We start from the raw sequence: 72,089 nt of genomic DNA on the forward strand, positions 1-72,089 counted from the left end.
AAAAGTTTCCATATGTAGACCAGTGTAATCAAAGGATAATATGTATATTTTTTGGTGATTTTTTTTATTCGTTGTTGAAAACATAAATTTTACTTTTCAAAACCATTTTTCCAACAATTGGAGACAATGATGCTTAGTGGTAGAGCATTTATCTCTTGTACGTGGGATCTTTGGTTCGATCTTTAGCCAAGTAAGTTTGCGGTGGACAACACCATGTCCGTGGGTTTTCTCGCGGTTCTCCCGTTTCCTCCCACTTTCTAATTCCACTAATTTCTTTATCGTCATTTACTCGCCTTGATCATTGGTCTACCTTGGCCTAAAGGACATAATTATGGAAAGTTAGAAACTGAAATATTTTCGTTACATTTCTTTATTTCCAATAATAAAACTTTCTCAACAATAAAAGAAACTTGATATCATCAAGAGCACAGATTATTCTCAAATTATTAATTCAATTTATCTTTGGACAAAGACTGAATATTTTATATCTTAAAGTTGATTAAATTAGTGAGAATATTGTTTGCTTGCTACAAAATACGTTGGAAAAATAAGAAAAAAAAAAAACGTGCTGACATCCAATGATGAGTACACTTCTTAAAACACATTGTTTTACACGGAAGAGAATTCTACTTGTTTATTTCTATGATTATTTAAAACTATTTAAATTGTTCAATGTTAGTGAATACTAAATTTTGTCAGATATTATTATCATTATACTACTACTACTACTACTACTACTACTACTACTACTACTACTACTACTAATAATAATAATAATAATAATAATTTAATTTAATATAAGTAATCTAATATAAATAAAATAAAGAGTTTGTGTGTTTGTCTGTCTGTCTGTGTGCGCCCTGGGGACCAGACGAGTGGACCGAGATTTACCAAATTTGGGTCAGTGGTACCTTGGTCCAGTTCCCAGATCAAGACAAAGCGTTTCTTTCAAAATTTCGAACCAGGGGGACTCAGGGGGGGGCGTTTACCGGAACCGGCTTGGGAACCAGACAAATTGACCGAGAGTTACCAAATTTTAGTCACGAACACCTTGATCCAGGCTTCAGACCAGAGTTAAACATTTTTGTCAAAAATCGAACCGGGGGGGGTCTTACGGGGCGTTTACCGGGACATGTAAAAGTAGTAGAAAATGACTGATATTAGTGTCGAATTCATAGTTTTCGCAGTCGCTGAAATCAATGGTGAAACTCCGATCGCATTAACTTACAAATTCACGCTATTCGGCTCACCGGCCGGGGGTCACCGGGGGGACGGGGGTGGTATACCGAGACATATAAAAGTAATCCAAAATGACCGATATTAGTGTGAAATCCATAGTTTTAGCGGTCGCTGAAATCAATGGTGACACTTCCATTAGCGATAACTTGCCAAATTTAGTTACAATTCTATGCAGGCCGGCAATCAGCGGGGGGGGGGGGGGAGGATACCGAGACATGTAAAAAATAGACCAAAATGACCGATATTAGTATAAAATCCATAGTTTTCGGGGTCGCTGAGATCAATTGTGATACTCCCACAGGCGCTGACTTCCAAATACAGCCCCCGTGCGAAGCATGGGTATATTCAACTAGTATTAAATATACACACAATACAAATTCAGTTTGGCAAAGCAAGAAATATTTAACTAATTTAAAAGAATAAATCAGTAAATCCAAGCAATTAAAATTCTGATTTATTTCAAAGAAAGTACAATGGTCTTCCACAGCCCTTAAAATAACCCTCTATTCCAGCTCTCTTGAAGGCGAGCTAGTGTGGTGAGTCACAGCCTATTCTCTGAGTGTCGATCTTTCCTGTTGAGTCTATGTAAACAAAAGCTGCATCTGGGTTCAAACCACGGTTGTAGTTCCGAGCAAACTTTAAAATTAGGTTCTTTCCTTCATATGCTCGGTGTTACAGAAGGAAACAAAAAAAGTAACAGTAAAATGAGATAAAAAAAAAAAAAAACAAAGATGGAGCAGAAATTCGACATCTTTAAGATCAAAATGAATTCAACAAATTAACTTGGCCGATTTCAGTCCCATTAGGAATTTCAAGAAAATCTCACCAAAAGTTTAATGATGAACTGGCAATTTTAAAAGGAATTAAAAGTTAGTCTTATAAATTTAGCTTTTTAACGTTGATTAATTTTGAACATAATCAATATGGATTAATCAAAGAAATATCATACAAAATTCACACTACATTCTACGAAAATGGATAATTTTTCCGAAATTTATCATGGAGAAAATATTTTTTTTTTTTTCAAAGTGGAGGATAACTATTTCAACTATAAGTGACTGAAAATCCTCAAACAAAATACCAGTCTTGTTTCATAAAAGTCACATACATTTTTATATTTAAAAAATGGAATGAATTGTTTAAAGTTTTATGTCCCACGGTTATGCCGGCTAGGCTAAAATAGACAGTGATGATGATAAAGAAATTAAATGGTGGAATGAAGAAAGTGGGAAGAAACGGGAGAACCCCGAGAAAACCCATACACACAGAATTTGCCCACCACAAAGTTCACTTGGCGAGAGCTAGGATTGAACCATGTACCTTTATATTTAAAGTAATCCTGGAAGATTATTATCAATGTTTTCCACGTGATGACATTTGGGCTGTCTCATCTGGAAAAGTATATCGTTCATTACGCATTGGACACTTTCGTTAAAAATGAATTATGTACTAGAACATGAGCAGAAAGTCATGTTTCGTCTTCGTCTATAGTCCTATTTCTATATCATCAGCTACATCATAGATATTCTGCCATTATTAGCATGTCACTTGGCGTAACTGAGACCTTCCATGCTCTACGGCCTTCCGCTAACAACTTTGTCTCCACATACGATTTTTCTGTTTAGATACTATCCATCAATTGTAGTCTCCTTCGCCCCCTCCCTCTCTTTCCTGCCACCATACCCTCTAGCACGTTCCTCTTGATACAGCTCCTTCTTAGCCAATCTCCCAGCCAGTTTCTATTTCTCTACCCAACAATATCTAAAATTGTTCTTTTCTCCAGAACCATTTCTAACACCCTCTCATTCATCTTCCGCTCGACCCACTTAATTCTCTCTATTCTTCTCCACACTCATATCTCGAACGCTTCAAGTCGTTTTTCATCACTTTAGCGTAATGTTCATATTTCTATTCCATACAATACATTACTCCACACGAAGAATTTTATGAGTCTTTTTCTCAACTCTTTATTCAAGGTCCCACAAATAGACTTTCTTCCTCCTAAAGGTTTCTTTCGCCATTCCTATCCTTTCTTTTATTTCAAGTTCGTACTTCATATAATCACTACTACTACTACTACTCAGGCATCGAAAACTAGTTACCTGTTCTATTTTCTTCCCTTCTATTTCTGTTTGATAACCGACCGCTTCGTTTCAATCACTATGGCTTTTGTCTTTCTAACATTTATTTTCATCTCATATTCTTTAAAGTCCTTCGTCAAGTTTTCTAACATCTTATTGATTTCCTCTTCAGATTCCGCAACAAGCACCGTCTCAACTGCACCTAATCATTCTACCTCCTACCGAAATGCTGTCCTCAGGCTGTTTTTCACTATCTATTCTAGATACAGTAGATATTAAATAATGTTTGTGAGAGACAGTATCCTTGTCGAACCCCCTTCCAATTGCATTTTCTTCTGTAGTTTCCTTCCCTTTTCTAACACGTACTTGTTGGTTCATATATGTTTCTTACAAATCTTATTATTCCAACCCAACTTTCTTTAGAGCTCCCAACAACAATTCCCAATTCACACGGTCAAAAGCCTTTTATAGACCAAGAAATTCAACATACACCTCTTTCTCTTTTTCAATAAATGTTTCGCTAATCAATCTTCATAATCCAATTGCATCTGTCGCGTTTCCCAGCCCCAGCCAAGTGAACCTTGTGGTGGACAAACACCGCGTGCGTGGGTTTCCTCGGGATTCTCCCGTTTCCTCCCACTTTCTTCATTCCACCATTTGATTCATTACTCATCAGCACCGTCTCCTTTAGCCTAACCGGCATAATCGTGGGACGTGCCCTCATCTCTCCTGAACCCGAACTGTTCCTCCACAGCTTTTTCATTTGTTGTACAACCTTCTTTTCAGTATTCGAAGCACATTTTTTTCTCTGCATACAATATGATTAACACTTCTGTAATCCTCACATCTCTTTGGGTTCAATCTCTTAGAGATCTGTACCATGAACACTTACCTCTGATGTGAGGGAGTATATGGTCCCATTCCAAAACATGTGAATCTTTGATGGACAAATCATGGCCCGTGAGTTCTCAAGTTATCTTCACCATACTGCCTCTCGACTGATTGTTCCATAATTATTACCTTGCATTTGCTATGCACTGTCTTTAGGCTTAAATGACATAACTTTCGAATGTTAAAATAAATATTTAATCTCATTTGTCATCCATCTATGCAAGTGTGAAATAAAAATCAAGTGTAGGAGCGACAACAGAAGCATTTCGGAAGAAGGAAAGTATATTTTGTGTATCTTTGAATAAAGAGTTAAAAAAAGTCACAAAATTTTGTCGCTTGGAATATTGTGTACGACGACACGAGACCTATAGGCCAACAATATAACTACTAGGCAAAATCAAGGAAAGAGAAAGTCTAGACGCTTCCGAAATGTAGGTTTGGAGAAGAATGGACAACATTGGCTGGGTCGAACGGAAAGCAAATAACAAAGTGTTAGGAGTAGTAGAGAACAAAAGAACAATATTTGATGCAATTAAAACGAGGAAGACAAACTGTTTGGGATATTGGATGAGAAGAAAGTGTATCTTATAAGTTGAGACGAGAAATTTCTCGAGACAAAGAAGACAACAGTCGATGCGAAAAATGCATTTTCAAATTCGAGACAAGTCCGGAAATTTCAAATTCGTGTCAGAGACGTAAGCAGGAATTTATTTCCGGGTAATCCAAATTCAATATGTGTAAAAATTATGTTAAAATTTGTAGAATCACCCCTAAAACTAGACTAAATTTACAGAGAAGTCATAGTTTCACGGGGCCCAGAACCAACCCTCTGCATAAATCCCTGATTCTTCTTTTGTTTTCCAAATGAGGTTTACGCTCTTTGTATGGGAGGAGAAGGAAGAGGATTATGGATAGAAGGTATATACTGGTAGTTTATGAGTGCATTCTTTATATATTAGTTTCAATAACAAACAAACAAACAAAAATAATATATACATTACGAAGGTAAATATAGAAACAGATGTGAATATATAACACCAGACAGTATAGCATTATGCTATAATCATAAGGATGGGGAGTAGTATTATTTCAAGAGATGGCATTGTCTTGAATTTTGGTTGTGAGATCATATGAAGGACATTATAACTTTAATGCTATAATCATAAATGAGGGGTATGTATGAGATGGAAATAAAGCATCGGACATCACAACACATGGGATATGTTAGTGGACGAATGAGCTTATCTTCCGGTCCTGGGGTGGCTCAGGACCATGATGAAGACAGTGTGAACCCAGTTAGAACATATGGACTACTGTGCAACATAGGATGGAAATATGAGAGGTGAATAATAGTCGGTTTTATAAGCAGTAACGGTTAGTCGACTGGCTAACATACGTGATACATTGCGAATGAGTATTCGATTTTGTGTAACACACATTATCATTCTAATCTAACGTTAATACGTAGATTCAACTAGCCTTGGTGATGCAGAGACACTAAACAGAGTATATACAACAGCTAAGGGAATTAGCTTATTAGGATCACGCAATGAGACGCATGAGATTATACTAGTAGTTCGTCTGTACATCTGTATGTCTCTCCGTTACTTCACACGATAGCTTATAGGAAAAGGCAAATATTTGAGTTGTGTGATTTTTGTGTGTGTGTTTCTGTGTGCGTGTGTAATAGACAGCTAGAGTAATTACCTTTCGTTAGTAGAGCCAATCCGTTAAGATCTCCATGTGTAACAATGACATTAACATGGCCATCCATGTTCCGTTTAAACTCTAAAAAAATCCCCTTAGCTTCTACGCAACCTGCACAGTACCAAAGAGATGTTGGTTGCCTATGATGAAAGGATATGTAATGGCTTATCTTTCATTTTTACGTCCCAATGTCGCATAACAAAAGCAGATGGTCATGATGAGAATTACAGAAATCGTGGAATGAAGAAAGTTGAAGGAAACAGAAGAACCTCGTGAAAAGAACAAACATGGTGTTTATCGACCACAAAGCATACACCAGAGACGTATGGTCTACTACTAGTGACTTACCACGGCCCCGATGAATTGTATAATCTTTACTGTCAATACAAGTATTTTTATTTGTGATTTGTTGGCGACTTCTTTTATGTCGAGACTTAAAGCTCTGTAACTTTCTCCAAGCATTTAACTATAATGCTATAACCATACATAGTGTACATCAATCTCTATTGTTTATAAACATATGGAATGTATTAAAAAATACAAACGATTATAACAGAAACATTATGTTAACCTAAATATACTTTGTATATAAAAGAATATTAATTAGAAAACAATAGGTGGCTACTATGAAAGAAAATATAATTTAAATGGAGAGAGAGTCTTAACTAAGAAAGAAAAGAACATATCGTAAAAAGGAAATCGCTAAGAGTCGTTCTTTAGTTGATCTTTTCCTAAATTTTTATTATAAGTACACACTGCGCTTAAAACATAGCCAATCAACTTTGTCATTACAAGCACTATGCGCGTCAGCATTAGGGGAAATCAAGTCAAAATAAATATAATTAACTATATACTTAAAGATTCATATTTTTCTTATACATTACATAAATTAATAATAATAATAATAAATGTTTTGAGCAGAATGAATACTATTAACTGAATCAGACTGCTAAGGAAAGATGTAACTTACTTTTTAACACCATAAAAATTTGTTTGTCTCGATTTAGTCGAAAGCTACGCATGATATAGGCTATATCTCATTTATCATACTTTAAGAATTCATCATAATTTTGGGCTACATTTCATTAACCATACTTTAAGACTTCATCATAATTTTGGGCTACATTTTATTAACCATACTTGAAGAGTTCATCATAATTTTGGGCTACATTTCATTAACCATACTTTAAGACTTCATCATAATTTTGGGCTACATCTCATTAACCATACTTTAAGAGTTCATCATAATTTTGGGCTACATTTTATTAACCATACTTTAAGAGTTCAGCATAATTTTGGGCTACATCTCATTAACCATGCTGCCTACTGTCATCTTGCTATTGTCATGATGAAACACCTGATTAGTATACATTTCAGAACCAGTTTCATTGTAATAGGCCTCGTGATTATCATAAAAAGTATATTTCTAGATTTACAAAAATAAACTTGTTATTGATTTTCTCGAAAATAGCCTACACATGAGAATTTACACTCACGCATATAATTTTGTTCAGTTCAATGAAGTTTTCCATATGTATTTCATTTTTGGTCATATATAATTCATTTTTGGGCATTTTGGGCTTGTATTTCATTTTTGGTCATACATAATTCATTTTTGGGCATTTTGGGCGTGTATTTCATTTTTGGTCATATATAATTCATTTTTGGGCATTTTGGGCGTGTATTTCATTTTTGGTCAAATATAATTCATTTTTCTGCATTTTGGGCGTGTATTTCATTTTTGGTCATATATAATTCATTTTCTGCATTTTGGGCGTGTGTTTCATTTTTGGTCACATATAATTCATTTTTGGGCATTTTGGGCGTGTATTTCATTTTTGGAGATGGGTATGTTTCGAATATCCAGTACTTACTATGAGATGGTTTCATGAATAAGGGGATAGGGGATTTTATTTTGATTTTAAACGTAATAAATTGTTAGGAGTCTTAAACTCCATTAAGCCATTCCCCCTCCCCCCAAAATACACCTGCTTCTTGTAGGCTCACTTCATTATTAACTTATCTCGTGAATCGAAATCTAAATATAAAATCATATTTGTGCAATAAAACACCAGAAATTATAATAATTGATGAAAAATATACTCTTAATCACCTAATTTCTCACTTTTACTTAAAACGGCAGTAATTTTGTAATTGGTTAGTAGATGAAATAGATTCTCAATATTCCAAGTGTAACAGACTGTTTCGTTACAGAAGCTTTCTCCGTGAGATGCTACCTCCCAGGTGATAAGTTATTCTTTCCCGTAAATGTCATTTAAAGCTTATGCATTAAATATTATATATTTATTTCCGTTCAAGTGTGTTTATTGTGCTGATGGTTTCTATAATTTATTGCTTTGAGTATCCTATTGTTTATGTATTTATTTTTAGCATACGTATATTACACGTAGAACTAGTCCTTTTAAAATAATCAAAATAATAAATATGACGAAATTCTAACTACTTACTTTACAAAATTCTGACTATTTTGTAAATTCTTATCCATGGTTTCTAGTTTTGAATAAGATACAGGAACATAGTGAAAATCAAATTAATTACATTACTAAATGTAGCAAGATATTAATGTAGAATGTTTGCAACAACTAGAAGTTTGTATGTCACTGCTAGCAGTGTCTCTGTCACTACGATCTGATATTTAAAACGTACTTTTTGTATATACAGCTATAAGCAATCTGTTCCAGCAGAACTATCGAATACTATTGACAATCAATGATATAAATTTTAGCACCGTAGATGTTAGATAAGTCCCATAGATAGCACCGTAGATGTTAGATAAGCTCCATAGATAGCACCGTAGATGTTAGATAAGCTCCATAGATAGCACCGTAGATGTTAGATAAGCTCCATAGATAGCACCGTAGATAAGTTCGATGTGATATATAAACTGATATATGTCTTATCTTCAGACAATATAGTATTAAGAAAATACAAATTAAAATTTAAGAGTTAATCATAAGTTTAAACTATATATCTGATTAACTATATCTCTGTCAGCTTGCTATTATCATAATGAAAAACATCGTGAGGGTATGCTTCAGTTCCATTCTTGTCTTGTCTTGCGCGATTTATGATCGGTATAAATTTTCTTAGGGTTACATTTTTTTTCAATTTTGTTTTCGAAAACTACTCATGACTTTTTACAGCGATGTGTATTATAATTTTGTTCTACTCAAGACATATATTGATTGGTGTATACCCGATCTTCGAACATTTATATTTCGTTAAACGTTAATTATATTCATTAATTATATTTCGATAAACGTTAATTAAGAATTCATTATAAGTTTGGGCTACATCTCATTAACATACTTTAAGGTTTCCTCATAATTTTGGGATAGAATGTAGTACTTTCTTATACCTCAAATTAATAGGTTCTTCCATAAGTTGTTCGAGTTTAATAGATTTCTGATATATATCTACACTAAAGGACAGCATTTATGGCGTTGCTCGAAGTTTCCTTTAAATGCTATTAGGAAATGAGGGTGCTACGTTGTTGCCACATCTTTGTCTACCTTGATAAAGCAAAGAACGAAATGTATCTATTATCTGTTCGCTTGTTTCCACTATTGTTTCGTTCTGCTTAGCCACATTCCTTTACCGTAATGCAACGTCGCAATACAGCCATCGTTTCATTCGTTTTTCCCACAGGCCATCAACTGTGTCCCATACTCTAAGTAGCATTTTTTTTTTTTTTTGCAAAACTTTGACTTAGTCCAAACTGAAAATTTGGTTCCCCTAATTTAAAAATCAAAGATCTACACACTATAGTATTTCATATGTCTTTTAAGCTTGTCAAAATGTACCTGCATGCCAAGTTTAGCCTACATTAGATTAATTTCAGTGATTGTGTAGATGGTTTTCTCTTGTTTCCTTTCCTTTATTTTTCTTCTTCAAAAATTTGCCTCCGTCCAAACCAGCTTTGATGGTTCACAATCCAGGAACCAGAGGTTCATAATTTGGAAATCATAAAATTTCATAAGCTTATTAAGATTATTAAGATCTTAAGCTTATTAAGATTTCTTTCTAATCTAGAAGCAACAAAAATCAATAACAAACATGAAATTTAGTACTGAATATCGATAAATAAAGAAAGTATTTATGGAAAATAAGAAAGCAAGCAATAAAGTCAAACAGAAAGTCACATATATGTTATTGTCAAGATGTGTGTCCGTTTGTCAGTATTTAATATGAGGATATATAAAAAGTACTATATCATGTGCCTCTTATTTTTCCTGCAATTCCAAAGAAGATCATTAAGAGGCTTCTAATTTTGGCATCTTGATGTGTATTGCCGAGACAAATTGTTTGAGAGGCGTTTTTTTTTTTAGTTTAACACCCAATGATTCTGCACCAAGACTATGAGAGACGGTGCTGATGAAATGAAAGATAATACTAGCATGAAGAAACTGGAGATCTCCTAGAAAACGCACGTACACAATGTTTATTTAGACCAAAGCCCACTTTACGCGGATTGACATTGAACTAAAGGTAAGCGCTTTACCACTGCGCTATTCTGGGCCTATATTTCAGGAGTATGTAGTACTTCCTTCGAAAAATTGAATTATAGTTTGAGTTCAGTTGATTTTGAGTTTAACGTCCCGTTCAGCAGCGAGGCTATATGAGACGTGGACCTACTGATTAACGTGGAATCCGAACCACGTGACCTTCCGCCGGGAATCGAACCGGGTCTCCCACGCCAAAGGCGCGTACACTAACTGCTTAGCCACGAAGGAGCTCAAAATTGAATTATAGACACAAGTCATAACGGCTTATACAAAGCACAAGCTTTTTCATGATATTGCATGTCTTTGATGAAGATTCGATGATGTATATGTTTCTAATAGAGACACAAGTGCTAGAAGTTTTTAAGAAAATAAAAGCTTGTACAAAATCCATCTTTCTACAAACGTGTCATTGGAGTACATTATAAAATGGGGTTTAGTATTCGGTGTACTTTAAATTAAAGACAAATCAAACGCAAACATTTTACACTTTTATAAGTGATTTGGTTGGTAACCAGGGAAACGACTGAGCCGAGTAGCAATAAGCAAACTATGAAGTCACTAATGCTATGGAAAGTTTAACTTTCAGAGAAAAGCGAGGATATAATTCTTTAGTATATGAAAATAAGGTGAGTATATAATAATAATAGCAAGTAAGCATTGGCATCCAGACAGTTCATTTCAACGGAGGAAGGAGCAATTCTGATACCCTATATTATAGAACATATACAGTACAACTACTCGTATTAATTCGTATTTAAGAAAGTTCTATGTTATAACGTACCGGCAAAATTCCCCCTTCCCTTGCAATCAAATATAATACCATACTAACTAACTAATTCTATAGCCTATGGAATCCGGAGATTCAATGCCGTGTTCACAAAAGCTCTTCACTGACTTCTATCCTTAGCCAACTTGATCCAGCTTTTGCTTTGTATTCCTATTTCTACCAGATCCATCTTAATATTGTCCTCCCATCTGCGCGTAGGTTTTCCTAATGGTCGTCTTCCAGTTAAGATTTTGAAAGCGTTCCTATTTTCTATCATTCTGGCTACATGACCTGCCCACCTGAGCCTCCTAGACTTGATGACCCTAACAATGTTTGGTAAATCGTATAAATTATGTAGCTCCTCGTTATGAAGTTTCCGCCATTCTCCATACCATAATTCGGCTTAAAAGTAGTAATTATATAGACTTCACCGAAAATGAATTTTTGAATTCTGCTTTTTTTTGGTAACACATAAGTAGAGCTGTAATCTCGACCGAATTCCTTAATGGAGTCAATCAGTTAACTTCTTCATAGGTAAACGAGACTTTAACGGTGATTATCCACATCGCGTCCATTCATAAATGTACACTTACTTGGAAAGACTGGCCATTTATTTCTCTTTGGCAGATTCTGCACTTAACCTATAACTGGAATTAAATCAAGCAATTGCAAGCAGGTAGGGACCAGGCAAACGGAAACAAACTTCACGCAGTTAAGCCAATCCTAGAGAGTGACACACATCCTTTCGCTCTAGTCGTCGAGATGAAGTGCTCCTGACACGTTTACGTATCGGGCACTCTCATCTGACGCATACTTATCTGTTGCGTGATTTGAATCGTCCGTATTTTGTGAAGAATGTATTGTCCCACTGAGTATTCGGCGCATTCTTCTCGAATGTCCTGAATACTCCGATCTCAAAGAACGTAACGGATGCACTTGACTGTCCATTACGGAATAATCTCGAATTTGTGCGGCGTGTAGGCCTACTTGCGTTTCTGTACTCTTTTCACATTGCTCACATTCTCTGAGCTGCTTTACGCCTTTACTCTTTCATTTGTCGCTGCTGTAATTTATCTTTTATTCTTATATTTTTGTGGTTTTATTATATATTCTTATTGTTAAATATTTTATTTCATATATTTATTGTTTTACTTCTTTCAGGTTTCTATCTCTCTTCTGCAGCAATTTATTTATTTCTTAAATTTTGCCATATTAGTTTTTAAATTTTATTTCAGACAGTTTGGATTTGACCAGTCATATTGATCGTTACGGAGACAAATAGCCTCGATGTTGACGTCCCCATTAAATCCTACTCAATCAATCAATCAAAATCTAGCAAATGTGAGTTTTCTTAATGCAATATATATATATATATATATATATATATATAATTTAGAGACGATTACCTGGATATCGCCTTCTAAAGCAAGGTAGGTGGCCGAGATTTTTTTTGAAGACTAAGTATCGTGAGATGCTAACACGCAACCCTGAATACATGTAGTAGTTGCGGGTTGCATAAGCATCTAGGCAAAACCTATTCATTCATATTATTCATAAGATAACGTACTTATACTGCTGATAATAGTACAGTAAGGAAAACTACCTATATGAGCCCCACGTTCCTGAAATGTGTGAGCTCCGTACCAATCGCAGAAGGAAATGATTTCATGATTTATGTTAACAAATTTAGCTAAAAGTTCGTGAAGTTGTTAGAGGACGATTACTTAAGACAAGCAAAGTACTTTAAAAACATAGATGTCGAATTTTGGAAATACAATTGATTCGAATGAACAGTCGAAACGAAAAACAGCCAATAATATAAAGTAAAGGGTCCAAATGGATGAATCGAGTTGCCGGATGAGACAGTGCGCCTGATAGAGTATGTGAAAATATGTGTACGTGTAAAGTTATAGTGGCTGAGTGTCATAAGAAACGCAGGGGTAGGGGGTCAAACTTGCGGGAGAATGGCTATGCTATGTTATAGAAATGCATTAAATAAACTGTTGAATCGTAAAAACAGTGAAAGATAGACAATGCAAACGATGGTAGTTTCACATATTGACAAAAGAAGAATGGGTAGAGAAGATCATGAACTTCCACCGCCATCTTGAAGTCCGTCATGCAGCACATGCATTAAGGCTGTGTTTTGATCAGAAATGCAACGCTGGTATCCATTTTGTCATATCACTAACTGTTGATGAATTATGGCATATCTTATCATTTTGTATACCATCATAACACATGCACGAAATGACCACCCTGAAAACAATGGTGTGTGCCCTCTTCCACCCCTCATGCACAGCCAGCAAAGTTTTTGGACGCACAGAAGCACATTCATCCTCAATCCGCTGCACGAGATGTAAATTCCGGATCTTGACGGAATATGCTCTGGACTGAAGGTGCACCACAAATAGAAGAAGATGCGGATAGCGTAGTGGCCACTCCACTGATCTCCGACGCCCGTTCCTCCTCCCAGGGAACAGTTGATCCAAGTACTCACCTCACTGTTTGTGACTTCTTTCTGTGGGGATTTGTGAAGGACAAAGTGTATGCACCTCCACAACCCGCAACTCTGAACGATCTCCAAGAACTCATCAGTGATGCTGTCAACTCCATCACACCGGATATGATTCACAACGTGTGGTTGGAGCTAGATTACCGCCTCGATATTTCCCGCGTTACAGGTGGCGCGCACATCGAGTGTTTGTGATTCAAATTATTGCTACAAAAACTTTTTCAGTTTATGTATCACTGTTCAAAATTTCAGCAAAATATTCCTTCGCATATTAAATTTACACTAATTTGAAACCTGGGACTGTTTCTGTGCTCACCCTATATATATATATATATATATATATATATATATATATATATATATATATATATATATATATATGTGTGTGTGTATGTGTGTGTGGAGTGCCTCCTTTTGTTAGAAATGAGGGGTTCAACAAAATATTCTACTCTTATAACACTTCGAAAGCAACTTTAGCTTTTTTTTTTTTTTTAATATTTTAAGTGTAGATCACCATTACCAGGATTTATATTTTTAAAATACTTATTAAAATTTTCTTAACTTTATTTTGATATTAACTCTTTGCGGATGGACGTGTTCTTCTCCCAGCAGAGGGAGGTTTTCTAGTGTAATTTTAAAAAACTGGTAGAAAGTCAAGTTAGTGTTTTTTTATTGTAAAAACATTTTTGAAAATTATAAAAGTTTACAGAGAAAAGAAACAGGTATGTCGCATACTTGAAAACGTAGGTTCCGTGCGTGAATCCTGTAGTTTTTTGAGTTAACATACGATTATATGTAACACCCTGTAGGAAATGTATATCTGAAAACGTATGCTTTATAGTACTTTCCATATAAGTGTTCCATTTATTCGTACTTTCTGTAACGACATGATGCAACATCTGATCGAGAAAAAGGCAATACATATGTAGCATATGGATAATACATGCTCTGTACAGATTTCCACACTAAACATATGGATTCCATATATTTGTACAATATACCGCTGTCCGAGTGACTTATTTTCCTCAGTGTTGCACTCATAAAAGATACATAACTAATTTTACTGAAGAGTCTTCATCCCGGCGAATTTAAAACACCGCTAATTTTACAGTAATTATGTGATATCTTCAAATAGATAAAAGATAATTAAAATATGGAACAAGAGCGCCCTAGACAATATTATTTTGCGTGAGGTATCGTTATCACAAGTCATCTGGTGGCTTTCCGTTTTCAGCTGTTTAGAAACGCGAAAATAAATGCCGATTTTCAAAATGGCTCGAAATCGAAAGCAGATAAGTGAGTCATGATAACGGTTTCTCATGTAAAATAATATTGTCTAGGATGCTCTTGTTCCACATTTCGATTATCTTTTATCTATTTGAAGATATCACATAATTACTGTAAAATTAGCGGTATTTTAATTTGGCCGGGATGAAGGCTCTTAAGATAACCGCTCCTATATTTGGAAATCTAGCACGTAAGGAATGTGTTGATAGAAAAACATACGTATACGTATTAGCTATCCATAATATTTTATTACAATACATATACGTAAACTATTACAATTTGTATAATCCTTAAGAGCTATTAAATTGTATTATATTATTAGTTTGAAATTCTCAAATGTAGTGTATGACAGGGGCGGCAACTTCGGAGGTACACCGGCATTCAACATTTTTGTGGAAATACTTAGTACCCATACAAAAAAATAGAAACAAAATTTTAAAAAGGAAAATAAAAGAAGAAATGAAAGAAAGAAAGTAAAAAAGAGGGAAAATTTTAATACGTCACCGCATTTCTTAAATGATAGTGGGGCTCGATATTTTCATAGAGTGGAGACGGGGAGTATAAAGTTTGGACCGACTTTACCTGGATTGAAGACACGTAAAATTCCGGAATTGTGGCGCTGAGTTTTTTTTTTTTTTTTTTTTTTAAGTGGCAAATTGAAGGAGCGTTTCTTTGTGCTATTTTTAGGTAAAATATTTCCATTCTAATATCACAAACGATTTGCGTTAAGAATTGTGTGACGAGAACATAGACTGGGAATTACAACTTAAGAATCCTAGAACCTACCTGGTTACGCCGCCACACACTCACTCAAAAATGTATATATTTTCTACTGTAAAAAAAAAAAAAAAAAAAAAGTAAACCAAGCACGAATAAAATAAATTTTCATTCAAAACTACCTAGAATTGTATTTTCAAGAGTGCCAATTGTCAAAGCCACTCTAAAGTTGAGTGGTCTACTATATTCCGAAATCCCATGGTCGTAAACTGATGAAACCTCAAAATTTCAAAATCAGGCGCCTTTGGTGCATGATACACCATTTATTTTTTAAAAATATTTTTTGAAACTAATGTTTAATCTGCAGTAATGCTGTTTCAGATTTTCCGGAAGATACCGGTACTCCAACAACATAAGAATGTCAAGTTTCTTTATTACTAAATTAGCGTACATCGATTAAAAAGTATGAACCTCTGAAGCTCCTCGGAAAAAATGGCATTCCTGTCTAAAAAGAGCACAAGAACAGACTTCGAGGAGCACTTATGATTCGCGGATCACAGTTTGAGAAACACTTCCCTATACCATTGAGGATGTTAATCCAAAGATCCCTTAACATTTTCTTATATATATCTACCATTAAATCTGCTATTTTAGGGCAAAAATGTAATTCAATTATACGATTCTAGGGGTACTCGAAGCCTCTAAGCAGATCTCATGGCTACGAGACCTTAAGAGATAGCACCCAATTATTTAACAAATCCTGTAAATCCTTTCCCGAAGAAATGGCGTAGCCGTTTATGTTCCGGTTCTCTTATTTCTTATTTTATCACGCACGAGTCGTAAGATACAAAAAACAATAGATCAGAGAAAAGAAAGAGTTAAAAATTCCTGGATAATCAGCAAGGAAAGTATCTTCAGAACCGTAGGGGAGAGTGATGAAAGTGTTTTTTATAATCAACGGAGAGACGAAACAAATAACCAGAAATATTTAGAGGGAGAAGCGGAGGAGAGAGAAAACCATAAAGCCCTCGTTAACAAAAGCTTATATCCGCTTCGTGGTATAAGTACGGTACGGAATGAATTCTTCTACTACACAATTGTCACAGGAAAAAGTTGTTTGCACGTCGAGGAATACTCACCGCCCATTCATTCCTCCCCTAACTCTTGTTTAAAACTCTGTTCCGGTTTCCCCCTTTGCATCAGAGGGAGTAGATCACCACAGCAAATACTCTCCTCCCCCACCCCCATGAAACAAAGTCTTAAAAAAGAACCCAATGAAAGCAGGTTCAAGGACAAAACAAAAGACAGAAAAAGCCAGTGACCTGATGACCGTGATTTTTAAGCTCTGGCGGTTGCATATGAAACATGGCGACTGCACTGATAAAAAGGTGGTTACGCCTTCTGCATAATACCATTGATGACTGATCAGCCGGGTCGAGAGGTGTTGAAGCAGGTGTGGTGCTGGTGACACTTTAGAAAATCAAATAAAAGACACGACACCGTGTGTGTGTGTGTGTAACATTGGACTGCGCGTGAGTGAATGTGTGTTCTGTGGAGTGCCAAGAAGTCATAGCTTAACTGTTAAACAACAATCATGGGTTCGATACGCGTTTGCACCTGTTTGCTGCTTTTTGTTTATTTAGCATCTGCATTTCCCACAGATGACTCAAAAAACACAATTCCAGATTCTGAAAGAAGTATTGGCGAAACTCCGAAACAATTGACGGCCGGGGAAGAGCTTTTGTCCGAAGTATATGAACATTGTCTCGAGAAGGACACGATGTCCTGCATAAGGACAAAATTCCTTCTCTATCTCGATCGATTAGTCAAGGATAAACGATCAATTCATTTGTTACCTTCAATCACGATCGAAAGAAACCACAATGACGCTAAAGAAGATGCGGAAATTTCGGAAACCGATCTTGAGGAGACGCTGTCACGAAATTTTGACCACAAAGACGAGTATTTGGATAACGAGATATTAAAAAGATTAGGAAGGTTTCTGAAAACGCATGATGTTAAGTTCTACTTGCCAGAGCTTTTCTTTGAAAACGCTATAGTCACAATTTCTCCTTTTGATTCAGAAGGCCCTAATTTCAGCATTGATTTTCCCAACGATGGGCGAAAACTTTCAGAAGGTAAGCATTATTCAAATAAAATATGTTTTGTTTTGTTTTGTTTTTTTTTAAAATAAAATACCGGAAATATAATATTTAGTTTTCACATCTATAAACGAATCTTAACCAGAAGTCACTCTGAATCATGAATTAAAAATATTGTTTCTGCATTTTGAAAAATCACTGAACAAACGTATTCTGGTTCAAGGTTACTTTGAGGAGTTCAGTTGATAATTTTCTTATCCAAAAATCATTTAGTTCTATTTAACGTGTCTTTCTGTCAATTAATTATGAATTTCAGGGCGGCGGACATCAAAGTCAAACATTGTGTGTGTCACTTTTAATCTTGTTAATACTTTAATATACCAAAGTTTTAAAAGCCCAAACTTATTGTAAATTATAAATCTTTAAATTTTGTCAATTCATGTAAATAATTTAAGGCTGGCTTGAGTACTTAATACCAACTGTCTAAATTAAATAAACTAAGTCAGCGTTATTTCTAAATGTAATCTAAATGATTGAAACAAGCCCAAAACTTAGAGTATTATTTTATTGTATCAAACATACGGGTAAAGCTTCTGAATAAAAAAAAATAAATAAAAAAAATGCAAATTATGTTCCACCGTTTCATATAAAATAAATAAATAAATAAATAAATAAAACACTGTACATTCAGTTAATCACACTTCAAATCGACACATCAGTTCTAGACTTGCCATTCGTTTACAGTTACCCAAGTCGGGGAGAAGTAGAGTCTTCGAGGTTAACTTCAAGCTACGAAAAAGAAAATCTTTTACCTTCCACGCTTATGCTGGTTAGGCTAAAGGATGCATGGTGGAATGAATGCAATGGTGGAATGAATAAAGTGGAAGGAAACGAGGGAACCCCCGAGAAAACCCACGAACACAATGTTTGTTTCCCACAAACCCCACTTAGCGCTACCTGGGATCGAACCAGGAAGTACACGCACCAGAGATAAACGCTCTACCATTCAGCCAGTGTGCTTTCCAGAAAGTACAATTTACCTCCATGTTTATCTTTTCTAACAGTCCTTAATACCTTGGTTCTTATCTCAAGCACCAGGCTTCTTGCACGTTATAAAAAGGAACTAATAAAATTAAAACCCACCATCATTTAATTATCAACTTTATACACATTCTCTTATCTCTCACAATATTCTGAAAATAAACTCTAAAAATTAAGTAAATCAACAATCTGCAGTTCAGTTCTCAGTTAGCATTCTCGTATTCATAAATCTTCATAAAATAACATGGTGATTGGTATCTTAATAAACCTATATGGTCCTGGGTTAGATTCTGAGGATACAGAATCTTTAAAATTAATGAATAAATAGGTATACTTTTTTTTTTTTTGCTTCTGGTCACGGAATGCTTGATATACAGTTATTACATTAGGCTACAAAAAAGTACGTGGTTCGATTCTTTGTCATGTTTAACATTTAATACAATACAATAAGTAGTTTGCTGTATTTTACAATAGAGATGATATAGTTTTATGCTCAAAAGATAATACATTAAATGAGCTGCGTCTTGTATTTATCCCTATCAATTGAATGAGAATATAGAGTGTCTTAATGAAATATTGTATTTTATGAAGAAAATTGATTTTTTTGTGTATGCAATTAATGAAAAAATGATATTTTTTCTTCCAGAACTTTTCTGTTCATTATTTTATATTTGAAGAAAATGTTTTATTTCCTATTGTTACTATTTCGAGTTAGTACTTTACGTATTGCTATTAATTTTTCGAATGATTAGGTTACTCCAATAATCATGCCTGTTGCGCTGTATGGTTCCGAAACATGGTTGCTTACTCTGAGGGATGAAAGCAGACTGAAAGCGTTTGAGAACAAGATCCTCAGACGAATATTTGGAGCCAAGAAAACGGGAATGGTGAATGGCGGGAATTTCTTAACGAGAAACTACGTAATTTATATCATTTACCAAATATTGTTAGGGTCATCAAGTCTAGGAGGTTCCAGGTGGGCAGGTCACGTAGCGAGAATGAAAGAAAGTAGCAAAGCTTCCAAAGATTTAAGTGGAATGGATCTCGTAGAAATAGGAATACAAAGTAGAAACTGGATCCAGTTGGCTAAAAGGATAGAAGTCAATAGAGATCTTTTGTGAACGCGGCATTACACCTCCGGGTTTCATAAGCCAAAGAATTAGTTAGTTAGGTTATTTCTAGATTAAACAGTGATGTTCACATATTCAGATTTTAGGCTTTTTTAAAATCAAGAAATGAATGAATTTGTTAAAAAAGTTTACATATTTTATTTTTCTCCAAAATATTATAGTTTTATCATATTATGCATAAAACTTCATATTTTAATAAGTGATCATATAGAAAGTTCATTAAATAAATTGGGACAGAAATATATTTTCATTTAAAGAAAACTTACAAAATGGAGAAAGTATATTAAATTTTGCATTAAACACTTTAAAATTTTGAAATAATATACATTCTGTATTATAAAAAGAAAATTACATAAAATAAGAGAAAGAGTCATAAAGTTTCATTCATAAAGTCGAAATGGTAAAAGAAAATTCTTAATTTTGCATTTAAAAATTCTTAAAGGAAATACAGATTTTGCTTTAAAAATTATAAAATGCCAAAACAAGGTAAAAGTTGCTCTAAAGATTCTAAAAGAAGACACAAATTTTGAATTCAAAAATTGCTAAATGGCTAAGAAGATATTTTAAATTTTCAGTTTGATCTCTATTTGGATTTTATAGTTTGGAGGAAAAATTCGTAATTTCTTAAAGAATTATCATTACATTTCTCCTGGAGTTAAATTACAAGTCTGTAGAACACAGACGACACGCCAAATTGAAGAAAGTTATATCTCCTTATATTATTTATTTGTGAAGATTTTCGGCAAAAAAAAAAAAAAAAAAAAAAAAAAAAAGTAGACGGTCTCAGTACAGATTCCTAAAATTACTAAAGAATGTATTTTTAAAACAAAGAATAACGTGTTATGATTGGTACATTTTTCAAAACATATATTTTAACAGGGAGGGGGATGGTTATCAGTTTTTGAAGTTGTTGTTATGAAGTGTTTGAAGTTATTAGGAGGTTATTCTCTATATAAAGTAATTTTAAATGATGATATAAACTATAAATAAGAGGGTATGCACCTTAAAGCATCAGAAAATTTTATGTTAAAAGTATGTACCTTGATTTGAAATGGGGCCGCGGTGGCTCAGTGGTAGAGCGTTCACCTCTGGTGCTTGGGGTCCCGGGTTCGATCCCAGCCCCCACCAAGTGAACTTTGTGGTGGACAAACACCGTGTGCGTGGGTTTTCTCGGGGTTCTCCCGTTTCCTCCCACTTCCTTCATTTCATTCTTTACTCATCATCACCGTCTCCTTTAGCCTTACCGGCATAACCGTGGGACGTAAAACTCAAAGATTTCATTTCATTTTTTTTTTGATTTGAATTGGTCTTCATTTTAGCGAACCCTTTCAGCAGCGAGGCTGTATCTACAGCATAACGTGGGTTCCGAACCACATGAACTCCCGTCGGAAATCGAGCCCGGGTCTCCCAAAAGTATGTACCTGAATGTATTGTTGTATATACCGCGTACAAATAGGAAAATAATTTGTATTGAGTCTCTTGATCCAAACAAGTTCTTCTCATAAGCCGACGCTCTACGTATTACTCAGACTATGTTACGTCGTATTGTCCCACGGAGTATTCTCCAAATTTTAACCTAAATATTTCCCTACTACTCAGAATACATTTCTTTTCACTCTAGCAACATTGTATAATGCCTAAGTTGGTTTAAATATATTTATATATACATATCATAAACATTTTATATATATACCCACTATAAAATATTACCCATTATCTCTTACTTTTTGCTTTATGGAGATAAATATTGAAACCGAAATTTCTAATTGATGTATATCACTTCCGGTACAATAGATAAATCAAATAAGAGGTGAAACATATTTTGTGGCACTGAATCTATAACAAAAATCTGCTTGTCTATGTCTATTTCCATTTTTCCATTATAAGATCAACTTTGTAACCGAAAATAGTAGATTTTTACCACTTCTGGTTTGAACAGATAGATAAATCTGTTTAAAAAAACGTTTCTATATCTCTTACTGTTTATGGTTTATGGATATCAATATTGAAACCGGAAAGTAATAGTTAATTTTAACCACTTCCGGTTTTGGTAGTGTTCTAGGTAGTAATGTCATTTTTTGAGACGCTACAAAAACCTCTTGTCGTCATCTATTACCGCTTTTGTTCCATGACGATCACCACTGAAACAAGAAGTGGTTGAATTCTACCACTTCCGGTTTGAATAAAGAACGGAGAAGGTGGAAATTATTGTTCGTACGCTGAATCGATTGCAAGAAAGAGCTTCCCGACATATTTGATCAGTTTTGCTCTATGGAAATCAATATTAAAACCGGAAATTCTAATAAACTTGAACCACTTCCGGTTTCGGTGAATGCTGCGGATAGTTATGATACATTCTCTTGATAGGCCGAATCGATTGCAGAAAAAGCTTGTTGCTATCTATTACCGTTTTTGTTCTATGACGATATACGTTGAAACCGGAAATGGTTTATTTGTACCACTTTTGGTTTGAATACAGGGTTAACGGAAGAGATGGACGGTAAATCGATTGCAAAAAACAGCTTTTAGATATCTCTTACTGTTTTTGTCCTGATACCTACGGATACCTTCGACAGACAAGACGGAGAACGTACGGATGGACATAGGAGTTCTAGAAAACTTCCAAAACTTATGCATAGCATAATTTGGAAGTCTAATAAATAAATAAATAAATAAATAAATAAATAAATAAATATTTAAAGGAAAGCCCTGCCGGTGCGTATATATGTATATACAAATTATAGGATCACCAAGAATATTTTCTGCCTACGACGATGTTTAAAGTCCGTCATATACGTGTCTTTGCTTTCTTTTCGGTAATCATTGTTTCTTATGGTAGTAACATAAGAATTTTGGTGTAATTAAACATTATGAGAGAATTTATTGAAGGTTTTTCTTTTTAAGAATCATTATTATCATAGGTGTTCTCCCATTATTAACAAGTTACTTTCATGCTCCATGGTCTTCCGTTAACCTCTTTGTCTTCACATATGATTTTTCTGTTTTGATATCGTCCATTAATTGTAGTCTCCTTGACCTCCTCCCTGTCTTTCCTGCCACCATACCCTCTAGCACGTTCCTTATGATACAGTTCCTTCTTAACCAATGTACCAATTAGTTTCTCTTTCTCTTTTTAATACCTAAAACTGTTCTTTTCTTCCTCACCATTTCTTACATCCTCTCATTCGTTTTTCGTTCAACTTAGCTATTTCTCTCCATTGTTCTCCAGAGCTTCTTCGTGGCTAAGCGGTTAGCGTACGCGCCTTTGGCGTGGGAGACCCGGGTTCGATTCCCGGCGGGAGTTCATGTCTTTCGGATTTCAAATTAATCAGTAGGTCCACGTCTCATATGGTCTCGCTGCTCAACGGGACATTAAACTTAAAATCAACTCAAGTCATTCTTCTCCACACCCACATTTCGAAAGCTTCCAGTCGTTTTACATCATTTTTGCGTAATGTCCATATTTCTGATCCATACAGTACAATACCCCACACGAAGCATTTTATGAGTCTTTTTCTCAACTTTTTGTTCAACGTTCTACAAAATATTATTTTCTTCCTCGTAAAGGCTTCTTTCGCCATTCCTATCCTTGCTTTTATTTCACATCCACTCTTCATTTCATCACTAATAATGGTACACAGGTATCGCAAACTAGTCACCTCTTCTATTTTCTTCCCTCATACTTCTATATTTGACACTAACCGCTTCGTTGCAATCACAATAGCTTTTTTCTTTCTAACATTTATTTTATTTACATCCCATATTCACAGTCATTTCACAAGTTTTCTAACATTTTATTGATTTTCTCTTCAGATTCTGCAACAAGCGCCATACCAAACCGTATACAACTAATTATTCTACCTGCTACTGAAATGTCGTCTTAATTGTGTAGGATCTTTTTCACTATCTCTTCTAGATAGATAGTAAGAAGTGTTGGTGAGAGACAGCATCAATTCTGAATTTCCTCCTTCCAATTGCTCTCTCCTCTGTCATTTCCTCCCCTATTCTAACACATACTTGTCCGTGTGTAAGTATCTATAATTCTTGACTTGTATTCGTTTGCTGTATATATCCGACGAATATCAAAAAGAAGTTGTTATACTCAATATAAATGAGTAATTTTCACTTCTAAAAAGAATTATAAAATTGTGTCAATCACTTTCTATAATTACATTTATATTCTACTAATGGAACACTGCATTTAAAAAGAGAAACTCAGTTAAGACCCAAGAGGACATAAATGTGATGATATTATGGCTCTGAAGCTATCAAACGCGAGAATTGATATTCAAATTTAAATTAAATGGTTATTACTAATAACGGTTACTCAAAAAAAAAAATATATTCAGAAAAGGAGACAATAGAACATCGCATGAAACAAAAGATCGTAAAATTGCTTTACTTACATTTGTTCGTTTTTAAAATAGCTTTTCTTTCAGCACTTCGAATAAACACATTAATGTGTACGATGCTGCATAAAATTTAGTTGATGGAAAGTGTGAAATTAATAGGCCCTGCAAGTGATAATTTAAGATCAAGAGAAAAGTTAATAGCACAAAGGCTCCTTTAATATGTGCTTGTAAAAAATAATAATAATAATAATGATCTTAATTTACTCTTATGCTTGTTGAAGGGGCAAGATTGAATGACACATATACAAAACACCCACATATACAATTAGATATTTCTGTTTTAAACATCTGTCAACGTTACTACATACATACTGTACATGTATATGACCATTATTTTTTCTGAAATCCTACTAAGGTATTTTGTAGCAAAGAGATTATAGCTGGTAATTAAACATTATGGCATTTAAAAAAAAGGTAATTTTTGCAAAGTAGGTCTAGTGCAATATGAAAGATAAGAATTGAAATAATTTGGGTCATTTTAGAACTTTAAAAAATTTCACCAGACAACCTGTTTCTGCAACATGAAAGAATTTCAACCGCTTTTTTCTGGTTAATTGTTTCGGTAATGTGAGAACAATGACAAACCTAAGAGATTTAGACTATGGCTAAACGAGGATGCGTTTCTGATTCGTTATTTTGCGCAGCGAACGCGATCTAAGTGGCTATTCGGTAATATTCCTTTCGCCAGAGTTATAAATCATTCTATAAGTCAATCAGGGGTCTTTCAGGTCTTTTTTTCTATGTAGCCCTATTTGTTACATATATTTTTCTATGATTAGCTAATTCTTCGGAATTTCCTTGTATTTTTGTGAATTTTCTTTTGTTATACACGCACATACTTTATAATAGCAGAGTTCCAATACTCTGCATAAAGCATCTTCCAAACAGCTGTTTCTTTCTAAAATTCCCTTGCCTGGCAACATGTCTGTCCTTTTTTCCCCTTCCTTTAGACATCTTTTACTGATTCCGAAACAGCAGGCGGTCTATTGTTCCGAAATGCACCAAATACGCTCGAGTCGACGTATTCTGCGTGTTTTTATAGCTTTTGCGTTTGAAGCACATTATGATTAGCCATTCACATTTAAGTACATAGTCAGCGTATTCCAAGCGTACGCATGAGACATAAAAACGCGTTGCGAACGCATTGAATAGCCATGCATTTAGTCTTCTTGTTTTGTGTCCTTCTGGAGCTTCGAAGTTATGAAGGACGCACCTACTATTAACGTGGACTCCAAAGCAGCCTGTGGACTTGGCGATTGCAGGAATCATCATTCAAGATTAAATCTCGCCGTATAAGCCGTTAACTACTATACAAGGTATATCAAACTCAAAGACCTTGACTCATTTCTCTACAGTCCTCGGTTCATCCGGAAAAAATTAAGAAAAATGTGTATTTTCAATAATACGTTTAGGATTAGGAATTAGATTTCTGGGCTTTCAGCATCTATAGTGAAATTTGGCGCTTGCCATCCTGACTGGGTCTTTTTCGTTAGTAGTAGGATTCCTAAATCCCTTCTTTTTTCTATATTTTATTGCTTCCAGTGATCTTAATAGTATAAAGAAATGTAACTGAAACTTTATTAACAAACCAATAATAAAAATAAAAGGTATTTATCGCCAAACTTCAAAATATAGTTAGAAGACCATGTTGCACTGCGAAGGTAAAGAAATCTGAAGAAAACTTGGCACAATTCTGATCATTCGTCCTTCTCGACTAGTTTTTAAGGTCAGTGTAAAGGGATAAGTTTTGCCGATAGATGTCACTACAATCTTTGTATTTTTTACCTTTCACGAAAAATTACAATTTCTTTTACAAATTTCAACCTAGAGAGTTCAAATGTTTATAGAAGGAACTTCATAACCTATCAAAGGGAACAATCCGTGCAGATTTTTTATTTAGAATTTTCTTTATTGTTGAGACAGTTCCATTGTTAAAGGTTTAGATAACAATTTCAACAATCAAGCAATTTCAACAATGAACAAAATTCTAAATAAAAAATCTGCACGGTTTATTGCCTTCGATAGATTATGAAGTTCCTTCTCTAAAAATTTAAAGTCTCTAGGTTGAAATTCGTAAGAGAAATCGTGAATTTTCGTGAAAGGTAAAAAAATATATGGGAGAGATACGAAGATTGTAGTGCCATCTATCAGCAAAACGTGTCCCTTAAAACCAACCTTAAAGGAACTCTGTTGTTCACCAGATGACTAAGGATTCTGAAGGATACTTATTCTGGAAAATGTGATACGTTCTTTCTTTTACAAAACGTATAAATCTGGTACTTTCTTAATTCGAATTTTATAATAAGAAACGTATGATAAACCAGGGTTCTTAACATATTTGTAATTGAAATTTGATCAAATAAAATTTCTGAATTGAAATGAAGAGTTATTTTTCAGTATTAATAGTAACTTTGACGTTATTTTTCCCCATAATTTCCATGTTAAACACAGCAGGCATAAGATACCATAAGACTATAGTTTTATCGAAAATTAATCTTTGTTTTTATTGTTTTATCTAATTGAAGTACTGTAGAAGACTCATCATGAGATGATCCCTGAAGATTCTTATTGTGTGCGGAGGGAAAATGCATTCCTATAGCATGAATTGATCGGATCTGTCCTTTAGTTATGAATACAGCACCTTTTTTTTTTGGTGCTTTAATTAAGATTTTTTTTAAAATGTGAAATTGTGTTATTTGCGAGACAGACTGAATATGTTTGAAACGTTTGGGAGAAGCGTATCGTTTGCGTATTGTAGTGTTCATTTACATCTTTTAATATTTATAGGGACGTCTGCGTAGTGTAGTGTTTACTTACATTTTTCTCTTTTACATGGATGCATGCGTAACATAGTGTTTAGTTGCATCTTATCTTCTTTACACATACGTTTGTGTAAGGTAATGTTTACTTTCATAATTTCTTCTTTACAGGTCGAACAATATTGAAGAAACTTCTGCTGCCATTGATGCTGGCCATGAAACTAAAAATGAAAGCCCTGATGCCTCTTGCCGTAGCAGTCCTTGGACTGAAGACATTCAAAGCTCTTATTCTGAGTAAAATCGCCATCATCTGGGTCGCCGTTCTCACCTTTCTTCAGCTCTGCAAGAAGGGAATGATGATGAACGGTGCAGCAGCAGCACCTCCAGCGCCAATGTTCGATTACCAACCGTACCATGCGCCGACCAATAATGAGCCTTCGTACGATTCGTACAGCGCTCCACCAGCTACCGCCAGCAGTGGAGGACCGTACTCCAGAGTTTGGACGCCTCACCACTACGCGTACAGAGGGTATTATGATTATTGGACGCCGTACAACCAACAGCAACAGCAGACACAGCAACAGCCAACAAGTCCACAGCAACAGCCTCAGTAGTAAGTACAATGACGTAATGGCCCCGCTTAGTCCATTATAACATGTTTATATATTTAGCAAACCTTCAGACGGAGCCTAAGAGGGAAATTTAAACTAGAAACACGGTAAAGGAAAAGCAAGATGAAGGAAATAAATGACAATCTATAATTTAAAGTCTCACCCTGATATTCGCCTTGAAAAATCGAAGAAAATATTATCACCCACAGATTCGAATTTAGAACCTCCCTGTTGTAACTTAAGAACACCAAGCACTACCTCCGTTCGGTGACCAATTGATAACATGTGGTCCTTTTGTGATCAAGTTCCTTACGCGTGTACTTTCTGTGTAGCACCCGATGAGGATATTAGCCTTGGATAAAAAAATAAATAAATAAATAAAATAAAATAAAATAAAATCTAAACATGAAGCTGTATATTCTGTTGTCTCATTTAATCTGGCTTCTGAAAATGATTAGTTAATTATATGTAAGGAATAATTTAACAATGTGCTTCTGATGTTGTTACTAGAAGTAACCATTTTTGTAATCTCTGCCTCTCTCTCCTTTTTTTTTTAAAAAAAAACAAAGGACTGATTTCTATTTACTATTCTATGTCTATTCAAAAAAAAATCTTTTATATAGTTATCTCAGCACATCTTTAAGAATATTCATTCCAGACGAATATTATATCATATTAAAGAGAAATACAAACTATTTAAAAGAAGAGGAATAATCTATCTATATATTAAAATGCTACGTTTATATGTTGGTCTCCAATCCTCTCGACAATGAGATCTCGAAAGCCACAAGTGCTAGGAAGGTCCCGTTTTCTATGGTCAATTCCAAATTTGGGTAGGTTGTCCAGTTCTAATTGAATATTTAAAAAAATATATGGCCGTTCTTTAGGGGTACACTGGAAGTATTGAAATTTTAAAAAAAGTAAAGCATCATATCCTATGAATTATACATTCCAACACAATATAGTTGTTTACAGGGGTTGTATATCTCAAGCGTCTGTTTCATGGCTAAATGATAATTAAAAATGGAGGATAACCATTTCTCCAGGCTAAGATGAATCTTTATTGTTTGGAGTGTTTTGCCCAATGAACACCATATATCGCTGACATTATAATTAATTCTGTGTGTAGTGTATTTGCTTATTAATACTCTATACAAGAAGAAAGAACACACTGGTTATAAATGAATTAGAAACTCCAACCGGAAGTAGGCTCAAATCTTGCAAACGATGCGAGATATTGAAAAAAAAATAATCGAAAAAATCTCTCCTTTATGGTACCCATGGTACCCCTTGCCGATTTTTATCAAGACGTCTTTCACTTATCCCTGTAAAGGGACATGTACATATGTTGTGAGGAATGAAAGGAGATTCATGGTCATATGTGAATGATACTCTGTATAGAGAGCGCAGGTTCAGCTGGTATATATTAAAACTGAAAGTCATTATCTATGTGACTTAATAACTCTTGAACCACCCTACCGATCTTTATCAAATTTTCAACATAGATAGGGTTCGGGCCTAGGATTTTTTTTGTCATTTCGCTTTGGAGGTGTAACTTAGGAGAGGAGGAGGGAAAATATTTAAAAATGATCGAAAATGACCGATATTAGTGAAAATTCTATAGTTTTCGGGGTCGCTGAGATGAACAGTGACACTTCCGATGCTGTTTAAATCCAAATTAAGCCCCTAAAATTTGGGTAGGGGGCGATATATATAAAAATGATCGAAAATGACTGATATTAGTTTCGAAACCATAGTTTTCGGGGTCGCTGAGATGAACAGTGACACTTCCGATGCTGTTTAAATCCAAATTAAGCCCCTAAAATTTGGGTAGGGGGTGATATATATAAAAATGATCGAAAATGACTGATATTAGTGTCGAAACCATAGTTTTCGGGGTCGCTGAGATGAACGGTGACACCTCCGATGCCGTTTAAATCCAAATTCAGCTCTCGTTAGTACTCCTATGGGGGATGGTGACATGTAAAAATAATTCAAAATGACCGATATCCGTGTCGAATTCATAGTTTTTGAGGTTCCTAAGTTGATTGACTACAGTTTTGGTGTGCTTTATGTCCGAAATGAAAATAATTCTCCTGTGCGAGGAACGGACATTCTGCTAGTATAGATTAAAAAGATAAATTGAAAACTTTTGTGCTTGTAGCATGTACTTTCATTCCTCCCTTTGGCAATCCTAACTCTAAAACGGAAACTTCTCAGTCTGGAGTCACGCTAATTACTAATATTAAACAGGGGCCGGTTGGCTCAGTGGTAGAGCGTTCACATCTGGTGCTTGGGATCCCGGGTTCGATTCTAGCCCCCGCCAAGTGAGCTTTGCGGTTGACAAACACCGTGTGCGTAGGTTTCCTTGGAGATCTCCCGTTTCCTCCCACCTTCTTCATTATCCCATTTCTTTCATTCCTCATCATCACCGTCTCCTTTAGCCTAACCGGCATAACCATGGGACGTAAAACTCAAAAGATTTCATTTCATTTATAATATTAAACAGTCAAGCTAATGGGTGCTAATTAGATACTTGCACCAGGTTATGGATCCAAAACTATCGTGACGATTTTAATTGGAACTTAAACTTTTATTACATCAATTTAATTATTTCATAATGGTTAGTGATGACACTTAATAAGAACGTGCTTTGTTATTTATTATTACAATAAAAACCGTGACCATATTTTAGATTTGAGCATTCATATTTGTGTAATCATAGGTTGGTTGGTGAACAAACTAACTAACTAACTAACTTTAAGTTAAATGTAAATAATTTGATCCTTTAATTAAGCAAAGGAGCGAAGGTTTAGGCACAACAAATAGTTAACTAATTAATAAAAAAAATAACTTTGGTTAGAGGTAATTTTTATTTTGACCATAACTTAAATTTCAGGCTAATTTATTTCTGTATATTTCAGATTTAAGTTATAATGTATTTTGAACATCATTTAAATATGAGACTAATTTATTTTTGTGCATTTCAGATTTAAGTCATAATGTGTTTTGAGCATTTCTTAAATCCCAGACTAATTTGTTTCTGTATATTTCAGATTTAAAACGAAAATCAAATTGGATCATTATAGCATCATGAATAATAAGAACGTTAGAAGTTGGATTTTTAAAAACACAACAGAGAAGTTCAGAAGAGCGTACAGTCCTTATCTAGGTGCCTGATAGTAAGAAATACGTAAATATTTATGAACTTGTACTCTTAAAACTATATTGTTAATATAGAACCAACAATGCTTACATTGTTCTAAGTCACAATAAATGGAGGAGTATTGTAAGAAAATACTGAAACATTTTGGAAAATTGGATAACAGTAATGATATTTTTGCAGTACTCCAGGATATACTATAAGAGGTATAAAAATACTGTACAAGCATTGTTCGCGCTACATTAACAATACTTTTTTAATTGTATATGCGGCAGCCGAATTGGTGCTTGATCTTGAGCCATGTTCTGACGTTGACCAATCCCCTTCCAGTGTGGTTGTCAACTGTATAATGCGGGAGTCCATATTTGTCCCTTTTAATTATTACAAACTTGTTAACGTGTTGCAATATTCACTTACTGAAAGCAAATTTCTCATCGGAGATTTTGCAATAATATATTGCAAACTTTTTAATTCTCGCTAAATGGGTTTGTCAACTAACCGGTATTTTGTCATAGTAAACTATTATTTTCAAGGTTTAAAATACAATTATTCTTAATCTCTTTTGAGAATTATGAGTTTGTGCTGGCATTACATATTTCAGAGTTGACAACCGTTTGTCAAACGCCAATTATGCTGCCGCACGCTATAGAGTGTACCTACAATTATGATTAACGAAAGAAAAACATGGAGAGAACTTAAACTTCTGGAATACAGTATATAACAAGTTTAATTGTGTTCTGTGAGCATAATGGGTAACATTAAATTAATAATAACATTAATAGTAATAATAAGAAACCCTTCCCATATTTCTCAATGTTGTAAATATATAAAAGACTAAGTGTACTTATTTGCTTTTTGACTGCAAGACTAGCACGAGGGACACAAAAGTACAATAATAATATAATTACTTTATGTTTTATATATTAGTTGGTAAGAACGATTCCGAAGTGGTACAACTGTGAAAGGTACCAAGGTTAATGTCAATCTTGTACAGAATATAAACTTTGTTCTAGTTATTTCTTGTTTGTTTTGCAACATAGTGGACTGCTTGAATGACCAATTACTACTTATATAATAGTCGACGTATTTCTGTAGATATATACTTTTAAAACACAGTTCTACTGTAGACTGTTCTCCTGAAAGAGTACAAAATATGAAATAGATGAGTTTATTTACCTGGGACTTTCACCAAAGACATAAGGACATATAATTTACTTTACAGACCATTTTACATTTACAAGACTAACTACTGATTTTGAGTAAATAATGTAAATTCCCTGAAACTTAAATCAAACAGGGCTGTAATTAAAGAAATGATTATGGGGCTTTGTTTTCATAATGTGTTATAATAATTGTGTTTACATATAAGCTTTTATTTAGGGCTGCTTTTATGTTTGTAAAGAGAATAAATTATCAGTGCTGTCGCCTTTGGTACTGGGTATCTTTTTTGATTCCTTGCGGAAGTCTTGTAGTTTTTGATCCCACATAAAAAGTGTGGATCCTAGTCGTCTATATGAAAAATCAAATAGGTTATTTAATAACAATTCCATTCCGGCATTCATTTGGTATACTTCAGGAAAATCCTTACTGATTGGATCATTATATTTTGAGACAGTGTTAATGTAATTAATTTATTTGCTTCAGTTCCACCTTAATTACCAGAGAAAAAAGTACAGATCTATAGTTTTCAAGTGAGAGATAATTTGCGTTTAAGTTACGTACAGCGAAATCAGTGTTTGATTCACAAAGAATTTACATTAAGTGATGATTCTTGGTTTACTACATTGAAGGATTGTTGCTTAATTAGCTGTTTGAGGGGATACGAAAAAATACCGGTAAAATTACTTGATCTAATGAATGACTGGGAAAATATTCATATACAAAAAGGAAAAAAAAAATATATCTTGAAATATGAACAAAGTGATGTATTATGTCATGTTATGTCAACGAAGTTATATTTGATTTCGGAGCGTGTCAGGAAATCAAGCCACAGGTTCCGTATTGAACAGGAGGACTGTCTTCAAGAATTCTAGTTCATTTGACCTCTTCCTGGATGCTAAATTAATGTAGTACACCAGAGCCATGAACTTGACTGAATGCCCAAATTATAATTAATTATAATTTTTTTGTTCTTCTGTACACTGAAAGCTAATGTGTTTACCACAGTTAATCTTTCACTGATGTCTATACAATACTTTTTTCCGAAGTGTTCACTCAGTTATAAAGTATCAACATCAGTGCCGTATCGTAAGGGAGGGGGCAGAGTCGGGCGACAGCTCCGGGGGCCAAAGTAAGGGGCGCAAAATTCGGGAGGAAAAAAGAAAAGAAAAGAAAAAGAGAGGAAAAATTACTTAGAATATCTTAGATCAACAGCAATATTTTTCAGTCTAATATTTAATTTGACCACGGTCAGATTTATACTTTTTGCGTCCCTAGACATTTGCTAAAAGCGCCCCACCGATCTATTTACACTCGAATCACTGAAGCCGTCGTCATATACTCTAGCCTGGGGCGCCGATTTTCCACGGCACAGCACTGATCAACATATAGGTACGTATATGCTACATTCTAGACATAATTGTAGTGAAACTCTTGAGTATAATTGTTAAATTGGAATTAATAACTCAATACCTGTAAATGATGAGTTGGTATATAATGTAAATATAACGATTGTTAGGTATACATAAGAAAATCTTGTACAAGAAGAGAACTTGTGTAAATAGCTTATAAGATGCAAGACTCATGCTTACAACTAACTATAAAAATATACAATTTTTTCCTACTGTTTGACGCGATTAATGACTGAATCAAATTTGTTAACGCATACTGAAGTATATACTCTACCGACCATTAAAACTGTTACACGTGTGTACATTTATGACAGTATTACGGATATATTTTTGTGTTTGTATGCCATAATAGAAACGTGAATACTATATTATTGTAGTTGTATTTATTCAATATTTATTAAAATAATATATTCTTTTTTTTATAATTAAGAAATAAAAATATGTTAGTAAACTTTGATGGAGCCTTATTTTATTTGTTTCTTTAAAAGACCTTTCTTGCTTATCTGTGAAAAAAATATTTAAAAAATGCATCAAATAATACATTTATCTGTGTATAATAATTAGCTCTTTATTTTCAGTCTTCGATGGCTTGTGGACATAAGTAAAATCACAAATACAGGGTGTTTCAGTGGGAAATCGCACGTTTTAATACGTTGTAACTGTGTCCATGATTGACATGTGATACGTGTATACATTATAATGATATGCTGAATCAAAAGTTTCAAGATGAAAATGAAATGGAATCTTGTCTCACACGATTACGGCCTTTAGGCTAAGGTAGACGATCATTAAGATACGTGAATGATGATGGAAGAATTGGTAGAATGAGAAAGTGGAGGAAACGGCAGTACCCCGCAAAAAACCATGGACGCGATGTTGTCCACCACAAATTTACTTGCTCGGAGATTGAACTAGGGACCCCACCAGGTTTAAGCGCTCTATCATTGAGCCACCGTCCTCCCTCAGAGATTTGATACTTATTTGATATTCACTCGTATTTGATACTTATCGATCTCGCACAGATTGATCATTGTTATTAATCATTAAAATGAATTAATTATTATAATCATGCACAACTCAATAACGTGTATTCGTTGTGAAGAGTTATTAACTTACCAATTCTTCAGTAGAAAGCTAATAGAATTTTTAGATATTTTAAATACAAGAATCTATTATTTATAGTTAATGAAATGGCATTGCGTAATACCCTTAGGCATTTTTCCTCTTACACAATCATTTATTTCAAATATTGTGTATCAAGAACTTCTCATCCAATATTGCTTATTATTTTGAGTTTAACATTCCACAATTCTGCTCCGACGCTAAGGAAGACTGCAATGCAGATGATAATTAGTGAAATGAAGGAAGTGTAAGGAACTGAGAAAACCCACGCATACAGTATTTATCCACCGCAAAGTCAATTTGTCAAGTGTTTGGATCGAAGCTAGGACCCCACGGCTTGCTATTGAGGGTTCTATTACTGAGCTATCGAGGGTCCTTCAATATTATTGTAACAAGCAAACATACTTCACCATAGAAGTATGTACTTCTATTGTTCTGGTGATTTTAAACATGTAATAGTATACTCGTATTGAAATTTTATTTTAAGATTATGTATTTATTTTAATGTATTTGTGTTAATGATGAAATTTCTTGATTCTTTAGGGTATAAATCGGACTTTCTGTATATCAGTAATTAAAAAAAAAAAAAAAACGTAATAAGTCTGTACACTTTAAACTCATAGATGGTTCTAATATGTTTGAAGCCGAACAGTAAAAAGATCAATTACTGTTTTACTTTTCTGTTACTATCTTCAGTATTTCATACATTCTTTACTTTTTCGCGATTTTTGAAGCATTGTCATTTCAGATTTTGCTAGGGGATAGGGGGATATGCTCCGCCAACATATAAGAGCCTCCACCATACCACCAACATTATGTATTATCTATATCTATATCTATATCTATATCTATATCTATATCTATATCTATATCTATATCTATATCTATATCTATATCTATATCTATCTATCTATCTATCTAGATATAGATATAAACTCTCATTTGGCACCCCCAAATGACGCTTCTGGGTTTTTGTGTAAACTGCCCAAGTATCCTAACCAGAATCTTTGAGGGGGCCGCGGTGGCTCAGTGGAAGCGCATTTTTTTTTTTTTTAGATCAATAATTGACACGGACCTGGTGAATAAGATCTTACAGACAAGTGTCAACAATAAATGTCTTTATTTTTTTTTATATTTACGTTAACAGAAAGTACAATACCTCAAAAGTCTGCAGCTGATTATCATAATCAAATGATTTAAACTTTGTTTGTTGGTTGATTTATTAAAGTTTAGCGCCTCTTTTCAGCATCGAGGGTGTATAAGATGTAGACCTACAGTTTTAAGATGGAATCTAAACAGGCATGTACGCAGAAATTTATTTCAGGAGGGGAAAGTTCAAAGATTTTCTGGGGTTCCAAATTCAATATGACGAAAATTATATTACAGACTGTAAAATTGTCCCTAAAATGAGAAAAATTCGGGGGGAGGGGGGTTGGACCATCAGGACTCACCCCCCAACGTACGTTTCTAGATCGGAACCACCTTAATGTGCTCAATGATGTTGCACCGGGAATGGAACCAGGGGCCGTGTGTACTGAAAGAGCGCTTGACATTAGACCAATGAGAAGGTCAAGCACTCTTAGAGCATTATTTGGCGATCATAACCTTGTAATATGTTTTCTTTTTCACTATATTCATATAGTTACTATTTATTTTTAATCGTATATTCTATCCTGAAGGGCACAAAAGTAGAATATAAAAATAAATTTAAAAACAATTAGAAGTGTCACGTGTACACCACGTGAAGAAGTTTGGTGTGTATAACGTGATATTTTCTCAATATTGAAACCGGAAGTGGTAGTAGATTTCTACCACTTTACGTACTATTACTAGAGAGATTAGTGTGGAGACTGGATATATTTTTGGAACGCTTAACTGATTCTAGAAAAATATTTCTCGCTATCTATTACAAGTTTTATTCTATAGTGATTAACATTAAAAGCGGAAGTTGCTGATTTCTACTACTTCCGGTTTGAATAGAGAGTTAAGAAATAATAAGATGGTACCTATCCTTACAAGACTAAATCGATTTCAAAATAAATAAAAGAAAGGAAACACTTATCTTCTATTATTATTATTATTATTATTATTATTATTATTATTATTATTATTATTATTATTATTATTACGGGAAATGTTGTGAAGTTTTCCCTAATAGCATTCTAGACTTTTAATAACCTTCCTCAAACCTTCAAGGCTAAGTCTGTAGGCTTGCCCAAGTTTGCATTTACATGGCTGTAGACGTAGCCAAGGCTATAGCAAACTTGCTAGTTCGTCGATTGCAAGCTTGTTCCAGACTTTACAATAGTACATAATATAGGAATAGCCTTAAAATTCGTTTAAATTGATACACCTGTCAAGCATGACTTAAAATTTACACTTGGCCAAAGCTACACACAGAGACATTCTAAGGCTAACACGCAAGCATTTTTTCGTAGCCTTCATCTTTCATCTGGTCTAAACATACACAGGCTTATATATCAAAGCTATTAAGACTTCAAGCATGACATGAAATTTACACTTGGGAAAGCAATACACAGAGAAAATTTATAATGTTAAATCTATCAAGGGAAATTAAGAGGAAATTTAGATTTATTGTGGACGTATTTACTTACTGGGCTGTAACTTTTGATTTTAGTAGAGAGTTCAAGATGAAATGTATTTTTGAATCGCTTAATCGATTGGCCAAACCTCTTCTAATTATCTATTGCTGCTTTTGCACTCTAGTGGCCAACGTTAGAACCACAAATAATAGATTTTGTACCACTTCCGGAGAATGGATTATCTCCATCAAACGAATTCGATTCCTAACTCTTCTCCCTCTACATCTTGACCAAAATTGACCATAAAACAACAAATAATAGATTTTGTACCACTTCCGGAGAATGGATTATCTCCATCAAACGAATTCGATTCCTAAGTCTTTTCCCTCTACATCTTGACCAAAATTGACCATAAAACAACAAATAATAGATTTTGTACCACTTCCGGAGAATGGATTATCTCCATCAAACGAATTCGATTCCTAACTCTTCTCCCTCTACATCTTGACCAAAATTGACCATAAAACAACAAATAATAGATTTTGTACCACTTCCGGAGAATGGATTATCTCCATCAAACGAATTCGATTCCTAACTCTTCTCCCTCTACATCTTGACCAAAATTGACCATAAAACAACAAATAATAGATTTTGTACCACTTCCGGAGAATGGATTATCTCCATCAAACGAATTCGATTCCTAAGTCTTCTCCCTCTACATCTTGACCAAAATTGACCATAAAACAACAAATAATAGATTTTGTACCACTTCCGGAGAATGGATTATCTCCATCAAACGAATTCGATTCCTAACTCTTCTCCCTCTACATCTTGACCAAAGTTGACCATCAAGTATCTCTTGAGATTTTGTCTCCGTGGCGGACAGATGGAGAACAGTAATATACAAGATGTTAGAAAAATATGGCACAATATTGTGAGAACAGATTCCTCCCATAAAAAAAAAGTACCTAAAACGTGAAACAAGTGAAATTTAAAAGTTCATAGTTCCACTACTATGGGATCTATCGTAGTTGGGTTAAACATCACTGAGGAACTGGTATGTGAGCTATCCAAATTAGGGATGGACAAAACCGTTTTTTTTATAAAAACGGAAAACCGGTTTCTATAAAAACCGAAACCCGAAAACCGACATTTCGGTTTTCTCCAAAACCGGTTCAGTTTTTTCACCGAAACCGGTTTCGGTTTTCTCCAAAACCGGTTCGGTTTTCACCGAAACTGGTTTCGGTAGAAAACTTTTCGAAAACACATAAAACTATTTCTGTGGAAATGGATTCGGTTTCTGGAGAACAACGAAACACCATTCTGGTCAGAAATAGAACAAATTTAAAAAAAAAATCCGGAATCGGTTTTGAAGAAAACTGAAACCCGATCAGCTGAAAAATCGATAACCGGTTTCGGAGGAAACCGAACCGGTTTTGAAGAAAACCGAAACCGTTTTTTAATTTTCAAAAACCGGTTTCGGTTTTTCTAAAAACCAAAAACCGAAAAACCGGTTTTTCTGCCCACCACTAATCCAAATATGCATGTTTAAGAATGCGCCAGTACTTGCACACCAATTTTTAGAGGTGGGTGGAAAGTGATCAAGTTCCCCCAAACAGCATCTGTAAAAATGATTATGCAAGTACCGGAGATTCTGAAAGTTGGATATTTGGATAGTTCACATACTAGTTCCTCAGTGATGTCTTAACCGAACTACGATCGGTCCTATAGTAGTGGAACTATGACCTTTAAAGTTTATTTGTTCACGTTTATGGCACCTTATAACCACGAAACTATGCACTTCCGACCACAGGCCCATATCAACTTTTTTTTTTTTTTTTGTTATTTTGATGGGAGAAATCTATTCCCAAAACACTGTGATAAATTTTGTAACACCCTGTATAAAGAAGCTTTTGGTAAACTAAACCTCTTAATAAATGAAAACTATGAGTAAAATGGTAGCACAGAGACAAGCAATTATAAAATGACACTGGAGTTGGCGAAAGACGCATAAGGCTTCAACCTCATATGTAATGCTTATTCCTGTCATCTCTTCAGTGCCAATTCCGTAGAAGAAGCTAAGGAAGTGACCCGCATGCCAAATCCACCTGTCTTCTTCATGTTGGAACTTCCGTGCGGGTCACTAGAACAATATAAACAATTGATCGGAAAGCTCTAATTATGATATTGCGACACACTGACCTAAAGGATAAAACAATTGGAATTCTTACACTCTTAAGTCATTTGAGATCATAACACATTTAACAGCTCACGGATTATCATACGTTGGCCGAAGTTAGAATATATGAACAATTATATTAAGCTATTGAAGATTTCTTTACCTTTTATGACGTAAGACACTTACAACAATCCTCCTCCGCAAATATTCATAATACTGAGAAGTCTTCAAAGTTAGTTCCACTTTTAAAATTTTGGTGTAAAGAATACTGTACATATGATGACTTTCTCTGTGTTACGTGAAGCATGAGTCCTTAAGGTTATGTGGTAGAATAAAAACCTCATACGGACTAAATATGAGCGCCGTGTGTGACGCGATAATTATCGGTGTGGTAATCTGGTTAACATGCGTGGCCCCGTGTAACGTAGCCGTCTATTTTGTGAGCAGTCCTGGGTTAGAGTCCCGATGGGGACTTTCCATCGAAAAAGTGTAAACGCTTTTATAGGCCAGCCATTCCTGAGTGAAGTTTTCTTGAGTTTTCCTCTTTTACACCAGGCAAATGTTAGGATGGTACCTGACATTATAGCCCCAGACCGCATCCTTCCTTCCTTCCTCATTCCATTCTTCCTCTCCAATTCCCGGACAATGAGATCATCGAGTGACGTCATTCCTCATACGTAACGGGCCAACATTGTCATAAATTCCAAAAGCCCAGATATTTACAGGTAATTTCTAACCATAATCCTCTGGTTAACATGTCTGGTGTGACTGGATATTCTTCAATCCTTATTTGCAATTCATGAAGGTCTTGTGAAAGAGGAGGCATGTATATACGGTCCCTAATGTAACACCAGAAGAAAACAAAATCAATGGAGTTACATCTGTTGATCTAGGGGACCATTTCAGAAGAGCATTGTTCGAGGTACCTCCATTATTGCTTTGATGAACAATGCCTCATATGATCAACTTTTTGGCTACAGGAACCTGTAATGAAAATTAAAAAGACATTAGAGATCTGTGCATAATATGCAACTAAATCATAAAGTAAAGTAATTTTTTTTCTTATAATAATGATTCTAAAGTGGGTTTTACTTGTAAGATATAAAAATAATTGAACATGACAGATATTAGTGTCGAATTCATAGTTTTCGGGATCTCTACGTTGATTGCTGACAGTTTCAATGACCTTTAAGTTCAATTTCAGCGTCCAGTAAGGGTAAGACCCCTAGTACACCAAGAGAGCGTGGAAGGCGGTAACATATTAAATGATTAATGTACAGTCCATAATTCTGGGAGTCGCTGAGAAGAATAGCGAAACTCCCGAACAAATCGAAGTTCAGCCTCCATTAGTACCTCGGGGGTTGGGAATAATGACCTGATTTTTTTTTTTTTTTTGAAAAGCCTCGAATCCATAATTTTTGGGGTCCTTAATTTGATTGAAGAAACTCTTTATCATTTAAATCTACTCTATCTCCTATTAGCACCCCTAGGGTGGTGGAAAGGAATTGACATGTAGAAATGATGGAAAACAACTGATGTTAATGTCTAAACCAGCGTTTCCCAACCTTTTTCAACTTGCGGCACATTACGGGTGTTAATTGGATTCTCGGGGCACACTTATAGATATTATTGGTAAATATAAAAAAACAGTGGTATTTTTTTTTCTGTGATTATTGATCTCCTTCTTACAGAGAAGAAAGCTCTATCACTGTTTTTTCCCCGTGGTAAATCATTATGCTTATTTTTCATTCTAATTTAAAAATAGAAAACAATTGCAATGAAATATTGGACTCAGGTTTTTAAAAATACGCTTTCTTTTTAAAAACTGTATCCAACCTTTAACTAAGAAGGAAGATTACTAAGTAACAAATAAACAAACAAACAACTCTCTTTTATTTTTAAAACACAAATTTATGTAGGTAATTTGTCGAAAGGATTGAATATTTTAAATTTTCAAGTTACGAAATGTCTGCAACGATAAAGAAGCAATAATGGTCATAACAATGATAACAAATACTTTTTTCAATATTAGAAATGTACAGGACAGTAACACGATATGAAAGTTAAAATTGTAGATTCATAGTAGAGTTCCATAGTAATGTGAAATACAAATATACATTTTTCTCTACATTTTGCAATTCGACTGCTATAAAATTAATAATTTTGTTTCGATTCCTCGCGGCACAGCAGCGGCCCATTCACGGCACACCGGTTGGGAAACGCTGGTCTAAATAAAAGTTCTTTATATTGCTGAGATTAAATAATTACACTCCCGATAGCGTCACAGTCCAAGTTCAACCTAGTCGGCATGGGAGGTGGGAAAGAGTGAAAAGTTAAATTTTTCAAATGACTGAAATTAGTGTCAAATCCGTAGTTTGGGTTCGTCAAGCTATTAGGTTAAAATCGCGAAGACATTTAGCTAAAATTTAGGCATTGACGGGCATGTCAGCTGGAATGGGAATTTGCAATCCTATGTATAGAGGGTGTTTCAAAACTACACCGAAAACGTTTGGGAGGTGATTCCTTACACCAAGATAAGACAAAAACAATAGAGCAACCTGGGTGCATATATGCTTCCTCTCAGAGTTATAGGCTGCCAAAAACATGAAAAAATGAACTTTAAAGGTTCATAGCTCCAAAACTATAGGACCTATAGCAGTCGGGTCAAGACTTCACACAGGAACTAGTATGTGCGCTGTTCAAAAATACATGTTTCAGAATCCTAAGGTACTCATGCAACAATTTTTATGGAGGGAGTTTGGGTACAGACATATAATCTGAAATACTCATCAACTACCTCTATAAAAATTGGTGAAACTTGGGTATTAGAATAGGGCAAATACTAGTTCGTAAGTAAAGTCTTGACCCTACTACGGTAGTTCCCATAGTTTTGGAGCTATAGACCTTTAAAGTTCATTTTTTCATGTTTTCATTCGGAAGCCTATAACTCCGAAAGGAAGTACTTGTACACCCAGGTTGGTCTATAGTTTTTGTCTTATATTGGTGTCAGGAATCACCTCCCAAATGTTGTCGGTGTTGTTTCGAAACACCCTGTATATATCATTCGAGCTCTACCGAACTAATCCGATCTGGATTGTACTTGACATAATTGTTAGATCTTGATATGCTATATAAACATATGCAATATTATGCTTTGTAGCTTTTGATTCCCGAGTTATGAGCGGTCAAATTTTGATGAATTTGTCTTTTCGAAAGAAAGAAAAAAGTCACACACCGAACTTATCCGACCGAGATAAATCTTAAGGTGATAGTAGATCTTGATCAAATAAATATAAGCGTGTGAAAGACTATGTTATGCAGGGTTTTGGTTCTTGTGTTATATGCGGCCACATTTTCGAAAAAAAAAAATCAATTGATCTTACCCGATTTGAATCAAACTTGGCACAATACTAGGCATTGATTTGTTATAACAGTGTGAAATATTATATGGTATGCAGGCTTTTTGTTCCTAAGATATATACAAAGTTCTAGATGAATACGTTGGACATAATAATAAAATTCTGTTTATATAGCACTTAAATGTCAGGCTTGGAGAAAAAAAAATATTGTTTTAAAGAAAAATATTGTTTTGTTCGGACAGAAGAAAAAAGTTAAATCTAAAGGATGATATAGCCTACGTATTTTACTTGTCAATGCCCGAAGTACATCTTTTAAACACAAAAGAACGTATTACATCGCTAGTGTTGCTGGGTAATAATTTCTCAAATTCAGAAGTAATCCGCTTGAGATCCGTATTTTTTTCCCCTCCAGATAAAACTTTATTTTTCCTTATTTCTCACACAGAAAGATCCATTATAACTATGATCATGTGGCCATCACTTTTGAAGTACGAACAGATGTTCATCACGTGATAATTTTCTTTTCTACTCATTGTAAATTTACGAGTTGTATTCTAGTTAAATATATATTTTTTTCACTAACTAATCATACGAAACCTATGAAAATTGTGTCAATTCTCGATGTAATATAGCTACAGCCGTATACATTATTCACAACGCCAGCACCATGATTCAATGGCCGCAGCGAACGATTCTTTAGGAGTCTCCTAGAAAATTACTGATGCAATAGCGGTACGGCTAGTGAATGTGCGACTACGGAGAGTGTCTTTGGAAAAGTAAAAGTAGCGTCAATATTACTTGACAACACTCCACGCACGCAGCCTTGTGGTTGTCCTTCAGCATTCGTGGCACCCACCTGGAGGACACTTTTTGCCTTTTCAGGTCTTTATGAAGAATTGTGTGCACAGATCGCACGGAAATGCTACCTTTGGAGGTGATTTGTTCCACACTCATTCGGCGATTCTCCAAAACAACTTTCTCCACTCGTTCGTACATTTCGTGAGACCGACTTGTGCGATCATCTTGGTTTGTTGTCATACGACGTTCTGCCTTCTTTGAAATGTACCCACGAACGCATGTTAGATACATCCCTGACACCATTATCACATGTCTCACTTAACTGACAACGAATTTCAAGCGGTGTCAAGCGGTGGAGAAAACAACTAATGATTCACTCTGTTCTTGTAGAGTACCACATCAAATATAATCTCGCTCTGACGGCTGTCGCTAGAGTTCTGTGTGCAGTACGGTGTTCCCATCTCTCTCACGCATTGACAATGAGTGCTCGCGTATTTTAAAATAAACAGCGTGATTTGTCTGTAACCAGTCCTGAGAAACAGAATTGGAGATGTTATAATTTGAATGCACCTCGTACTTAATTAAATAATTACAAATCGTCAACAATTTGACGAAGGGTCTATCAAAAATCTCACTTTTTCAGACATAAAGAAAGAAATGATAATTACGTGGACAGGGAAGCAGTTAAATATGTAATAACTCGTCATCTATACTTGATAATAGTTACGTGGAATATATTATCAATTATTGTATATTTAACTTTTTTCTCCTGTATGGAATAACATTTCTTTCTTAATGTCTGAAAAAGTGAGATTTTAAGATATGACCCTTCGTCAAATTGTTGACTAAATATACCAAGGTTTAATTTTTTTAAAAAAATAAAATCACTTCTTACTACGTAGTATTCATGAATCATAGCATAACTTTTTTTTTTTTTTTTTTTTTTTTAAGGTCAATCAGCTACTGCTACTCTAATCAACTGAGAACTGAATAACTGATCTTCCTGAATCTTTATTCCAAGTTGGAGGAAAAATGATTCTTCAAAAACGCGTGTGTTTTAAAAGAAGGATTTAGTTTTAATCTTTACTTTATTCTGAAACTGACAAAATAGTTCAAAACGGTTGCAAAACTATAAGATGAAGAATTTTCACGGCATCTTTACGAATTAAACATGCTTTCTTATTACCGGTAATTCACCTTTCAAGATAGTGTGCTTGACGTTGGCCAACAGTGCCACTTTTCAATTATTAATGGTTTAAAACGATTATATTTGACCTGCATTAATTCAAGAGCGATGCTTTCATCTACAGAGCGAAATATTTTAAAACCAATTGTGATAAAGAACATACAAACTGTTGATTAAAGAAGAAAAGAAATGCTTTCATAGAAAAGTCAATTGAATAAAATATAAAGAAAAGAAACCACATTTCAGGCAGATGTTCCTCAGAGTTCTAAATGAATAAACCTTGACGATTTAGATACTTTGAAACTGTCCTTTGGATAGTCCAAAACCACTTTTTTTTTTTTTTTTTCAAACGCAAGGGATTGAAGAGGACTTACTTAAAATATCTACAAGTAGATAAGAGAAAATTCTGACTTGACCAAAAAAAAAAAAAAAAAAAATCGTATTCGCAGAACTGCACTTACGATTAGAAGTAGAAAAAGTCGGTATTGACCGTTTTCCCGTAAAAAGCCAATTTGTTTTTTAAAGGGAGTTTCCGTTTTACGTGGCTTTTTATAATTTTCGTTAAAATCAAACACCATGTTTGTTTCCCTATACGATTCTGTGCAGCAGATGTCAGAGTATCCATTCGAAGTTTTTTGTTACACAAAATCCAAATTTCGAAACGTCAGGACGATAGACTGCAAATTCTATTTTATAGGCGAAACACATGTGTAGACCTATATTTCCTATCGAAAATCACTCATGCTTTTCGCCCATAAAAAGATTGACGTAGTCAATCGTCCTGGGAATTCGAAATTTGGATTCGGCGTTACAAAATGCATTGAATCCAAATTTGGGGTCCTCTGTACAGAATTTTTAATTTTTTTTTTTTTTTTTTTTTTTTTTACATGGCTATGTAATTTACAAAACGAAACTAGAACATTTTCGAGACGAGGCGAGAAATCCTCTTCGGGAATCGAGACGATACGAGGGGTTTGCAAAATTTAGGAGACGAGACAAGAAATCCTTATTTGCTGTCTCGTCTTGTGTCGTGGGCAACACTATCGAGTACCGATGGGGCTGCAATTTTTTTTTTTTTTTTGTTAGTTCACCTTGTGAGTCACTTAAACACTCAATTAACAAACAAATTCATTGGCACAGGTCAACTTGAAACTGTTGACGTTTTACTGGTTGGAGATGAACACATACTTTCAGTATGAAGGCTGTACGAGGCAAGGCTTAGTGTTTAAACTAGGGTCCGAAGATCTACTTGAAATTAATAGGAAAGTATCCTGAATAGGCATCGAACCAAGAACCTTGCACACCAAGTAGTAAGTCATTTGGCCATTTGGCTACTGTTGATGGACTACTCTTGATATTGGCATCCGACTTCGACCTGATGGTAAAAAGTCTTAAATTTGTCATACTTTGTTTGCACCACAGGCCAGGAAGCACCCAGAATACTAAGACTGGAGGTCCAGATTATTCTGTAAGGGAGGACGCGGATTACTTGATATCTCCTTATATTCTTGACTGTTAAACAAAGAACTTAAAGTTTCGGCGGGCTGGACGTCGTCGCAAAGGAAGGTCCAGCCCATGGCTGCCAACTGTACGGGTTTCACCCATATTGTGTGGGTTTAGCAACCTCAGATACGGGTGTACGAGTTCTATTCAAAATGTATGCGTGTTGGCAGTGGCTTTCTCTCATTGGTTAAAAGCAACAATTAGATCATTATAATTATCATTTAGCAAAATAAATAAATAAAATAGTCTTATTTGCCTACCCTACTGTGATCAGAATCACAAAGTTACATACGAATAGAGTGGAGAGGTAACTTTGAACAGGCCCGCAACTAGAGGGGGGCTAGGGGGCCTGCCCCCCTAAACTTTTCGTGGCCCCTTCAAACCTCAACACAAAAAACACAATTTAGATATGTGCAAAAGAATTTTTAATGACTTGGCCCCTCTAACATATCCATGATCCCCCCAAACCTCTGTAGCTATTTGCGATCCTGACTTTGCATAAGCCCAATAGTGATTGTCTAGCCTCCTTGCAAATAGGAATTATGTAAAAAGGAATCCTGCTGTATTGAAAAGTGCTAAAAATGAAAACAAGTACAAGAAATAAATGTTAATTACAGTTTCAAATCAACCTTACTTTGTTTCTCTAACAAATACCGCTAAGCATATAGATTTAGGAAAAACATACATTTATGTGTTTAACTGAAACAAGGTTCTAATTGAACGAAATTAAATTTGGAGAATTCAAGCTGTGAATGTACGTGTGAGTATTTTTGAAAAGTTGACAGCCTTGGTGCAGCCCCATTGATGCAGCTAGGCCAGAGGGAATAAGGAGGAGAAATGTTTCCCATTAGCTACGCCTATTTCCCGACTTTCTCTTCCACTAGGAGTGGTGTGTTGTTATTTTGTTCAATATAAAATGATCCTTTTCGGTATACAAAATATATAGCTTCAACCCAGAAATGCTTCTGCTCCTGCGTACAATCCTCCCAAGAAATTAAAATGTAGCGTTGTCACTCCTCAGCCCCCTAGTTATGGGCGTGCTGCACCAAGTATGAAACATATGTAAGTGTGAAAAATCGATATTTTGCTTTTTAAAACTTAACAAATAAAGATCAATAGAATAGAGGGATACAAAACGATTTTATCAGTTACGACGCCAGCTTTAATTTCTTGGGAGGGGGCGGAGGGGCAGAGAAATGTTTGGGGGTAACGTGACCAACATTACAATACACCATGTCTGTGGGGCGGTCGGGAAAAGACGTGGCCAAAGGAGGGCACCTGCACCCTGGTTCTCTTTGTATTTAGAGCTGGAACTACTGGATTATATAAAATATTCAATATTGGAGGTGGGACAATATTAAATATGTACTAATATATTATTTTCGACATCAGAGTTTCTTAAAAAAAAAAAAATCCACAATCAAACCAATCTAGACCGGAGAGAGGTTGGCAAAATATAAACGCTTAAATTAACATAGCTAATGATGACCTTTGATTTTTTTTTTTTTCGTTTTAAATTTCTTTTAAACCAAAGAAGAAAACAGGAAGAGGATTCAACTGAGTGAATCATAAATGAACCAACAAGCCACTGGAATGAACATTTTGAGGTTTACCATGTTTCTGCTACTTCCGCTGTTGCTTTGCTACCCAACAGCAGTTACAACTTCCCTATCTGCAAACAGATGGCACTGAAGGCAAAATAAATATGAATTATCTAGTATGTGCTGCTCCTAGCGGGTGTTTCTGTAACTACTTCAAATACTACCTCCTGTCATATCGTTTAGTCAACAGATGGCAACACAGGCGTTTTATAAGAAATTCATTTGAACTACATATGAGTAATACTCAAAAAGTCATCGTTTTTGAGGAGAAAATGCCTATAAATCTTAGTCGTAAGTCACGAGCCAAAAATGACCAAAATTTAAGGCTAGTGTAGTATAGAAATAAGGGGTTTATCAAGAATTTAAAAACAAAATTTAAAAAAGACAAAAATAATAATGTAGTTACAAAATTAATAAAATGAAATTAAATTTCTACGATTATGAGTTTAAAAATCGTTTCGGGAAATTGAGTGAAATCTTTATACCCATAAAAGTTGCAGGAGAATGATAAAAAACTCAACACAATAAAGTGAAAAAATAGATGGAGCGAAGGAAGAATGAAACTAAAGAAATCAGAGAAAATTTCATAGAAATATCGTGATGACAGGGACGCTCGAAGAAAATTTTCTGAGGGGATCATCTCCATGGTTGCTATATTACATCTGGTATTTCTGGTATTTAATATACGTGGTTTGCTATATTACATATACATTTTCGTCAGCCAGGAGGGGCCGGACCCCTTGCCTTTCTTCGGGCGTCCATGAGTGATGAGGATATTGGTGTGCCTTAGAATTGAACCAAGGTTCCATCCACTGATCTATCTTCCCTTTGATCTTCTTCATTGTGTCCTCAAGAAGAAATAAGAATATGTAAGAATGTTCGTCTATAAATCCTAATTACAGTAAAGGAGCATTCTGTTATAAGTGTCATTAAAGGTTGTTTTGAAGAATGTTTGCGGTATCCTAAGATTTCATCCGGTGGGTTTGCAGTTAACATTAATATACCTGGAAGTCGGCTACGGAGGCCCATATCTAACACTGTAAGGTTAACCGTGTACTCAAACATATTCATGGTTTGTCCACTGTATAAGTTTATTGAGAAACAGTTATCGACCTAACCTTTTGTATAAACGACGATGGTCTACAGCGTCCGATATTTTTATTTAGACCGCCCTACGTCTTGTGGTTTATTGGTGGTTTCACCTTCCTTTCCCCTCTTCTTTGGAATATACTAACCACGGCAGAGAACGAACACCCTACAGATTGCGCTGTCTTCGAGGTGCTCGTTCCCAGCCATATGTGGCCATCAGAATCTAGTCTAGGGATGCGCACGAGACGAGTCGAGACAGAATTTTTCTGACTAAATTCGCGTCGAGACACAGCTCTTCCAATAGAAAAATATATATTTTTCGAGTCGGGGGGCACGGTGGCTCAGTGGTAGAGCGTTCACCTCTGGTGCTTGGGGTCCCGGGTTCGATCCCAGCCCCCGCCAAGTGAACTTTGTGGTGGACAAACACCGTGCTCGTGGGTTTTCTCGGGGTTCTCCCGTTTCCTCCCACTTTCTTCATTCCACCATTTTCATTCATATCTCATTATCACCGTCTCCTTTAGCCTCACCGGCATAACCATGGGACGTAAAACTTAAAGATTTCATTTTTATATTTTTCGAGTCGAGACATCACTTTTACAGCACATTTTCGAGACGAGACAGTCTCAAATCTTGTCTCGTGCGCATCCCTAACCTAGTCTCTACCAAGCTCTGATGTATTGCTGGACTTTACACACAAGCATCACACTGCCTGTTAGAGAGATGCCTCTGTTACCGTCTGGAGACCAGTTGTGCTGTGCCCTCGCGACTTTTGCGTCAGCCTAACTACTTCGTTCCAAAAGTATCGACGCGCCTTTGACAGTGGGAGACTCGGATTCGATTCCCGACAGGAGCTCATATGGTACGAATCCGAAATGAAATGAAATGAAATTTTTGAGTTTTACGTCCCACGGTTATGCCGGTTAGGCTAAAGGAGACGGTGATGATGCGTAATGAATGAAATGGTGGAATGAAGAAAGTGGGAGGAAACGGGAGAACCCCGAGAAAACCCACGCACACGGTGTTAGGTACGAATCCGACGTTAAGCTGTAGGTCCACGTCTCATATGGTTTCGCTACTGAAAGGGACGTTAAACTCAAGATCAAAATTTTTAAAAAAATCAACCAAAAGCAGCAATTAGTCTTAATTTTTCGGCTGGTCAGTGTATAAACGAGTAGATGTGTCTATCCTAAAATGCTGCTTGTAAATAATTCTTTCTTTTCCTAAGCCTTCAATTATTTTTCATTGTAATTTTATTTACAGCGAATATGTTAAGAACATCTTTGAGAAGTCACCACTTTAAATAGCTATTGGTAACATCAAATAACGATGCTATTAAATCTTGTAATTGTAGAAATCAACCATTTTCTGGATTAGAGTTTTGCTGAAAAAAAAAAAAAAAAAAAAGAAATATAAATCACGAAACCAGTAATTTTTTCCTTCCTCTGAAATTCAAGTTAGAACTAGGACACAACTTATTTTATTTTACCCATTTAGCGATCTAGGACAAAACTGAAACAAAACTACGGTCAACAACCAAACTCCTTTTGTAACATTTGCATAACAAATAAACTCTTGATTCTTAAATAAAGAAAAAAGTCAAGGTAATAAATTTCTTAGTGCCAATTTGCATGTAAAATGATTCCTACCCTTCCAATAAATTGAAGCCGGCACGCGTCATCGTCAATACAAAACTAATGAGCCATCCTTGTAGATAAGCAATTAAGCTTTGGGAGATGACCTTGAAAAGCCACTTTGGTATTTAGTGTTGGCTAAAATGGCCTTAACAACTCCTGGTGGAGAATATACTTGAGGTTCTTGATCTATTAATAGCAATTTGTTTCTAAATAAATATTTAAAAAAGTACTATTCGAAAAATGGCAAAGCATATAAAAAAAGGAATATTTGATCTTTTTCCTTTTGTAAAAACAACTTTAAGGTTCAGCAGATTGGTCATTATCTTGTTTTCAAAGCCCATTTTCACTGATTCCGGCTATCATGAGATCCATTATGCACTGAAGATGAATTTTCTATGACTTTCTTTTCTTCTGATGAACGACTTTCACGATTTCAACCAAAATTAATATGAAAAAGCTGATTATCTACACATTGTCTCAAACGTCACTTTCTAAGTTCACATTGTTATAACTTTTTTCATTTGTTAATCGATTTTGTGAATTGGTGCAGATTACCACTTGTGCTGATATTCTGGTGCTCACTGCCAGGAATAGATTTTATTTTTCTTTAAATCAAGAATAGATATTTCCTCAACGGCGTGCTGACTGCCACACATTTGAAACAAATAGTATTTTGGAGGGGAAAAGGTGGAAAGGTATACTTCCAGTTTCAAGTTTTGATGGGAATGTTAGGATTCTCGAGCCATAGTTGAATGAAATAATCTTTAAAGGCTACTACTTTTTCTCCATGTGGGCACTACTCCATGATAAACAAACAACTATCATCAACACATCTACTATTATAGGCACAAATGCTGGAGATGCACGCATACGGATGTGGAAACGCAATTTTTCATCATGCAGGTAGTCATATTCCAAGCCTAAATTCTGCATTTTCCGCCAAATCCTTTGCTTAAAGTGAAAGTTACAACTATATACGTATATGCTGAAGTTCAGAAATATCTAATTTAATGCGTTCGGACTTCCACTCTCGATTCGAAGTCCATTTTCAAAGTACACTTGGATCAGTCTGTTTAGACCAAGTTCTTAATCCTTTAGTGGGCAGTCTTGCTCTCAAGCAACATCGCATTCTATTGCGTTATCCGCACGAATTATAACTTCAGTGATCATTTAATTGGCATTATTGCTTTCATACAATATTCATATACATGCTTTGCGGGTCGCTTCTTTAGATACTTCTAATCTTCGTCAACAGGGGACGGTCAAATTTAGTATTGTAGAAGCTTTATCCTCTACGTTCCGTGAGTTTTTTTATTTTTTTTTTATTTGTGATTTCTTGCTCTGTAGGAAAATATTTCAACGAAACTGTTGGTAATTACTAAGAATATTCTTATGATATTTTACCATAATAGTTCAATGCTGCTCAATAGCTACACATAAGACCTATTTTATGGCAATGTTGCTTTGAAATAAACACCCTGTATTTTGTAACCAAATTACAAAAATACTTTTAAAATTATGAAATTATGATCAGGAAGACATTGTTCAACTATAAATAACAAACTAAATATTTTAATGGTAATGCTATCAACGCTTGCCCATTAAAGGGTTAAAAATGAAAGTACATAGGTCTTTAAACGTACTTTCAGTTTTGTCGGAAAGCAATGCGCACAGAATTGGTATGATCGATGTCTTCTCACACATGAACTCACTATATCTGCAAGAACTATGTACAGCTGCGCAAATTGTTTCAAGTAAGTCTCGAAAGTTCCATCAAAGAACTACTTCTGTCTGACCCTCAGCTCTGGTATCAGACCATCACAACCAAAAAACCCAAAACGAGTTTATCATGTATCGTTCTATCATACTGCAGAAATGAGCTGTATTCAGATATTAGAATAATCTATCTCGGAACGCATTAGTCTTAATCTTAATGTAATTTTTTTCATTTTGTTCTTTTTTAATGGACAACGTGTACTTTGTACTGAAGCAAGTGACAAGGTTTCTACAACAGCCGCCTGAAACTATGGCTTAAATGTAGTATGAACTAAGATTCATTACGTTTTCTGGTCTCCAGTTATGTTACTTCGTTGTTCGTCGACGATCAACTGTGTGCATTGGTGCATTAGTACAAGAAATAAAATGACAACAAGAGACCTTCAAAAATTTTCGTTATATACATATAACTTCTTTATTCAAGTTCCGCTTTTCATAAGTTTTGCTATGATTTTCACATGTACACTCATGTCCAAAATGATTGTCACATATGGATTGTCTTCTTGTAAGAATAGAATTTGATAATGATTTTGCAGGATACTTTTAATACTGATACTATGTAAATAATCGAGAAATGTATATTTGTGGTAAATTTCATAGCAAAAGAATTATAAATACGGAAATTAGAATGAGTAAAACAAAATGTTGCTAAATGAACGAGAAAGTTTTATTTTCGTTTTATTGTTCTTATTTACTGTTCTTTTGACTAGTAATTTGCTACATACATGTCTTTGCCGATTATACACATACTAACATTATAAGAAATACTGGGCGAATTCGTTGTCAAATTATATTCCTAAAACAACAACTTTATAGACATGCGACAATAATTTTGGACATGAGTGTACATGTGAAAGTATCCTTCCCTTCAGAAATGCTATTTGCTTTAAGTTCGTAGTAATCAGTCAGTACGCCACTGATGTCACATTTATTCGTGATGTAAAAAAATCGTGGCAGTTAGCGCTAAAAACTAACTGGTTATAGCAATCAGTGCTACACTATGCCGAAAGCATTTAAGCAAATTTAGTTTATATCTCCCAGTTGTAAAAGCACAATTGGTACACGTAATATGGCTTCCTTGACTTGAAAGTTTTTTTTTAAAAAAAAAAGAAAAAAAGAATGGTTTAAATCGCATAACATATAAGATTATGTACACTGGAGCCTTGTCAAAATGTCCTCCGTGGATTTCTTGTGAATGTCCTATTAATGAAATATTTTGATATATTTTTCGAGGAGAATGGTCTTTCTGATTTTGCGGCACTAGTCAAGCCCATAGCTTACGTTTCTGAAGATAAGTTTTAATCGCCTTAGCTTCAAATGTTGCATTAATACTTGGGCAATTGTTTTACGATCATTCACTTTTTAACGCAAATCTTGAGATTTCATTTAAGATTAATATATTCAGTCTCTCCATTCTCCTTGTATCTATCTATTTAAGAAACTATGAAGAACAGAAATAAATGCCTAGTGCAGTTTATAGTACACAAAACAAAACTAATTTTTTAAAAATATAATTCTCCATGGTAGCTTAATATAATGAGCATTATGGAATCAACGACGTTTTAGAATAATAATAATAATAATAATAATAATAATAATAATAATAAAAAACTAATAAACTATATAGTAAATACCGAATGTTCGTTCCGCAGAATTGGATAGAACGTAACACGTATTGATCAGTTGTGTATCAATATTAAGGCACTCTAAGGAAATTGCATACCCATATCAGTTCAGTTCCAGAGACCAAAGGCATGTGGATGCACGCAGGCCCGTATCCAGGGGGTCTAGGGGGGCCGGGCCCCCCTAAATTTTCGCTGCCCCCCCTAAAATTTTCACGGTAGGCTTGCAAATGAACTATAATACGATGATAAACTATAGTATAGATTGGATCGGGCCCCCCTAACTTCAGCCGCCCCCCCCCTACATTTTTGGGCTGGCTACCGGCCTGGATGCACGAACACTCACTGTCTCAAAATCCAAGTTGGCATATCTCGGTGACTACATCAGTAGGATCAATGTAGGACCCGGAATCTGCGACCATTTCCTAGGCGTTCGACAATTTCTTCTCATTTATCGCCTCTTGCCTCCAATAGTATGAGACTCGAAAGAAGAAATTGATGGTAGAAATGGCACAGCACTATGTTCTATAGGCTCTGCATCTTTCTGTACTCATTCACTACTCAGCCTTCTATATTCTTTGGTGCTCGTTGTTTTTGCAGTTCTCCATTTTCTTAAGCATTGTTTACATTACCCAGGATTTTCTCGATGCTGTTTCCTTCTTGTCAATATTGTTGACTTTTTCCAGTTGTTTTCCATACTGCCTGCCATATTGTTTAGTGCATGGAATTATTCATTTCATCTTTGTCCATACCGTTTAGTCATTCTACCTTCCATTTTCGATTTCTCTTCCATTTTTCTTGGCTGACCTCCAGGTTTGAACATTGTGATGCGAATCAATGTCCTCTCCTGGTAGTGTCTTCATTCCCCGTACACTATTCCTGATATCTCCTGAACTTTTCCACATGTACATTTGGTTTTTCTTTTCTTAAACCATGTATTCGTCACCATCGTATCATGTTGGCTACAGAAGCCATCGCGTTGTTGAAATTTCCCATTAGTATGGCGTTGATCTTTCCTCTTCTCTCCTGATGGAGTATGTTACTAATCAATTAATCCTCCTTTATTGTCATCATGGTCGGTTGTTGGCATATACGTTTGTATTGTAACAATATTCACTGCTTTTGCACTTAGCTTTACAAACATCAAGTTGTCACAACAGCATTCCACTTCGGTTATGTTTTTTTTTTTTTATTACTATTTTATTCCATATTGATATTGTTAAACTAAAATATCTTATGACAGTGATCTATTGTCTACCACTCAACTACCAAGACCAGTAATTCATATACCAAAGTCAACATTCCAGTATAATCGTAATTACTTTTATTTTTATACTTTATATTGAATTCTTTTCAACTTTTACCTCTTTTACACAATCACCCTATATCGAGGGTTTTCTTCTGACCTTACGTCAATAACTAATTAACTTTCCTTTTTCACCAACTTCAAGTACATTACATAATAATGGAATCAATAAAAAAAAGCAACTATTAATTGTTTTTTTTTTTAAATAAATTCAACATTTCTTTTTCTTCTTCCTTGCAACATACATTTTCCTGAAATACTTTTTACCTACTTCACTACCGATATCGCGACACCATTCTCGGTCTTAATGGCACCTACCTGCTCGATACTATTTTACTTTTTCCTGACTATCACACTTTACTCAAACCAATTATGTATACTTTACATTTATCCATTTCCACTTTTAAATTTTGTGGAATTCAATTAGACGGTGCCTTGTTGAAAGTAAACGGCGACACTTTATTATAGAACGTGTTAGTGGTCTGCGGAAAGAAAAGTTTAGAGTCGACAGCTGAAAATATTAGTTGTCAGAAAAGTCCTAATTCAACCCTAGTGGGTGAAATTTACTCCTTAAGTTTAGTATCGAAATTTTACAAGTGCTACTTTTAGAACTGAGGTTTGTAAAGAAGGGGTGGAATATCAAAGTTTATTTTTTTAATTATAATTTCATGTGGTACTATAGTTACTATAGCTAGAGTATCAACATTGACACGATTTTAATTAAAATTTTTATGATTATCAATAATTATTTTTGTCATCTGTATCAAACCCTTGATTATGCGCTCCGAATGTAGGCGTGGTGATTACTCAGCTATGAGGAAGACTGTATATTTGAGAATGCCCCTTCGTGACAAGTGAATAAACCGTTTGATGTCTTGTTCGATTCGTGATTAGTGTTCTCCAGGAGACGAGGTACCTTTTAAAATTTGAGACAAGACGAGACAAGAAACGTGGAAATTCTAGTATTTTTTTCGAGACGAAACGAGAAATTTTGAGAGTTTAGTGGGTAACAGTTGACTCAAGTCTCATACCTCAAACATTGCTTTAGAGTTATGTACAAGATTTACAGTGGAAATTGATTCTACGAACACAATGAAGAGCACGTTTAAAGATACACAAGTCATTACAGAATATACTCAAATAATTAATATCGTTTCAATGCTGATATATCAACCTTTGTAAGCGCCGCGTTACACAAAACAATTTTGATGACTTCTAGATGAAATAAAGAAACAAACCAGGGCATAAATTTTGTTCATAAATTTGCAAAACGAGACGAAAACGCTTTCCTAGGATCAAGACAAGACGACAACGAATTCTTCTAAAACCGAGACGAGACAAAACTTCTAGAAAAAGTATGAGACGAGACTAGAAACGTTATTTCTCCCCTCGTGAGCAACACTGGTTTTGGTTGAAATATACAAGGATGTTATAAAATAGAGGATCTGCCTAGGATTATACAACAAAATCGTGAAGCCATACATCACAGTTTTGCCACGCTCACTCCGCCCAGTAAAATCGCAAGGTTTTGAGCCAACAATTATAACAGAAACGAGAGCAGCCAATCAGATGCTCAGTTGTTGTTGTTTTGACTTGATTGAATTAATAGGATAAAGATATCGTACGGGCAGATCCTCTATTTTATAACATCCTTGGAAATACCCGAGACTTTTTATTATGCTTATAAGGAAGATACTTATAACAATCCTATGAAGAAAATAATAGATTAGTAATTATGCTGATAAGCGATGCCTACTTCGACTAGCCTATGAAGAAAATAGTGTATAGAAAAGCTTCCGTCGGGATATTTAGCTGCAGGCTCTTCTATTACATAGGTCAGGATCTTATTATTAGCAACTGCCATTATGGAATAAAATACCACTCCAACTACGCCAGTAAATTAAAGAATTGCAATTGTTTTTTAAAATCTTTTAGCTCTGTAATGCACTTATCTGCTGGATTTATTGCGTAAGTATGTGGATTAGTAGCTTTCTGCCCCGAAATTTATAGAGTTCGTATAACATGTTTAAATTTTAAAAAATACGTAAAAGAAAAAAAAATACTGATTTACATACTGATTACTGGCTTCTTACTACGTTTTTAAAGTTCGTTATTATATTAAAGATCGTTAGTGTCTTTAAGGTTGCCAAAAACTGAGGATATACAACCAGTTGTTATATATTCTGAGTTGCTTGCAAGCAATTCGTGTTCCGGAACTCTTCATTACAATGCAATGTTTGTTAGCTACGAAAATGGATGCAGATATTTGCAAGTGATTCAAATAAAAATATGGAAGAACTTTGTTTCTTAGAATAAATAAATAAAAAGAAGGCTGAAAATGGAGAAAATAGTGTTGGTTTCTCCATATAAATTAAGATTAATATTTATGTTCTATTTCTGGTACATACAAGTCTATTATGTTTCTCCCTTTTCTTCCTATTTCTTCTGCAACTCTCTGCTTCGTCACATACTAATGAGATTCAGAACAAGATAGTTCAAAACTAATGTTTTCTGTTATCGACTCTGAACTTTTCTTTCTGCAGACCACTAATACGTTTTATAATTAAGTGTCGCCGTTTACTTTCAATTACAGCAGCAGAATATGAAAAATGAAATCCTAGAAACGATAAATCATGTGAATGAAATTTTATAACCACATTCTATAGGCCATGATTGTGCATTAAAACGCCACATCAATACACTGAATATCCTCTTCCAACTGCAACGCAGGTCTCTATTTTGCATTGAGGTGTTCATACAGATTCCAAATGTCATCCTAAGAAAAAAAGTTTCTGTGTGGTCAAAGTTTGTGCAATTGGTCAAAGTTTGTCATCACGATTGCAAACCGGACAAGACACTGTCTAATTGAATTCCACAAAATTTAAAAGTGGAAATGGATAAACGTAAAGTATACATAATGGGTTTGAGTGAAGTGTGATAGTCAGGTAAAGGTAAAATAGTATCGAGCAGGTAGGTGCCATTAAGACCTAGAATAGTGTTGCGATATCAATATGGAATAAAATAGTAAAAAAACATAACCGAAGTAGAATACTGTAGTGACAACTTGATGTTTGTAAAGCTCAGTGTAAAACCAGTGAATATTGTTACAATACAAACATATATGCCAACAACCACCATGATGACAATAAAGGAGGATTATTATATAACGAGATTAGTAACATCAGGAGAGAAAAGGAAAGGTCAACGCCATACTAATGGGAAATTTCAACAATGCGATGGCTTCTGTAGACAATATGATATGGTGGTGACGAATACATGGTTTAAGAAAAGAAAAACCAAGTGTACATGTGGAAAAGTTCAGGAGATATTGATTACATTCTTGTTAAGTAACGTTTCACAAATAGTGTACGGGGAATGAAGACACTACCAGGAGAGGACATTGATTCGCATCACAATGTTGAAACCTGGAAGTCAGCCTAGAAAAATGGAAGTTCGAACGACTAGGAGATATGGACAAAGATGAGATAGATGAAGAATTCCATGCAATGAACAATATGGCAGGCAGTATGGAAACTATCTGGAAAAAGTCAACAACATTGAGAAGAAGGAAACAGCATCGAGAAAATCCTGGGTAATGTAAGCAATGGTTAAGAAAATGGAGAAACGGAGAACTGCAAAAACAACGAACACCAAACAATATAGAAGGCTAAGTAGCGAATGAGTACAGAAAGATGCAGAGCCTAGAGAACATAGTGCTGTGCCATTTCTACCTTCAATCTCTTCTTTCGAGTCTCATACTATTGGAGGCGATAAATGAGAAGAAATAGTCGAACACCTAGGAAATGGTCGCAGATTCCGGGTTCTACATTGGTCCTACTGATGTAGTCACCGAGATATGCATGCTTGGATTTGGAGACAGTGAGTAGACGTGCATCCACATGCCGTTGGTCTGTGAAACTGAACTGATATGGGTATACAATTTCCTTAGAGTGCCTTAATATTGGTACACAACTGATACTTTCCGTGTAACGTTCTATCCAATTGTGCGGAACGAGCAATCGGTATTTACTACTGTATATAGTTTATTAGTTTTTTTTTTAATTCTAAAATGTCGTTGATTCCATTACATATTATTCATTATATTAAGCTACCATGGACAACCTTATTTTTTAAAATTACTTTTGTTTTGTGTACTATAAACAGTTCTGAGACAGCAGCAGGCTTTAGAAAGAAAAGAAAAAAACAGCGTGACACAGAAGGTAATACTAAGCATTGCGACTTATGCTATGTTGCTATATGTATAATGGGCATCAATCAGGCTTGCAGGTTCGATATTAAAATAACTAAAATTTGCATTGGATCGTTCTACGTTTGTAAACAGAAATAAATACTCATTATTGATTGTTTAAATACTTTCCTTCGGATTAAGTGGGAAGGTACGTGACGTTTTGACTTTGTAACAGAGCCGCCCTTATTTTTCAATTTTATTATTTCAAAATGGGTAATGATTATACTAAACATGAACATTCTCTGCGGTTTATTATTAACACAAGAGTAATCATTAGAGACCGGATGTTAGGCAAAATGCCTATTCTTTAGTATTAAAGATATTATCAAAAATAACGTTTTAAAGTTTATATGGGGGGGTTATAATTTCGATTTAACCCAATTTTATTTTGCCCTATTTTGCCTATTTCGACCTTTACTGCCTAAATAATTGCTTTAATGCCTAATGTTGCCTATTTTATGCATTTTTTTTTTCAAAATAAGCCTTCGTTGGGAAAATATATAATTTATATAACATAAATAATACACACATATATACGCATATTAGGTGTTTATACAAGCACGTGGTACGTTACAATATATATACAAGGTGAACTTCAAACATGTGCACATACTTCGGGAGGTGATTAATGATATCAAAAGAAGACAAAGAGTCTTCTTGTATTTTGTCGAATTCCATGTCTTGTACGAGTGACAGTGGTGCCAACTTGGAATCGAAAATGGAATCTTGACAATTGGAACGGAACCGAAAGATGTGCACATACTTCGAGAGATGATTCGTGACATGAAAAGAAGACAAAAAGTCCTCTTGAATGTCACGAATCACCTCTTAAAGTATGTGCACACTTTTATGTCTCGTTCCAATTATCAGGATTCGATTTTCGATTCCAAGTTGGTCCCCTTTCACTCGTACACGACGCGGAATTTCACAACATGCAAGAGGAGTTTTTGCCTTTTTTTCATGTGACGAATGACCTCCCGAAGCATCTGCACATCTTTCAGGTTCACCCAGTATAATGTATATGGAATGCATAAAAAGCTTCGTTTTTATATATACGATAAAAGAAGATATTAAGAAAGAATGTTTCTATATTCTTTGAATATTATCTGTAACTTGAATCTATTTTTTAATGGTATTGAGTATTTATCTTCATTATTTCTAGTTACATTTTAGTGCCTATTTTACTGCCTATTTTTTAAATTTTTAGTGCCTATTTGTCTGCATATTTTCCAGGTTTTTAGTGCCTAAACATCCGGTCACTAGTAATCATATTTATATTTGAGCATAAACTGTATGTTAGTTGGTAGGCAAATTAAAAAAAAAAAAGTTAAATGTATACAGTTAGAGCTTTTAGTAAAATATGATTTAAAACTATAGTGTACAGAGGGCTAAAGGCTTGGACGCAACAACTGGTTGTTGTTTAAAAGCATGTAAGTCATGGTGAACGCAGAAGAAGTATTGCAAATGTTTTCTATGGCGACGACAATGCACTTGTGTACAAATCCAAAGAGCACCTTGTAGTGAGAAAATGTTTCTCAGTCGGCAAATATGCACTAACATTTGAGATAAAATTGTGGTAAATTTGTTATAATATCTTTTACGTAACTAGGCTCCAAATCACTTTCGTCATTTTTTTTACGTCAGTAAGGTAATTACAATATTTCCGGAAAATATCGTACTTTCTTAAAATTTGTTGTATAGTATATATAAAATGTAATGGCCCTTCAACAAATTAGAAAGGTAAATTCTTGAGTATCTTCCACTCAACCTCCAAGCAACAAACGAAGTAAAATATGTCGATTACAAATTTAGCCTCTGAATTTCGAAATGAAGATGCGGTTTTTCAACTGTAGTAGCAGTAGGCAAAGTATGACACCATAAGTCAAACATTATCTGTCTATTACTATGGCACATGATTGTGAGAAGTCTAAAAAAAAATCCTTATTCACTATTCAATTGGTTGCTTTCCTCACCAGAGGTGGAATGGGTCAGTGGGTCGTGGGTCAGTGGATCAAAATTTGAGAGTCAGTGGGTCAACAGGACGTGACCCACTGCGTCCCACCACCCACTGTGACCCACTCTGACCCACCGACAAATCATGATCCAGTGACCCACTCTGCTTAGTGCATTGTAGACGGCATCTTCTGAACACTGGTGAACTTGTCTACGTTTTATTTTTCAAGGCATCCATTTTCCTTCCTTTTTCATTTGTTTCTATTTACTTACATGAAGTAGGTACATCTAAGTGAAAAAAGAACTTCAGACACTTTTGGATATTGATGTTTATATTGTAATACTAGCAATAGAATTTACTACTTCACTTTCGAGACACAATCGAATTTTACACTGTTTTTTTCTTGTTTTTTTTTTTCTTTTACGTTGGTCTACCTTCACTTGAGACTTTCAAATTTCATCCTAGTTTAAACTGAAAAATATCGGTAATTCAACAAGGAAATAATTATATATGATAATTAAATTGAAATTCATTGTAATATGGCCCATAACAAACACTTTACTATTTTATATCGTAAAGGTCAGATTACCCGGTATTGTAGCAGAGCGGTGCTTGAGCGATTGACCATAGAAATTCAAACTCCTATTACTGATAATTTTGCAGCCTTGTTTTATTACAAGTGTAAACTCTTTAGTCACTGGAGAGGAGACATGGATCATTGGTCAGGGATGACGATGGGTTTTGTAGGTGTTGGGTCAGAGTGGGTCAGAGTGATTGGTTGGTTGGAGTGGGTCACAGTGAGTCAGTGGGTCGCAGTGGGTAATGGATCCAGTGGGGCTTAGGTCACGATGGGTGGTGGGTCAGTGGGTCATGGGTCAAGTTTTTATTGACCCACCCCAACTCTGCTGCTCGCGATCCTTCAAAATGGGTATTTAAATCTCTGTGCCCACAATCTCAGTCTATTTCAATTTTTAATGCGTGCAGAATTATGCCAGTAAAAACTGAAAACAGACAATCGAGTGTTAAGTTAGGACTAAGCTAAGTTGTGACGTTTATATACGTCAAAGCTACTCTGCTTCGTACCAACACGTCACAATGGCTTCCGTACTTAAATATTCAGCTTAGTTCTGTCATTCTAAGGAATTACTTTAGTGTTGAGTGAGTAAATAACTTGGTCTGCTAGGTAGCTAAGCCTAACATCGAACTACTGACTATTAACTTTGTTACTTAATAGGATCCAGTGCACTACGTTAATTTTTCTTTATGTAACAAATGTTTAGTAATCAAATTTTTAGGTAACAATATTGTAATTTGTGACAATAAGAAAATGTAATAACAACTATTTAAATTCTTATAGACACATATTAACTTATTTCTATCCTTCAAATATAGAAATATATTAATATATTGTTATTATACAGTGAAACGTTAATTATTCGAATAATTGTACTCTAGACGTACCATATCCGGGTATGCAGAAATCCAAATAATTGGAGAAATCATTTTAAGAGGGGTATGTTGCAAGTTTTCAAAATCTCTAGAATGCAGAAAAATGCCAATTAAATATAAACTTTAACGGTTTTTTTTTTTTTTAAATATAGGAATTTAATGGAAATGATACTTTTTGGCATGAATACATGCAATTTGCATTTCAATAAGTGTTTTTCTTTGAATGTGTAATTTTTTTATATGTTAATGGACAACGCTTTTTATTGAATTTTACTACGAAAATAGAATGTTTTGCATTAAAATTTTATTTCTTATTCTATTGGATGTACTTTTTCGCAGTATTATATATATATATATATATATATATATATATATATATATATATATATATATATAAAAGCCATGAGCCTTATTAATTACGATAAATTAATGTACCTTCAAAACATGAAGTACATGCAAATTTGATCCCCAGAAGGAAAGCATTTATTATTATATGTTGACGTGCTTTAGACAAATATTTTTAACAAGTAGGTAAGTTCCAAAATAATACAAAAGAAGATGTAGTTTTTAACAAAGGAGATCGTTTTACCATTAGACAAATAAACGATATAAAAAATAAATCACTGAATCACATATAATTCAATTTGATTTATAAGTAGCCGGATAACATGAAAGGTATACAGTATCTATATTTATACTCAATACACTGAAGAACTTGATAGAGCTCTGAAAAAGATGTATGGGGTGGCCAACATACCGCAAACAAGTAAAAAACAAGAATTTCAAAAACGTTTCTTTATGCCATATTTTTCTTCCCAAACCGAGAGGTCATTGCCCTCTCTTCCTATATCTTTACTTCCTGTCTGTCTGTCTACGTACAAGAAGGTTTTAAGTATGGATTTGTATCAATGGGGAGTGTACGCCACACGTCACAAGAGATAACCATCCAACTTCAAAAGGATCTTAAATTACACCTCCCCTTTCCCCCAACCCCCATTCTCGAATACCTTTTCCCTTCTGGAGAAGAATCACTCCATCACTGACCTTGGACAAACTATCGCTTTTCGAATAAGGGTGGGAAACAACTAAATACAAAAAAAATCACATTAAGTACAAAGAATTTTTGGGTTACCATTTTGAACTGTCTATCTTGTTTCATCATGTTTAAATTCTTGGTCTTCGCAACTCTCAAAGGACTGTGGCCGGCCAGAAAAATTTTAATTGGAAAGCAGTGGTGACGCAGAATTTCAAGGGAAGGGGAGGTCAAACACCCAAGTTCATATCATTTTAGGTATTTGCATGCATATTCTAATATAGTAAATGTTTATTTTTGTATAATATCTTGCTCAAAGGGAGGTTAAAATCCATAATCTCACTATTGGAAAATGTGTGGTCAGCACTTGTGTGTTACCATCACCCTTGCATTTTTTTTTTTTTTTTTTTTACTTTTAAGAGCGAAATTTGCTTCCTTTTTCTATGAAATATTATATCAATTGCCTCGTAACGTTGGTAAAAGATTAAAAATTCTGTACCACCACAGAGATTTTAACACAGAAAAATAAATACTCGTACACATGCACTAACAATTGAGTTATACTGGAGCGCCTTAATGCTTTTTTTAAAATTATTTTTCGTTTGATCGATTGATTTATATTTACGTTTTATGTTAGCAGTGTGAGGCTAAGACAGGTGAAACCTATCTTTAAAGTGGGATCAGAATCACTGTAAGACGGTCGGTTCTATGAACAGCGGGAATCAAACCCAGAACCGTGTGAGAAAAAGGCATACTCAGGCTAGCCACTAAACCAGTGAGAAGAGAATTTATTTATTTATTTATTTATTTTTCTTAGGTAAGATTGAATTCACGAACATTAAGTTTGGATAGAAAACTACGTTTGTCACGAAAGCTAGGAATAAAATTTTCTTTTCAAAATAGATATTCTTCATTACAGCGGAATTAAACTACCTCTAATTTTAGAGCTTTTCTGTAATATCCTCAAAACAAATTTAAAAATTCGGAAAGCAGAAATGTAGTGAACTAGACAATACGATTTTGAATGTAATAACTTTACCACAATTCACCTATCTGTTTTTTGGAACGCCGCTATTTACAGAACACGCAAGTTGTTGTACACAAATAAATAAATAAATAAATAATGCTAAATCTAGCTACAGTTGCAAATCGAAAGGAAATAGATGAATTGTGATAACGATTTTACATGCAAAATCGTATTATCTAGTTCACTACGTTTTTGCTTTTCGAATATTTTTATTTGCTTTGAAGATATTACAGAAAAACTCTAAAATTAGCGGTAATTTAACTTCGCTGTACTCAAGGCCATTAAGAAAGGCAGGGCTGTCGCGTGGTTATGAGCGCCCGGGGTGACAATTCCCAGGCGCCCCCCCCCCCCTAGTGGGTTATGAAAAACAAACAGAGTTTATTCTGTACTTCTAGATTTAAATATGGAATGTAAGATCATAATGTAATACAAAAGAAGTTGGTATTATGTCAATTTTTCAAATGTATGGCTTTTGTAATTAAAACATAAAAGTTAGTGGAAACATGATTTTGAATTATTTAAATCGAGTGATATTCTTGTTTTAATTTGAACTTGATACACATCAACATAGTAATAGCATAGAATATACGTACAAATAACGATACAAATATTATATTCCAAGATAAAAGCTCTTCTCACAGAGGGCTGGAGAGAGTTCCAGTTAACTAATACTAGAAGATGTTTTACATTGCTGGTAATTTTCAAGTTCAATACTCTATCGGGAGGCCCTCAAGGATCTAATCTAGGTCCACTGTGATTTCTTTTTGTTATTAATGATATTTCTCTGTGTATTAAAACCTCTCAAATCCTTCTTTTTGCCGACAGTCTCAAATTATACTCCAAAATAAGTTCAATTGATGACTGCGTGAAACTTCAAGAGCATCTACAAAGAGTACAAATATGGTGTGATAAGAATAAATTAGTCCTGAATGTGTCCAAATGTAAATCTGTATCTTGCACAAGAAAAGAAAATTCAATTAACTTTACCACTATAATAAGTGACACTTCCTTGTCTACCCCAAATACTATCAATGATCTAGGAGTTTTATTTGATAGCAAATTAACCTTTGCTCAATATGTTGACGCAATAACGAGTAGTGCATATAGAAACATAGGTTTAATTTATAGGATAAGGCTGAATTTCTACGAAGAATCAACATTTATAACGTTATATTTTTCGTATGTGAAGTCAAAATCACAACATTATTGTATGTACTGTTTGGACACCAAACGTCACTAAATACTCTAATACAATATAAAATATACAGTTTTTTTTTTAATGCTTGTATACAAGAAACCCGGTTTCCACCCAAAGTATGTCTCCCACGAAGACCTAGTAAAGAATTTGTTTTCAAACATTAGAAAAAAGGAGATGCGTGTTTCATCTGTTGTTCTTACATAAAATATTAAACGGTAAAATTGATTGTATAGAATTAGTTTCAAAAGTATTATTACATGTCCTAATACTTAAGACTAGAGCAGCAAACACTGGGATACTCTATCGTAGAAAAGCAAGAACTAACATATTATGTAAGTCTCCTCTGTGGAGAATGTGTGCGTCATATAACGAAATAATTAGATTTCATGTAGTAGATGTATTTAGTATATCCGAAAACAAGTTCAAAACAATCGTCAAGCAATAACTTCTACATAATTAAGCGTATATTTTTGTATTATAATAATGTATGTATTTTAAAATGTCTGAATTAACATTATTTTTTTAAATGTCACTTACCAACATAATCTGAATTCCTTGAATTTTGTTGATTTGTCGTTTCGGCGCCCCCGTGTAGTCGCGGCGCCCAGGACGATTGCCCCGGTCGCCCCGCTCATGCGACGGCCCTGAAGAAAGGTAAAGGAGAACTCAAAATTTTTGCCACTCCTGAGTCCATGAAATTACAAAGATAAAACTTCACATATAAACTCCTCAGTAAAAATAACTTAAAATGTGTTTTAGCAGTTTCGAAGATTCCGCTCTTCAAGATTGAAAGAGAGGGGAATGCTTCTATAATGTTCAGATTTCCGACTCGATTTATTCAGTATGTGCTCAATGTGAGAAATTACTTAAATTCGAAGTGTAAAATCCAATATATATAAAATATTAATTAAAAATAATTAAAAGAAAGACGTATTCTAGCGTTTTAAAGAAATCTGTTTCTAAAGACAGAAAGAGGGAAGGGTCATTTTCATTAAAATATTCAAATATTCGTTTATTATAATTATTATTCAGAAAGCGTTCAATATGAGAATTGGCTAAAGTTAAGGTGTGAAATTTATGTGTGAATTATTATTATTGGGGCTGAGGTGGCTCAGTGGTAGATCGTTCAACTCTGGTGCATAGGGTCCTTGGTTCGTTCCCAGATCGCGCCAAGTGAACTTTCTGGTGTCCAAACACAGTGTGCGTGGATTTTTTCGGGAGTCTGCAGTTTCCTTCCACTTTCTTCGTTCCGCCATTGCATTCATTTCTTATATAATCATCGTCTGCTTTAGCCTAGCCGGCATAACGTGAGAAGTAAAACTTAAATAATAAGAGGTTATATTATTATTATTATTATTATTATTATTATTATTATTATTATTATTATTATTATATGAAATAACAAGTAGATCTATACATATGCCTCTGCATACGAGCGAATTTCCCTCTACACCAGCGTTTCCCAACCGGTGTGCCGTAAATGGGCCGCTGGGGTGCCGCGAGGAATCGAAACAAAATTATTAATTTTATAGTAATCAAATTGCAAGACGTAGGGAAATGTGTATATTTGTATTTCACATTACTATGAACCTCTATTATGAATCTACAATTTTAAGTTTCATACTGGGTTACTGTTCTGTACATTTCTAATGTTGAAAATAGTATTTCCTATCATTGGTATGACCATTATTGCTTCTTTATTGTTGAAGACTAATTCGTAACTTGAAAATTTAAAATATCATTCAATCCTTTCGACAAATTACCTACATTTGTGTTTTTAAAGTAAAAGAGATTTGTTCGTTCGTTATTTAGTCATCTTTCTTCTTAATAAAAGGTTGGATACAGTTTTTAAAAAGAAAGCGTATTTTTAAAAACCTGAGTCCAGTATTTCGTTGTAACTGTTTTCTATTTTTAAATTAGAATGAAGAATAAGCATAGTGATCATAATGATTTACCACGGGGAAATCCCAGTGAAAGAGCTTTCTTCTCTGTGAGAAAGAGATCAATAATCACAGAAAAAATACCACTGTGTTTTATATTTATAAATAATAATATCTATAAGTGTGCCGCGAGAGTCCAAGTAACACCCGTAGTGTGCCGCAAGTTGAAAAAGGTTGGGAAACGCTGCTCTACACGAAGATGTAGCTAGTTCGGTCTGGCTTCAGATAGCTCAATTGTAGAAAGGGATATACATGTTTCAATATTTAAAAAAAAAAAAAAAAAAAAAAAAAAAAAAAAAAAAAAAAAAAAAAAAACATATGCTTGACAACGTAAAGGGTGAAATTCTAAAATATTCAGGTTTTCTATTTAATACACATTAAACCTCATTCTTTACGTGTGATGAATGAACAATTTTGCTAGTGAAAAACTTCTGTACGCGTTACCATTAATGGATTTAATTCTAAATTATTGACAGAACAAAAATCTAGCGTTGAGAAAAATCTAGATGTTCATATAAACTCAATTCATATTTCTTCTGAGCTATTTATTAGTTCCCGTCGTAAGCATACGGGGGCTCATAGTTTCACTGCAGGTGTAAGTGTGTGTCCATACGATACTTCATTTCTCGGTAACTACTACCCAGATCTGAGCGAAATTTGGTAGGTAAATAGACCATGCTCTGATGCCATGTTTCGGCCCGGCTTGACTCGACTTGCATGTGGTACTTTATTTCTCGGTAACTACTCACCGGATCTAAACGGAATTTGGTGGGCAAGTAGCCCATCATCTAAGAAATAAAGATCGCTATATATCGTGTCCGGGATCGGCCAGGAATAGGCTTGACCCGACTCGGCTCACCTTGTATGGTACATTATTTCGCCAAATTTGAATCAAGTTTGATCGACAAATAGTCCATGGCCAAATGGATAAAAAATACTATATATATGATGGGATGGCTCAGCTACGGACAAGCTCGAGTCAGAACGACTCACCATGTATGTGGCACTTTTTTTCTTCGTAAGTACTAGCTGGGCCTGATTGAAATCTAATGGACAAGTAGCCAATCGTCTAAAGAATAAAAATTGATTTGGTAACCGGGCTCGGCCAATAACAGAATTGGCTCAAATCGACTCGCCTTGTATGTGACGATTTATTTCTCGGTAATTACTGATCGGATCTGAACCAAATTTAATAAGCAAATAGTCCATGGTCTAGGGAATGTAAATTGCTGAATTCACCATGGACAGGCTCAGTTCGGCTCGGCTTGTCTTGTGTGTGATACTTTATTTCTCAGTAACTATTGGCAAGATTCCAAATTCGATGGACAAGCAGCCCATTCCCTAGGAACTAAAAATCGCTAATTTGGTGGCCAGGCTTGGCCTGAGGCAGGCTCGGCTGGACAACAGAGGCTTTATTCCACAGCTTTGTATGCTTCTGAGCTTTTTTCTTTCATTTCTTGTTTTTCTTTTTTCTTTTCTTTCTTTTTTCCAGGGCTTGTTTATTATAGACAACACATTAGAGTAAAATTGGCTCATGTGGCAAAAGAAAAGAGGAAGTTTTATAATAAGTTTAGTTTCTTTACACAAACACAAAATTATTTCTCAACGATATTCTGTTATACGTAGATCTATAAATGGTAAGAATAAGTAGAACAATAAATGCTCCCAACACTTGAACAAATGTTGAAATTATGATTTTGAAATACATAGCTTATTGCTATAACTTTAATAAGAAAGTTATATAAGTTGAGAAAAATATAGAATAGGTTAGAACAACATATTACAGAACCGCATAATGTCATCCACACTTTAATCATTATTCCGAACACACCATCAAAATCCCCATAATGATTTAGGCCTCGGATTTTTAAAATCAAAATTATCCATAATGACCTATACTTTTCATTTTCACAACAAAATCTCCAAATGATCTAAACTTCAGATTTTACTCATCAAAATCTCTATAAGGATTTAGACCTTGAACTTTCTTATCAAAATTTCCCATAACCACACGAACACTGAATATGGATACCTTTTCATGGTTTTTCTTATGGGTGTGGATCCAAATGATCTAAACTTCAGATTTTACTCATCAAAATCTCTATAAGGATTTAGACCTTGAACTTTCTTATCAAAATTTCCCATAACCACACGAACACTGAATATGGATACCTTTTCATGGGTTTTCTTATGGGTGTGGATATACACTTTTATATGAATATCTTTGTAGTGATCAAAACATGGATTTTCTTACCAAAAATCTTTGTAATGTTCTAGAATTCGATTTTGCAAGTCGAAATCTCCAAGAATAGTCCAGACTCTGAGTTCTCATATCAAAATCTTCTTAATGACCTAAATCTCAGATTTTCTTAGATCGTGCATCGTAAATTCGTGATATAGGTCCCGAATTTTCATATAACATTCCCCGTAATGCTTCAGAATTTGGATTTTCACATCAAAATCCTCCTAATGGTCCATACTCGTGATTTCGCAATAAAAGTCCTCACAGCAATTTAAACCTAGGATTTTAACACCACATAACTGATCTGGAACACATACTTTCAAATCAAAGCTCCTCAAAATGATCTTAATCCCTGATTTTCACCTGAAATCCTTTCATTATCATCTGGATCCTTGTAGTAATATCTCACAATGATCTTGACTGATAGATTTTCATATCAAAATCCGTCATAATGATTGAGACCTTCGGATTTCACGTTAAAACTCTTTCAAAATGATTTTGATATCGGAATTTCACATTAAAAATCTCTCACAATTATATAGACAACAGATTTTCACATACATAAAAAGGATTTTTAAAGACTGTCTTTGATAATTGCGGGTTCATGCCCACTGTTGCCTGCTGATTTAGTAACTAGTGTTGCTCACGAGATATGACGAGACGAGATGACAAATAAGGTTTCATCGTCTGTCTCGTCTCGCAAAATTTATAGAAGTCTCGCCTCACCTCGATTCTAGAAAAAATCTTTTTAGTCTCGTTTAATGCTCTAAAAGATTTTCTCGTCTCGTTTCGACGCTCGAAAAGCTTTTCTTGTTGTTTTGTTTCAATGTTTGAAAAGCTTTCCTCGTCTCATTTCAATGTTCAGAAAGATTTTCTCGTCTTGTTTCAATGTCCGAAAAGCTATTTTCCTCTCGTTTTAATGTTCGAAATGCTTTTTTCGTCTCATTTCAATGTTCCAAAAGGTTTTCTTGTCTCGTTTCAATGTTCGAAAAATTTCACCTAGAAATTGCTTTCGTCTTGCTTTGTAAATTTGTATTCAGAATGTTTCTTAATTATCTAGAAACTTCCAGAATTCTTTTGCGTCACGAGAGGCCCATAAATGGAGTAATATAACAACGTTTAAACCACATTATTGGAGTATATATATATATATATATCTTGTAATAACTTGGAGTCTTTAAACGTTAAATGCTCTTCATTGTATACAACTATTTTATCAACTTATAGCCTTTACACTATGAATCGTAGTGTTTGAGTTCTGAGATCTAATTCCTAATCCTAATCCTAGTGACGGGCTAACATGGCCATAGATGCTGAAAGCCCAGAAATCTAATTCCTAAATCCCCACTCGTTTTGTAAGCAACAGTAATTGTAGTCAGTGTCCACATGTAATCTAATACGATCAACTCAAGATAGGACTCAAAAGAAAGTAGCATTTTTGCATCACAATAAGAGGATAACGAATTCTGATCCGGTGACCAAACATCGCTAAGCTTTTTTTTAATTTTTTTTATGGATTTTCCTTAGTTCCATAGATAAATGATGGGATGGTACTTGTGATCATTGTTGTTGATCATTGTTCATTGTTAATGACTTAAGCATTAATTGATCACACAGACTGTATTTGGACGATTGTTAAATAAATAATGGTGAAACCCACTGTGACAAAATCTTCCAAGGAAAACAACATTTACCATACAATTTCTAACCCTGTATTTCTTCTTACTCTGGGTGGAATCCTTCCCTAACCTACACCAAGATG

General features: G+C 34.7%; 1 protein-coding gene across 1 annotated transcript; it reads left to right on the forward strand.

Annotated features, from left to right (window-relative positions):
- Window positions 1-17,049: 17,049 nt before the first annotated feature.
- Osi20 (DUF1676 domain-containing protein Osi20) lies at window positions 17,050-33,974 on the forward strand. The gene is made up of 3 exons (XM_081734857.1): window positions 17,050-17,867; window positions 27,345-27,786; window positions 30,841-33,974. Coding segments are annotated over exons 1-3 (987 nt in total). The 5' UTR covers window positions 17,050-17,323; the 3' UTR covers window positions 30,842-33,974.
- Window positions 33,975-72,089: the final 38,115 nt, after the last annotated feature.

This window comes from Thermobia domestica, chromosome 12, assembly GCF_964235325.1.
Source record: "Thermobia domestica chromosome 12, izTheDome1.hap1.1, whole genome shotgun sequence".
Taxonomy (NCBI): domain Eukaryota; kingdom Metazoa; phylum Arthropoda; class Insecta; order Zygentoma; family Lepismatidae; genus Thermobia; species Thermobia domestica.

Bases quoted from the DNA above. Each gene is read 5' to 3' on its own strand.
- Osi20 (XM_081734857.1), top strand. From the start codon at position 17,324: ATGGGTTCGATACGCGTTTGCACCTGTTTGCTGCTTTTTGTTTATTTA. The intron at 17,868-27,344 runs GTAAGCATTATT...TCTTCTTTACAG, and splicing joins TGGGCGAAAACTTTCAGAAG to GTCGAACAATATTGAAGAAA.